Here is a 68,307-nt window from a genome sequence, read left to right as displayed (position 1 = left end):
GGATTGTAGGAATTCACCAATGGTTGTTATACTGTGAATTATTGTCTTCGTATAATTTGCTCAGATTACACTGAATTTTTAAAAAATAGATGTCAGATCCCAACCTCCCATAGAGTGAATCATTTCACTCTTTGCATTCCTTTCATTTTTGTCTCTGAAATTCTATCTAAACATTTGCAAGGAATTTTAGGAAACTTTACAAATGGGAGGTTTTTAATGATCTTATAGTAACAACCATCAAAAGAGTTGAAGTTTCTCTAGCACTTCTCTATTTAAAAAAATCAATTATTTAAATTCAGATGAGCAGTTACTCTTGCTGTAATGTCTCCTCTTTAATTATTTGATGATCAATGTCAATTACCCTGTTTACATTAAATCACTATCTTCAGTATAAAAGAATTATAGTTGTGTAAAACAACTTTAAAAAAACGGTAACTCAGAAGTCAAAGGAATAATTTATTGTAAAAGTATACAAGTGTTCTGAAATATATACTGCATAATTACAGTACTTGTTAATTATTCTTGGCATTTTTGCATTATTAAAATATTTTCCTAAATGTTTTGATAATGGTAGATATATTACACCATTAAATTTAACTTTTAAAATACTATGGAAGATACTTAATGAAGTAAAGCTCATAATTATTTTCTCATATATACCCGAAATGCATTTATCTTCAATCCCATAGGACCACTAAGAAAGAAGATATTTTTCAGATATTTTAGCAAGTCTATTAAACATTGTGTGTTCCATGTAATCACTTTTCATCTGAACTTTATTTTGAGTAATGAGAGACTTACATTATGAGTAACAAAATTAGAAAAAACAGTAACATTATTATTTGAAATGTAGAAGAATAATTTCAGTATAAAATGTTTCACTACTATATATTAGAAATATACTAAAATCATTCATTTTTTATGTACAATTCAAATTTCACAGAATATTACAAATGTAAACTTTGTGTTTTAAATGCTATAGAATTACATTATTTTTTAATATTGTACCAGTGATAAATGAAAACAGATGATATTATAATATTATTTCCAGAAAAATGAAAAAAATGGTATCTGATCAGTCAAAATCATGATTGATTCCTCTCACTTATATATCATATATTTTATTTTGTGCTATATATATTTATATATTATAGGTATCATAATATTTTTACAATCAATGATTTGAATATATTCAGAAGTCAAATCATTGATTGTAAATATATATATATATATCAGAGGAAGAAATATATATATTTTAAATCATGCTGTTCTAAGGATTTCTTAAGAAATATGAATAAAATACTAAGTTAATCAAATTTGTCATTGGTATATTAGCAGTTCATTAACTTATTTAACTTAGGATAATAACCAGGTCAAAATGCAGCATGCAAGCACCATCCCATTATTTTGCTCCTCACAGCCCCTATCCTCACACTCTATTTGGCATTATAAAAATAACAACCATTTTATAAATGCAGGAATAATTTCTGTTTCATTTGGGTTTCATTTGTCTTCTATTTCTCTATGAGTTTAGTATATCAGAGTCTGTAGATTGCTCTTTAGTCAAATTTCTTATTTCTGTATATGTAGGTAGAGTTTCATCTCTATCGGTAGATAATAAAAACAAACAACAAAAACAAAACATCTTTGACTTTATAAGAACAAAATCTCATATTCACGACATATGTAAGAACATTATAATTTTAAAATGTTGCAAATAATTTAAAAATTTCTTAGATTTTCAAATATGGTAATTAAATTTAAAAATGCTGCATATCTCAATACAAAATTGAAGTCTAATTTGGAATAAATGAGTAAAAAATAAGTAACACTGAATGTGGGCCTTATAAGTATTTATTTAAAAACATAATTATACACTAAATATACAGAGAAAGCAGAACAGTTAAGGAACTAAATAAATGAAAAATAAAATATGATGGACTTTCATGTATCTTATACATAAACTATCTAGATTATTACTTTATTATTATTGCCCAAGTGGATTATAATAGTAACTGAATATAATGACAACTAAATTCAAAATAAAATTCTATTTTCAAAATTAAAAATGTCTCTTCTATTAAAGACTCTGCTAAAGACAAAGATACAGGTTAAATACCAATTAGAAGAATATACTCGCAAAAGCATTAGGAATAACTTTGGTAAAGAATAGTAATAAGTTCAGTAAAGAGGATATTGACAGGGCAAGAAATCCCAGAAGAAGCTTCAATCATTAGCTATTAGAAAAGTGCAAATTAAAATCACAGTGACCTACCAACATACACACAGTAGAGTAAGTAGCATAAAACACCTTAATAATATTAAAGAATGATGAAAGCGTACAGGAATAAAATCATTCATATATTCCTCTAAACATAGTGTCATTCTAGGAACATTTTTAGAACTTTATTTAAGAAAAACAAGCAAACAAGAACACTGAACATATAATTACCTGCCATAGGCCCCAGAAGTATACCGCAGGGCATTTATTCCAAGACAAAGGATATCTCGTGTTTAAAAGAAAAACAGATGCATATGTCTAGCAGCTTAACTCACAGTAGGCAAAAACTGAAGCATCCTGGAGGTCTCTTAATGCTTAAAAAACTACAGTTGAATGGATGAAACACTGGTATATGCAACAGCTTGTGTGAAGTCTCGAGAATTATGCTAATTGAAAAAGCAAATGTCAAAGATATGCACACTACAATTTCATTTATGTCACATTCCCGCAATGAAACTATAGAGGTGGTAACCATAGTGTCAGTGATGAATTAGATATATGGGTGGAAGTCACGAAGGCAGGGCATAAATGAGCACCATAATGATGCTTGTAAAGATGATAGTGGTCTTGCATTACTTGGCAGTGTGACTATGTCATGAAAATATCTTGGTGGCAGAATTGTTGGAAGTGTACAATGGCATATGTTAGTAGAATGTTATTATTAAGGGAAATTATGCAAAGGGTGTATGAATCATCTTTGTTTTACTGCAACTTCGTGAGAATTTATACTTTTTATAATTAAGATGAAAATTTAAATGACAAAAAAGAACAAGAATGGAGGAAAACTGGGAAATAGAGTAAAAAATAACTTTATGTATAGGAGACTCAACATTAAACAAAAATGAATTGTTAAAATAAAAGAAAATACACCATATAACTAAAATGAAGAATAAAAAATATGATTATCTCAAAAGATTCAGAAAAGTAAAGCTCTTTGATAAAATTATATATCCTTTCGATGAAAATAATGAAAAATTAGGTAGGGAAGGAACATATTTGAAAATAATGCAGACTACTTATAGAAACTGAGCAGAAAATACAATCTAAGGAAAGGCTTAGTACTTTTTTTCTAAGATCTGGTGTAAGAAAAGGATGGCTTCTTTTTTTCCCCCATTTTTATTAACATAGACCTGAAATTACCAGCCAGAGCAATCAGACAAGAGATAGAATAAAAGGCAATCCAAACTTGAAAAAGAAGTCATTTTCTTTTTCCCACTGAGAATCGAGCCTAAGACCTTCCTCCTGCCAGGCAGGCGCTGTGCTGTTGGACTGTATCCCCAGCCCAGGAAGCCATTTTTGCAGTTTACATTACATGATCATTTGTACAGAAAAGCATAAAGAATCTACCAAAAAATCACCAGAACCAATGAATTAATTTGGAAATATACAGGATTTAAAAAAAAAAACCACAAAAATCTATAGTATTGCTATAAACCAATAGCAAATTATTGAAATACAAATTTTTAACAATCCATTTACAATATCTGGAGACCTCCTCCAGTTATAAGTTCTTATATTCTACTGAACAGTGGGTAACTACATAAATTGATAATGTGCACTCTATTTTTTGAGACATGAGAATGAAGATGTAAATTTTGTTACCACAAATAAATATTTGTTGAAGAGACATGCACTGTTTATGCATTTGTATTGAGCTATCACAGGGTAGCTCAGAAATGTAAACAACTTTTATGTGTTGATTAGAAAATTAAAACAGAAAATGTACTTAAACTGTGGAAAGAAGAAATATTCTCCTTTGACATCAAAATGTAGAAACTACGTTTGTTTGAATTTTTTCCTACCTAAAATCTTATAAGTTAGCATTCTATCAAATTATAGCCATGTTTATATATTTCACCAAAAATAAAAATAAAATTTTCTAGGAAACTCAACTTTCTGTGTATATTTTATAACAGAATAAATTGCTTTATTGAACTGTCTTATAGAGATATTTTTGTGAAAAATTTTCATATAGCTCCATAAAAATATTTAATACTATTTATTGTACATAAAAATAGTGTTTTATTATACCTTGAATAACCTGTGCAACTCACTGTTGAGGTCATTAATATCTAGAAAAAGAATCATTATACTAGAATAATACGATCTGTACTGTCAATGGAAAATTGAATATTACCTTTCTTGTAGATAGTGTGTTGACTGAGGTTATAGAAGACATTTTTTCTACTTCAACATTAATGTCAACAAAAAAATTAATGCATTAATATAAGAATTTAAAACACATAAAATAAAAAAATTCAATATGTTAGTTCCTATTTCCTTCTCCTTAGAAGAGTAAGTTTGAGCCTGATGATCCTATAATTGTGACTGCTTACAAATTTCTATTTTTATTTCCTATAAACTCTTCACAAAATCCTTTTCTTCTACAGTACCTGTATTGAACCCAGGACTTTTGTTTTGAGCTACAACTGTTTTTTTAATTTTCTATTTGGAAACTGGGGCTTGATGAAATGCCCAGGCTGAGTTCAAATTTAAAGTGATCCTGGCTCTGCCTCCCTGAATACTATGGTAGGATTATAGACATGCACTATCATGTCCAGTAAAACCATTATTGAATGATTAAAAATGGATTTGGGGAAATTTACCATTTTAGTCTGTAAATATTATATTAATTTTTATTAACTTTGCGATACCTATTTCTGCACTATCAAATTTACATATAAATTCATATATTATTTTATATCATCATGTAATTATAAAATTAATCAAGATTATAAGAATGATTTTCTTCTATTTCTCTTTTTTCTCAAGGCTGAGTCTACATGTGAAATTGTTAAGCCTAATCTGAAATGGATAGAATATCTCTGCCTGACTTGCTAAGATAAAATATAAGATAAAATTATGGAGTTCTGCACTACAAATTATATAGGCAGTTGTGCAGATGTGGAAATTAACTAATGAAAGAGAACTGAAGCGATTTTGAAAACACGCACTCTTGATAGTATTTCTTTATTTTCTATTAATAAAGTAATTTATTTAGGTAACACGATTTTGGTTGGTGGTAGGTGGCGTGGGCTCCGTGTCATCCAGTTTTCCTTCTCATTCTACACCTGTTATTGTACGATATCTACAAAATTGGCTGTTATACACTGTCGCTGCTGTTATACGTCATATCTATGAGTTTGCCATTAACGCCCTGGAAAAATGCCAATTTCCCATGTTTCATTCAGTTCCCAAGCATAGAGCTGATGTAATAGTATACATCCTCCCTCTCACACTTTTAATCTATCTATCTATCTATCTATCTATCTATCTATCTATCTATGTATCTGTCCATCCATCTATCTACATATACACGTACGTTAAATTCCCATGAGTAAAGTCAAAGAGCTTAGAACCTTCTCCATAGCTAAGGATTACTAAGTATACTATCCAATATTCCAAACTGGTTCACTATTAAGTCAATGGGATTTAACTTTCAATTTAGAAGTAATTAAAATTAGTCATTCTTAACAGAATTTGAACACTCTAAACACACTAAATTGTTTTTGGGAGTTTGGTTAAGTGAGTAGAAAAAGTGATTTACATAAAATATCTTCTTAATATGCCACTTTATTACATTTTAAAGGTTGTATAATTTCCAAAAAATTTTCACTTGACACTAATTTACATATTAAAAAATTAGTTTTTGCATAATTTCAGTGATAAGGAGTAGTTTAATTAAGGCTGCATGTGCTTCCAATTTTAATATTGTTAACAACTTGGGTCATTACTGTTTTAAGTAAAACATTTTAAAAATTTATTGACATGCAATGGAAATTCGTTGCAGACAATTTTGATATTTAAAACTACATTTATTTACAGTACACCTGTCGAGATTTTGAAATGAGTTTATATAATGTGAGAAAACGTATATCCTATCTATAGAGTAGGCAGGTATCCCTACTTCTCATGCTTCATTGAGCATATAAATTATAATTTGAGAAAGTAAATCTCACATATTAAAATATTTCATGTAATATATTAATTTTGTCACATTTTTAAACTTGAATTATTTTGAAATTTTCCTCACAAGTGTCTGAGGTCATGGATAAAGTGCATATATTAGATTTTAGTTCTCTAGATGACAGGAAACATGTGGAAACCATTCCGTACAGCATGTGGCACTTTATGGGGACAAATGTGATACTGAAACTCTTGGGCTATGACAAGAGAAGGTGGCATTACTTCAAAAGGAGGGAAAATAGACAATTATTCAAGGGATTATTACTGAAATGTCTCAATGCTTTCTGCATATTTCAAAATATACTAGTGATCCTGCCACCATTACTTTGAAATTAGTGTTTTGTGAGAAATTACATTTTAGCTTTTCTAATGTATTAGACAAATACGGAGAGCTGTGGGACAAAGGAAGGATACATCTTTACATAACTCAAAACCTAATAAAAGCTATACCATTAAACACATGGAGAATGGTATGATAATTGCTAGCATGGTGAGGTTGTGTACTACTTGAGAATGAGTGAAGAATAATATTTAAAATTAACTTTGATGGTTATTAAGAATTCAATATTGGAGAAAGGAATAATTTTTTCGTCAAGAAATACTTTGTGGCTGGATATTACTAGCAAAAGTAAGCAACCAAATAGTGAAAAATTTGAAAGCTCAATGTGCTGATTTCAAAGCTAGTTGGCAATTTAGAGAAATAGAAAATTAAAGTCTAAAACTGCTGTGAAGACTGTACCTTGTGAACACAACACAGACATAGATTTTAAGATTAAAATGCTATTCAATGCACATGTTTTTCAAAAGACCCTGTCATTGATCAAAAAGGAAAATGAATTAAAGTCGGGTGAAAGAAAGCCAGAAATCACTTGCAACAGAGAGTTAAGATTTATTTAATGAACATATTCAACATTTGGGAAATAACAGTTATCATAAGCCTCAATAAGATTAGCCAATAATTTTTATTTCTTTAGAATTAAGTTTTTGTTACAATTTGGGACTAGAGGTCCCATTTGACCCAGCTATTCGCATTCTTGATGTCTTCCCAAAAGCATTAAAAGCATCCTACCACAGTGCACAGCTTGAAATAGCTAAATCTTGGAAACAACCAATGGTTGTTCTGAAGTTCTTAGATTAAAGTCAATCACAGAAAAATTTTAATGTGGAAAAATAACAGTTATCTACCAGAACAATGAGATAATGAGTTCATTCTTAGTGAATTGATTTAAAAGCTTATTTACCATACCAGCAAATATGACCAAGTGAATGGCATTAAGTATTGAATTAAGCAAGGTGTGTGAGCAAGACAGAAAATTTGGGGAAATCAATATTAGGAAATGGTTGGAGTCAAAAGAGGGAGAGCAATTTCTAGAATGAGAAAGATTATTTAAATCTATAATCATAAGGAACACGATTCACTACATGAGCTCAAGCGTGGGGAACAGAATAATTCAGAGCAGTCCAATAAGCAAAGTTTCAAGAGCAGGTTTAAAATGTCATTTGCAAGAAGAAAAAAAAACAAAAATAAATTTACAAAGTCTCCCATCTTAAATAAATGAGGAATCTGATTGCAGCCTGGAATCCTGTGTGGATGTCTCAGGCCTTCTGAGGCTTTGGGTAGCAGGCTTTGAGCAGGAAGGCTGCACTCTGAAAGGATTTCAGTGCAGAGCATGCAGAGAGGTCTGTAGCGAAAAAGGTGAAGTCCAACACCGGATCTGTTTTGACCTTCTCTGAGGCCTGGCTGTGTTGTGAGTGCAGGTACTGCTGTATTACAGTGCTGATCCTAGGTGGAAACCTTTCTCAGTGTCCTCTTCAGAGATCTTATCATGGAGAAAGTGAATGTGCTTAGACACTGTGATCTACACTACCATGTAGTGCTTGATGCTTTACCACTCTTACCTCTCCTTCTTTACCCTCTCCGGCCAAGCTTCATGGCATGGCAGAGACCTTTTACCCAGCACTTCCTTGCCAGTGAAATGGTTTCCCCATTGTGCTGATGCCCTTGTCCTCAAACCAGTGCTATTCCCCAGGGAAAATACAACACAAGTGGGATTGGACGTGGGGTGGCTAGAACCCAAAACTGATGGCTCCCCATCTCAGCGCAGAGTCTTTGGAGGAGTTTTCTGGAAGCCTATAGTAAAACATACAAATCCACTAAGGGCTTAGTTTGAATCCAATAGAAGTCAACATGTTCCCCCACTGCAAACTCTGATTAGATGTGGTTACTATTTCTTGCTCTATCAGGAGAGGCCTATTAAACACATAAAGGCTCTCCAGTAACATTTCTTTGGTCTCCCATAATCCTGTAACCTTCCAGGAGCACAAGTCTCTGAATGAATTATTTTGTAGAGTGTCTCTGTAACGAAGGAAAAATGGTGTGCCAGATTTTATATGACATAGATTACAAGTCAAGTGTGTTTTTATGTGGACAATAGGGATACTCTTTCATATTAATTTCCTTCTTTAATGTATACCAAATTTACTAATTACCTGGTTCTAGTGGTATATTTCACTTTTCACAAATGTAGGTATGTTCAAGGACAAGGAGATATTTGTTTATCATTGTGTTTCTTGGTGGCCTATATTTTCTGATAGTGGTGATCAGTAAGATAAAATTGAGTGAAAATACAGCTGTAACAACAGAAACAGCACTTTAAGCCACAGCATAGAATCATGTGCTCATGCCAGCATGGGTATTACTGACAATGTTTCTAAGCTAACTTCTAGAAGACATTGTAAGTCTTTGGCTGTTCTGGAACAAATTCAGCAGATGTACAGGTCTTCCAGATTCAGCTGTCCTTGGATAAATCATTGGATATGCAAATATATGTACTAGGTTTTTTCTTCCTTGCTCGCTCATTTGGTCTCTCTGTGTTATAAATTTTAAGTCATATTTCCATTAGGTTTTGCATATGAAATAAAATAAATATGCTTATTATATTTTACCAAATGAGAAAAAAAGTAAATTGTCGTATATTTTAAGTAACACATTGGGTGTTCAGAGATTTTTACATTAATAGGTGACTGCAAATAATAAGGAAAAAAGATGTAAAACTTAATATACATTTTCCGTAATGTTTAATGTGCTTTATTCAATACTTTTTCAGGATCGGTGTTTGAGTACTGTTAGCTTTCATGACATGTATTTTAGGAACTTGTAAAATTTAGATCTATTTCTATGTTTTTACTGCTTTAAGTCTTTGAAAACTAATGTGTATATAAGAATATTTATGTACAAAATGGAGAACAGATATGTCTATTGAGATAACAACCTCAATTTAGGCCTGAAACAAATTGTTCTCTAGCTATTTCCTATCCCTTTCTCTACTTAAAATATCCCAAAAAGATACAATAATGTAGAGAAAGTAAAACTGAGATTCGCTGTTAGGTAAGATGTACTCTGTATGTCAGACAAGTCAAGTGATTACTGCTGTGTAGGGTATAAGAATGCATATCCAAATAATAACAAATATGTGCCTCCCTTCATATCTCAAAGCCATTCCAGACCAGATCCCTGCGGAATGCCATTGGTATTTAATAGGATGAACCATGGGGCAACCGAGAGTGAATTTTCAACCTTGGCAATGCCACCGAAGAACATTCTTGTTGCTTGAAGCCAGAAAAGAAGAGTGCATTTGGCAAACTTTATTCTTGGCTTAGACTTGGAGCCCTCTTAGAGCAGAAGGCTCAGCCAGACAAAATCAGAGTTTCTGCCATGGTTGGAGCTTAAGGACGTCAGACATTCCAGGCAAACACCAGGGACCCACGGAGGCGAACTCCTGGCGCCACACCGCCCACTAAAGAGACACTCTCAGACAGAAGGCAGCACACCCTGTGCGCCTGACTATATTTCTCCTTCCAAGGATCTCCCGATGCTGCTGTCTTGTTCTCAGCATCTTTTTGATGTGGTGAAAACGTTTTAAAGACTGTCTAAAACTTTCTCCCCCAGAGATTTAGACTCAGACTCAAACCAATGTCCAACAGAACAACTTTAAAATTGATAATCAAATTACAATTTGATTACAAATTGTACCCAGGATGCACAGGTATTGTTTTTTTTTTCATGAGAACTGAAACAGAAGTTATCATGACTATGAAGAAATCATAGTATTCCAAGATAAAGAAGTAAAATATATATACTTTTTTTTTTGAGACAGGGTCCCACTATGCAGTTTAGGCTGGGCTTGAACTCATTCTGTAGCCCAGGCTGGTCCTGAACTCATAGCGATCCTTCTGCCTCAGACTCCTGAGTGCTGAGATTACAGTTACCCACCACAACACCCAGACTAGATAAACTTTTACTACAAATTTTCAAGATACTGAAGGTTGTGTTTTTGTTTTGCTTTATTTCTTAACAAAGCTACAAAGATTGTAGTAAATTGAATAAACCATATACTGTAGAGGAAGGAGAAGGCCAAGGTCCACTACAGGAAGAAGAAGCAGATCATGAGGCTATAGAAACAGGCTGAAAAGAACATGGAGAAGAAAATCAGCAAGTTCACAGAGGTCCTCAAGACCCACAGACTCCTGGTCTGAGACCAATAAAGACTGTTTCTGCCTCAAAAACAAACAAACAAGCAAACATATACTGTAATAAATTAGGAAATGTATAGTGACCAACTGCATGCTACAAAAAATTGTAATGGTGATGTACATTGTAAGGAAATTGCTTTAGCTTTATACACCAAAAATGTTATAAAATAGATAAAGATGGAAGACATTAAACATAACATGGTAGATGGAATTATAAAACTAAGAGAATTGGGAAAAGAATAACAAAAAATATTTTAATATAAATAATGATGTGTATTAAGAAAAGCTAAGAAAATAAATACAAACTCAATTAAATTCAAAATAATACAACCTTATTTATCCCTATCTCTACATAAAATCAGTACAATAAACATATTGAACATATACTGTATAAAATAATTAATACTTAATATTAGAAATATAGCAAAAGCTTCTTTCCACCCTAAATGCCTACTAATACAAATGCAATTATTTCATTTTACATTAAAATATATTAAATCCCATATATTTCATTTCTGTTAGTAGAAATCCAAATAAAATTTGAGGGTAGATGATTCTTAAAACATACTATAGCTAATGAGGATAAAAATACAATAAACAAAGAATTTAAAGTCTATTACAGTGGTATCAATAAAAAGTAAAAATTTAATTATTACTGTTAGCATTTAGTCAAAAACTATTGAGGTAAGTTAATATTTTAAAATATAAAATTAAGAAAGCAAATGCATACATTTGTTACAAAATTGTGTTGATATTTGATGTTTTTTTTTAATGTTTCGTATCTGATACTCAATAACAGTTAACAGATGAGGATGACTATACAAATCAAGTTAGATATATTTGTCAAACCCCAAATTACCAAAATAATTACTATATAATATGTGTTTTTCAAAGCCTAGGTGAGAGAGAAAGAAGGAGCTTGGTTATTTACTGCTGCATAGCAAACTTCATGATGAAAATGGTGTAATTCATTACGATGCTCAATTATGTAGGTCAGGGGGCTGAGCTGGGGTGGATTATGTCTGTTGCATGACATCTATGTCTGTACACACAGCTATGAGTATGTGACGATCTGGGAACTTGAACAGTTGGAGACTGAGCAGGCGTCTGTCTCTCCTTTTCTTTCTGTCCTCTGTCTCTCTCTGTCTTTCTTTGTCTCTGTCTGTCTGTCTGTCTCTCTTCCTCTCTCTCTCTGTCTCTGTCAGAATCCCTATCTCTCTCTTTTAAAATCTTATCCCCCTGACTACTTTAGATCACCAAATGCATGGCACCCTGAGGCTCCCCAGACTTCTGGAATGGCAAGTCTTGGCTCTGAGAGAAAGGCAGAGGAATTGGCAGTTTTCCTAGTCAGGAATATGAACGATGATTTCACTGTACTATTAGCTACAACAGTAACAAGGGCCCTGTCTCTCTCTGAATGGGAATGGAGCCATGTCTCTTCTTTAACCTGATATGAATCCAAATGGAAGGAGAATTTGGTCCATCAGAGGCCAACAATGTTTTTCAATGTAGCAGCTTACTAAGATATAAAACAAAGTTAATAGGGGTTATGTCACAGAATTGTACAGATTAAAAGTTTATGAGTGTGTTCATTAGCTGTTAACTAAAAAAGTCCTTGATTTTTATATGTTTAAGTATCTTTGCATTTCTTACATTTTTATTAGTAATGTTAGCACATAATATTTGCATTCCTTGTGTGGAAGTCGTACATGTACACATCCCATCTTAACTTATTTTTCATTGCTTTCCCTTCTCCCCCATCCATTGATGCCCTCTGCATTTGAGAATGACCTCTCTCCCTACTTAGTATTTTAAATAATCAATCTATAAAGAGCAAAGCTTGTTTTGGCTCAGCCTCAGGGGTTTGACTGAATGATCAGTCAGCCTTGCTGCTTTGGGAGCTGTGGGGACAAGTGGTGAAGCAAAACTGTTGATCTGATCACCAAGAAGCAAATGGGCTCTATGTAAACAGAATCAAGGGTGCGTATATGCACACACACATGCACAGAGATACGTTTATGAGATAGGGTTACAGCACTGTAGGTGTGAAGACCACAATCTGCACAGGAGAGCCGAACAATTCAGTAGCCACTCTGTCTAAGAAATGGGAAGCCGGAGAAGAAGAGAGACCAAGAATATAGAAACAGTCTAAAACTAAATGTACGGAAGCTCTCTGGGGAATTGCTGGTGTGAGTCCACACTAAATGGCTGAAAACATTAGAATCTGATGTCATAAGCAATGGAAGCCCAGGAGATGTACCTGCACAAACAATCAAGCTTGCAAGAGCAGAAGGATTTCTCTGTCCTTCTCTGTTCACTATGTGTAAGCAGTAAACCTAGTGAATGGTGCCACCCACAATTAGGACAGATCTCTCCCTGCAGTGTGCTGGCCTAGATGGTGTTTCCATCATCTTCAGAAACACCTCCTCAGAGTCACCAAAAGTGGCTTTACTATTCTGCTGAGAATCTCTTAATCCAGTCAACCTGACAATCAGGATTAACCTTCTCAGAGAATGAAAGGGGCCTGGGGTCCATGTCTCCTCAGGATGTCCCCTCAGTGCTTCCAAAACATCCCGTGGCTATACTTTTCAAAAGCATCACCACCTTCAAACAGCAACATACTGGGGCTGGGGATTCAGCTCAGCGGCAAAGCGCCTGCCTGGCAAGCGCAAGGTTGTGAGTTCAATTTCTGGTACCAGAGGAAAAGACAAAAAAACAAAAGATAAAAAAACAAAGAACAACAAATAAACAGCAACATACTGGTGACCAGTACATGGAACTTTTGGGATATTTAAGATTGAAATTATAGTCACCACATAGAGTAAACGTTGAAGAACTTAAGATACAATTTTTACATCAGAAATTTAATTTTGTATTTTACTGAATATTCTGTTGACCTGTATTATTTTCCTAGCCACTGAATCTATTGATGAGCATAATTTCTCTGTTTCTCTCTGTCATACATGTTATTTTGTCTGTTTCTCTCACATAAACATTTCCCAATCTTGATCACAATGTGTGTCACAGAAGCACACATTGAAATGTCAATAAATTATAAAAAATGTTGTACAATAAACAATGATCTTTAGAACAATGCAAAGAAACTACTTATATTTGACTAATAAAATATTTAAAGCAAATGAAATACCTAAATCATTTTGTAAATTTAAAAAATACTGTATCTGAACTAAAAAAATGTTGTCAAACTGCAATGAAAAATGCTTAGGAAACAAATACAGGAATATTTAGTAGCCTATATGTGAAGTGTATTGAGTAAAATAAAACCTCCACTTCCCTGAAAGTAAATGTATCACATAAAGTCTTACCATGACCAAAAAAGATGGAGAAGGAGAAGGGAAAGTAAGAAGAAAGAAAGAAGGGAAGGAGGGAGGGAGAGATGGGGATAGATTAAAATTTCAACTCTTGGGGCTAGGGATTTAGCTGAGCGGCACAGCAGCTGCCTGGTAAGCGTGAGGTCATGAGTTCAATTCCCGGTACTGGAGAAAAACAAAAAATAAATGAATAAATAAATAAATAAATAAAATAAAATTCAACTCTTGAAAATATGAAACAACAATGTATACTTGTCGCATATGGTGTCAAATGCTTAATAACATGGTAAATGTATAAATGGGTTTAATAGATAAGGTTTCTAAATGATTTTGGAAAATATAACAAGGGACATAATACAATATTGTAAATATGACATAAAATATGACTCAGGGAATGTAATAAGCAAAGGTATACTTTTACTGTACTGTGTTATCAAATTTGCAAATGCTATGAAACATGTTTTTTTTTCTAGGATAAATGCAAAATTTCTAGATTATTTTACAGAACTTTTGAGTAGAATGTAATTGTAAAAAGAAGTGTAAAACAAAACCTAAATTTAAAAACTTTACAACTGTTTCATGATAAGTCCTTTTATATAAACAGTCCAATACACAGAAAATGATGGAACTTTCCAATCATTTAATAAATCTTTAAAATGATAATCATTCAAGCTGTAAAATATTTTCACAGGCAGTTATACATACAACGTATTGTCAACATGGAGTACACTATTAAAACACTAAAATTAGTACTGTGTTATGAAATTATCAAATACAATTATGTAACATCTAGAATAAATTTGAAATTGCTAATAATATCTCAGAATCTATGTCTTAAATCCATAATTTCTTCAAATGGGAAGAATTTAAGCATTATTTTTACAAATATTTCACATAAGAGAATTAGTAGATTCAGTGGCACTACTTCTTATCGTATTTGTCCCTATTATCATTAGCAGCTATTCATTGGTCTTTCCAAAATTAATGTCTTTATAGATACAATAAAAGAAATGTATGATCTGTTGTATTTGCACACTGACTATACTGGAGAGCTTATAAGTGAAGGATTCAGTTTGATATTGGGTTCTATGTGGAAAACATATTTATCCCACTTCTCAGCAATTGGCAGCAAAAATGTGGTGCTATAACAATATTTCTGGATTTTATTTCTATTCATTCTGTGATTTGCATGAAAATGATATATTTACAAAATGCAAGGTCATTCTACTAACTGACACATGAAACAATTACACAAATCTCATTCAGCATGAAATAAAACATGATCTAGAAATATAGTGCTGACCTCCACAAGATAAAGGCAATTGATTCTTGTGGGTAAAGTATTTGGGTGGTTATTGTGGTAAATCTGTTTTTGATATCAAAAGGAATTTGAAAGCACAAGGTGTTCCCTTTAGAAAAGCTACAGTAAGCTCTAATTTTTACTATTTCTTTGAAAAGCTAGCATTAGTCCCCAAACTTACTAATTTCACTTTTGTGTATTCTGTGTTTCAGCTTTTTCATTATACTTTTAGTCCTGATTTTTGCAGAAGTAATAATGGAAACTTTCAATGACTATTATTTTAGATTTGTGTATTTTTTTCTTTGTGGACTAATTTGCACACATATTAAAATTCTACCTTATGTTATAATGTAGTGAACAAACAAAATACAGAACTACACAGGTACTGGAGGGTCTGTTCTTGACCTTCTCTTGGATAACATCCAAGTTCATCAACACTTAAATCCTGGATGAGAAGAAAATTATAGTGGTGGTTTCTAAAATCTCTCCATGCTGTGATACTTCAGGAACCACAATATCTTAGCAAGCTGTAAATGCATTTCTGACTCAACTCTTAGGAATACATCATAAATACAATAACCCTCATAAATACAATAACCCTCATAAATACAATAACCCTCATAAATACAATAACCCTCTTTGCAATAACCCTCAACGAATCCACCTACTACTTTGTTGCTGATGAATAGCAATAAATATAAGAATTTAATATTGTTTGCTGTGTATGTTAAGATGAGTGATCTTCCTTTATAGAGCACTAATAGGTTTCTAGTAAGAAAAAAAGGAGAGGAAACATTAAATATAATTTGATTTCTATTAACTCACAAATTACATTATCATATATTTCAATAAAAGAGGAAAATATATAAAAATTGAACTGAGTACAAAGTAAATGGAACAGTTTTTCTATAATGCATTCATCAATTTTCTCAGACCATTAATTGATGAAATGATAAAGGACAAGCCTACAGTTAAATATGTAGAACATTTTTCTAAATTTCTGTAGCATTTTTTTTAAATTATAAGGTATTTATCATTTATTGTCTTTGTCCTTTGGATTTAATAAAAAGGAATTGATAAATAATAGACTAGATACATCTTGTAATGGTTTATATGTAGATGTCTCCCCAAAGCTTCATGGAGTCATAAGTGGGGCTTATCAGAGGTGACTGGATCTAGAGTGTGTGATGCTCTGATTGAGTTAGGATGCAATGCTAAGATTAAGGGTATGAGTGCGACCCACCCTAAAAGTATTTACCCTGGATATAAGAGACAAAAGGAGACTTTTTTTTTCTTGCTTGTTTTGCTGCCTTCTGCCTGCCATGAACGGTTTCTCCTCTGTGATGCTCCTCTGCCCAAACAACCTGACTTGGGGCCAGGTGAGTATGGACTGAAACCTCTACAAACTATGAGCTAAATAAACCTTTATTCCATTTACTTTGACTGTCAGATATTTTGTCTTAACCATGAAAAAAGTAACAAAGACACATGTCTATTATAAAGATGGAAATGTATTTCTCAAATGAAAAACTTTGTAAGCTGATACATAGTTATTTCTATTTATTCTATAAAGTAAAATTTCAAAATACAATTGATGATAAGGGAGTGGGATAAGATTTAATAAATAATGACCCAAAATTGTGCAATATAAATTGAAATATATGAATTCATGCAAAAGATGTATTTCTTTAAAATACAAATGCATAGAACGCAGTCTTTGAAGTTTAAACTTCTGATATTATGCAAATTACAATTATATTAAAAGATTGCAGGGGACAGGGATATAGCTCAGTGGCACAAGTGCCTGCCTGGCAAGCACAAGGTACTGAGTTCAATTCCTGGTCCAAAAAAAAAACAAAGAAAAGAGACTTCTAGAATAAAAGTGCTCTTAATGTGTATATATAAATACCCTTTTGGTCACCACATAATTAAACATCTATGCTCAACACACAAAGAAAATATACAGAAAAGAGGGGCTGGGGATTTAGCTCAGCGGCAAAAGCGCCTGCCTGGCAAGTGCAAGGTCGTGAGTTCGGTTCCCTGTACCAGAGAAAAACAAAAAAAAAAAAAAAAAAGAAAATATACCAAATGAAGTGTATGCTATGATTCATTCCCTTTTTTAATATGGTTTCCAAACTATGTATGACACTTATGGACGTAGAATTAATAGAGCTATCAACAGCAGCCTGTTTTAGGTAAAATTAGGAAATTGCCCCAGTGATTCTCCATTTTTCTTTTACACAGCCTATGCCAACTCATCTGCAGAAATATCCTGCAAATACTATCACTTCCAAGGTTTAGGTACAAATCAGCTGAATATAAATTACAAAGAGATTATTATAGGTGATCCTGACCTAATCAAAGGAACCTTTTAAACAAGGTAAGGAGGTACAAGCCTGCTGCCCCGAGCAAAAACAAATATCCACTTTGTGAATTGCTTCTAGAGGATAAAAGACAGGAATGGGGTCCTTGCTAAGAACTCAGCCTCCTTTAACTGGTAGCTGACTGAACACAAAAACGTAGTTGTACAGCACAAAGAAATGCAAGCTGAATGCATATGAAAGGGTAGCCTGGGCCTCAGATATGTTCGGAGGCTGAGAAACATCTTTATTTTAGCTCTTGTACACCTATTTAGAAAATTTGGCATATGTGTGCCCAGATTTTCCACCCTGGAAGCAAGAGAAAATGTCTTTTATTTCAAGAAACTGAATGTGTAGTAATTTCTAACCTAGCACTGGAAAATCACGAGAAGCTTCTTGATGATAATTGAAAAGCTCAGGTGACTGTTTATGAAATGACTTTGCACAAATAAGTTGTACATTTAGAAGAGAAAAAGTTCTCAGTCTGTATTACTAAGCAGAAATAAGATGATTTGAAAGAAAAATAATAAATAAATAGGTAAATAAATAAACAAATAAATAAATCCAAGCAGACATTTCACAGAGAAGATAAATTTCTTTATTTTTCATTTAATTTTTAAATTTTTTTTTTAATTTTAAGGAGAACAATCAAACAAAAAAGGAATAGCAAAATGCAAACAAAACAAAGCGAGGACATTAAAAATGATACAGGGTTTCAAACCAAATGATAGGGATTAACAGTGGGTGTTGTATTACATATTGTTATCTTCCACAAAGTTGCTCAGACGACCAGAGGTAAGAATGGAAGATTGATCAAACCCTTAAAGAGAATAAGAAAATAATAATTTAAAAAAACATTAGCGACAATACAGAGTTTCACTAGACAGGGTGGTAGGCATTCACCAATCTTTGTTATATTGCATACTGTTGTCTGTGTAAATTTCTTATTAGGAGTTTGTTACATTAAAGAGGGCAGAAAGATTGAGATTTGGAGTAAGTTTAGAGCAGTTCTGCAAAGAATCCTCAGAGATGTAATCTGTAAAAGGAATAAATGTTGAGCAGAAAGTGATCCGGTCTCTGAAGCTTGAACATCAGCTGCTTTGCTTAAGAAATGGTTGTAAAATATTCTCACTGGTGAAGAAAAGAGAAATATCCCTACTGGATAATATTAATGTGAAAGAAATGTAGAAGACAGACAAAGGGAAACATTCAAAGAGAAGAGACTTAGAAGAGCAAAGCAATGAGAAAACTAAATTATGGTTTGTTTTCTAAAGTCTAAATTTTATGAGTAGCTTAACATTGAATTTCTGCACTAACAGTTTTTTAACCTTACCCTGGAAAGTCATGATTATGATCAGGAAAGATTTTTGTGACTCTCAAAAATTGTACATTTACTTAGTGCATATCTTTTTGTCTTTGAGGTATTTTGTAGTTTTCAAGATATATACTTAATTGCAAATTCATACTGACTAACTGTAGATGAATTTTGTTGTTAATCTATAGGACAGAGTGGGGAGCTCATGGAATCTAATGAAAGCAAACATTTTTTCTGATTGTAATTTTGGTTGTCTTCATCTATTAAAAAATATTTCACTTCATATTCTATTGTTAACTACAACAAAAAATCAAGACAGAAAATCAGTTTTAGTGTAAGACATAAATAATTCTCTTTTACCATATTGAAATTAAAGAAAAATATAGTAGGCTATAATTTTTTCTGTGAATAATATTTATTACCTGTTAAAATAATAAAACCAAACACAATTTCAAATTTATTCTTTCACACTAACATTGCAAATCAAGATTTTCAGTGGACCACAAGAAAAAATAAATACTTGTCAAAAGAGAACATTTGCCCAGCAGTTACTACATTTAGTGTTTACAAGAATATTTCTAATTTAAGGTATGATGAAAATTATTACAATTGATAATGTTTATATTACTTACGGTACTTTGCTTACTTATTTTAATGTGTTGTTGAAAGGTGTTACTTTGAGAATTATGGAACTGAAGAAAGTATTACAAAATATAATATCTAAACTAACTTATCGTTCTTATATTTTTCTGCTTGACTATGTTGCTGTGCTTTTCTAAGACAGCATCAGCCATATTGATTACTTTATTTTCAATAACTGGAAGGGCTGCTGCTAGAGTGAAAAAATATATCTATTGCTTTGAAAACAAAATACAGTAAGAAAAGTTCCCAAAGGTTTTTGACAGGGAGAAACATGGGTTTGGTTGTCTTTACTAGGGATTGAAGCTTGGGGTCATCACATTGACCTATGTACCCAGCCCTATTTTATTTATTTAGACACAGGGTCTTGCTACATTTCTCAGGCTGGAGTCAAACTTAGGATACTCCTGCCTAAGCTTTGCTGTGTACTAGCATAGCAATCGTGGAGTGCCATACCTGGCTGCAGTATGGAATTTTAAGGCTTTTACAGTACTTTAGGATGACAAGACACAGCTCAGTAGGCGCAGTTCCTACATAAACGGGATTAAAGTACCTTGGGAGCTACTCTGGTGAGAAGATGGGAAATGGCTCACTCACAGCTCCCTTTTGGGCAGGATGGATTGAAAGCTAAATTGAATGGGAATATGGAATGGTTGGGCCCTCATGGAGTTTCCAGAACACCCTGCTTCCTGTGACTTTTCCATGGTTCTAACAAGGTGGCCAGGCTTTTAAAATCACAGCTCAGCATACTCAAAGGTGCAAATCAGAGTTTCCAGGTCTCTTTCAGAGTAAGCCTCCAAATTGGCTTCATCCCCGCTACCATCTTTTAGTGCTTAGCGCATTCAGGCAGCAGTCCTTTTTCAAAGGGAGAGAACGTGAGCTCCACTTCTCCCTAAGAAGACTGACTGGAGGGCAACTGAGAATGTCCAGTCATCATCAATCAACAAATGCTATATGTTAGTTTTGAAAGACATGAATAAAAAACTTCTAAATGCAAGGGGTCATTTGCAATAATTTAAATGTATAGAGATTTTTTGGAATCAAGGCTACCTAAGTGTGAGTAGTCAAATGGAGGTTTATGACATTTGACCAATATTTTTTTTGTGTTGGAAAGCCTTCAAGGGTACATATAATTCAATGTGTTTGGTAGCATTCTTCCTTACATAGTATTGAGGTATATATATGACTTCTGTGACTCAGTTTGCTCTAACAAATACTGTAGATTGTCTTAGACAACAGGAATTTATCTCTCAGAGCTTTGAATTCTGAAAGTCCAAAATCAATTCTGCAGTCAGCTCAGTGTGTTGAGGGCTCTCTTACTGGGATGGGGGTTCCCCTCTTTCAGATATGCCCTCCAGAGCCTTTGATCAAAGCATATGGTAGAGCAAGAACAAGCTCTCTGGTCTCATTTCATAATCCGATTAGAAGGTCTCCCTTAAATGCTATTACGAAGGCCAAATTCTCATGATCTCATATAAAATCAAAGTATCCTTAGATTTCCATCTCCACAAAGCATAGTTTTCAAAATATAAGTTTTATAAAGACGTAATTTAGTCTATTGTAATAAATATAAAATCCTGATGAGTTGAATCAAACATATCATTTCATTTATATTATAAAGTAGTAGTAAAGAACTTAATATGCAGTATAAGAACCATTGTTGAATTCCTACCATCTTATACGGTGAAGCTCTGTATCAGTTCCAAAGTTTTTCTTTCATTACTTGTTACTGTCTTTTATTGATTGATCAGTCTTATGTTCTTACATCTGGTGGACTGAACACCTTCACTGAAGATAACAGAATGTAATGTAGCAACCTTTGCTAATTCCTATCATTTGCTTTGAGGTCATGTGTCATTTTTGTTATTTTTGTGTTGTTTTGTTTTTCTCTTCATTGTTGTTTTGTTAGGTTTTTTCTCTTTAAAATAAAAAAAGAACTTAATATCCCTGCATTCATTTATATTTATATGGTACTTATGCCCATTTTTTGTTTTGTTTGTCTTTTTGTTTATTTCTGGTACCAGGAATCAAACTCACAACCTTGTGCTTGCCAGGCAGGTGCTGTGCCACTGAGCTAAATCCCCAGCTCCTATATGATACTTATGTATTCAGCTATTTTTTCCCATTTAACCTAATATTTTTACTTAAATACGATTCCTCATCAAAGAGTAAACTGCCTTTAAAACGGAAAGGATCATAGATTGTAAAAGTAGGTTAAAGCATGGAATGTCCCCATAAATGAAAACAACACATAAATATAAATAAAAACCAGAAACCCTGCCAGAGTTTCCCCACCTGTTCCTGTCTTGCAGAAGCAAAATGCAAAGTCAGAACATTGTTGAAATTCAGCCAGTGAATTTCCCCTACCCTAAAGTTTGAGATTTGCCAGCCCTCAAAGTCACATGAGCCAATTCCTTAAATTAAGTCATTCTATATAGAAGTGTATCTGTTGTCCTACTGGATCTATTTTGGAGGTTGTTTGCTTTTTGAGAGGTATGACTTATTACATGTTGGTCCTATTGTCCTATTAAATACAATCATCCAAGGCAATAAAATATTTTACATGCTGATGTATGTTTTTCTCTCATTTTCCACTGACATTTAATGAAGCGAGTAACCAATAGAATTTGTGTGAATCAATACAAATATCTATTAGGTTCTTGAATATTTTAAAACAACAAAATTTAGGTCTCAAATTAAGTATTTCATATGTACATGGCACTTAGAAAAAATAAATTCATCAAATAATCACTTTAAATGTTGGTTTGGGGAAAACAAAAAGTTGGGTTAGAAAAGGAATTTTTAAAAAATTTTTACAAAGTATTTTCAGCACCTGAAATGAATTGATGTTTGCATTTATTGTAATAATAAAAAATTGCTACTGAGCTGTTAAGAATTAAGTTCTACCTCAAGTGCTTTACTCCATAGCAAAACATCTTATACTGAATTATAACATTTCCTTGTATTAGTCCCTCTGTATGTATGAACAAAATAGAGTTTAAAAATAGTAAGTAACATTCTCATTCATGCATCCAATAAAGTTCAAATGAAGGATTCTAACAGATTTTTCAGAGTCCAGGGTTAAACTATTTTTCATCTTGTCTTTTGATATGAATATTTATATGAATGAAGTACAACACTGTGAGGTGTTTTGCCAACTCAAACTAAAAGCTATGAGCTTTGGACGAAGGTTGATCTTTGTTTTTTGGGCTCTGTATACTTTTTCATCCCCTTCTATGAATCAACTGCAGTCACCTCTTTACCAGTTTATTCTACTTTTGCATGTATCTATGGCTCACATATCAAGTTTCCACTATTTGAAAGACAAAAGTTTCTCATGATGGTATTGTGTTAATCTGGAACACACCTCAGAAGCTCATGAGTAACTGTTTTTACTCATAGCTTTTAAAGGCTTGGTTTACTAGCTCGGCAATATTAGAAGGTGGTTAAATCTTTATGAGGTGATGAATTACAGAAAGTGTTCTATTCCAGAGGGACCCGTCCTGGAAGCAAATAATGGGATCCACACCTTCCTTCTTCTGTTTTTCATTTCCCAGCCAGGAGTAGATTTGTTCTGCTCCCTCGTGCATGCTCACCTTCTGCGCATCTGCGGACACTAGCAGTGGGTTCCACCAGCCATGCACTGGAGACCTCTGAGGTTGTGAGCAAACAAACAAGCAAAAAAACCCCCTTCTTTTCTTCTTTCAAAGTTGACTATGTCAGGTATGTGTTACAGTTATGAAAAGCTGACTAAAGCAAATAGTATTAGAAATTTTTTTCTTTGGAAGTAATAGAAACTCAGTTAAAATAAACCTTGTCAAAAAACCAATGCATTGGTTCATCTAAGAGAATTGTGGAATAATTAGAACATCAGGTTTTCTGAACAATGGAAAGTGGATCCTCAAAAGCTACTAAGGTGTTTCATCCTCTCATGTGCCTGTGTTTCTCTTCTTGATTCCTTTTTTCTACTGCAGACCCCTTTCTGTGGGAAGGAAATGGTCACAGAGAGATACAGAAGTTCACATGTCCATCACTGGTAAGGAAGTGGAGGAAATGATACCCTCTATTTGATTTCAGGTAAAATCATATTCTGACCAGGATCTCTTATCTGCTCTGGAGTGTGTGTCCATCCATGACTAACTAAAATTACAAAGACCTGTGACCTGAAAGAAGTATTCTCTCTACTCAAACTACATGGTTTCTTCCCAAAGGAATATGGAGTTTTGCTGATTGAGAAAATAACAGATGACCACTATACTAATTTTTCAGATGGCCTGATGTGGTACTCCTGGCTGGCTCCATGTGATATGAAACACATATGAAATTTTGCCTATATTATATATAGGCAAAATTATTATGGAAAGAAAAGAGGGAAGTCTCTCTCTCTGTCACTTGATGGAGACCCCTAAAACCAGACCTGAGCAGGACTTACATTAATCAATTGGCTTTTCACGTTCACTTGTGAATCTGTCCAAGGCCTAGGCTCCTTATCAGGAAATGGCAGACTCATAGTAAGTGAACCTCTGTGAGCCACTCATCCCTGCTAAAACCTCTAGTGGTGGAAGAAGCCAGAAAGCCTCAAAAGATAAGACAAGATCACAGCCAAGGACACCTGGATCAGGTGTCAACTGGATAAAGACTATAGCCTCAGGCATCTCATTCTTCAGTGGATTAATTTAATACCTTAGTTAGAGAAGTCCTTGAGTGGGTCTACCTGTTCTTGAGTACTCCCTTCCCTTCTTCTGATAACCAAATAAATACAGGCAACCCAGAGAAGGTCTTGGTCTTAGCCCTGAAAGGATTGAGAATTCTGTGAGCGGGTTTTGATCCCCCTGGAGCCCTGAAATCATTCCATTTGCCACTTTTTATTTAGCCTTCGCTGTACCCTCATTCAGGAGATTACAGACCTGATCAGCTGATGATAATGAGGGGATATTATTAAACCCCACACTCAGTGTATGTTACTTATAATGGAAAGGAAACTGATTTTTACTAGACTTCCCACAAAGCCTCCTACTTGGTTTTCTAGTGCATTAGTACTCATAGTTGTATTTTAATAAATGGCTACACCATCATAAAATACAGACTGCCCACTTCCAATCATGTTGTGATATATGCAGTTATTGCTTCAGTAACATGTTCCAAATGAATTATTTTAAAAATTGAATGGAGCACTTCAGAAAAAGTCCCCTTAAAGAAGGACATAAACTAAAAAAAGAAAAAAAAGGAAATTCATCTTTAAAAAGAGTAAACTAATGTGGTTTTATTTAAAGAGTCTCTGATAATCCCAATGATACAACTTGATCTAATTACACATTATAGCATGTAGGGTATGCACTACGCATACAACAAATACATTACAAATATTTAATTCTTTCAAGTTTGATAGGTAACAGTTTTTGGTATTTTTCTCTGAAGAAGTCAGATTGAAGAAATTCTTTTTTTATTGCAATTCCCACAGATATACTTTAACAGTCACTAAAACAGAGATGCATTTGATATCATCCATAAATATGTTGTGGAACAGATAATCTTCCTAGTATTGTTCCTACTTTGCTCATAATCACTTGAGCCAACATGTAATTGAGGACCTGAATCACCACTGTGAAAACCTGGCCGTCAGAACTTGTTGTTATTTGGGACTTTGAAAGGGAAACAATACACATAATTTATAGAATTATTTTATAATAGTCACCCAAAGAATCATATACAGAAAGAGTGCAGGAAGTCTGTCCACACACTAAAGACCGAAGAATCCATCTGAGGGTCTGGATCCCAAAGCAATGTCCTGCATGAGTCCAGCTGAAAACCTAGAGCCCATAATAATGCCCCTCTTGAGTCCAATTGGAGGCCAAGAGTCCATGACAGTGTCTCCTGCAGGTCTGTTTCAAGGATCTGCACTGGGGAGGGCCAAAGGTCAGCAGTGGAAGCTAGAAATTCTGTGCCAGTGGGATGCAGGATCTGTGCCAGCAAGCTGAGGGATCTACATAGGAGCCAGGAAGCGATGCTCAAAGTAAGAGCCAGAGCTCCCTCACAAAGTACCACCACCCCCCTCAGGACAGTGAGGTCCAGAGCCCCTCTGACAATGACAACAGCAGACTTTCCATCAGGAAAGCCAATGTGACAAACCTCTGCAGGAGGCTGAGCAGTGCATCATTTTCACCTCCCTCTGGAGCCAGGAAGCAATGCTCAAAGTGAGGACCAGAACTTCCCCAAAGTGAACGGTGCCTATTCCCAGTGACAATAAGTTCTCATGCTCCTTTGATGATAAGAACAGCCGAGTTCATGACGAAAGCCAGCACGACGAGCTCCTCTAGGAAAACCAACAGCTTCCTAAAGCTTCTAGCAGCTTCTTTTCTTCTCCAGTTCTGCCTGTTATGCTACTGGCAGCAATCCTCAGGTGGACCTCCCACACCCTGCACCCTGCACCACGCTGGTTCATTTCTGCTGGTGTTACAAATTCATCACAAGTTGTCAATCCAGAACACAACTTGAATCAAAATACTATTAAATCAAGTTTTCTCTACACCCATTAAGGTTTCCATATAACCTGTAGTAATAACTGCATCAGAAAACCCCAAAATGTCTATTTTAAGTAATCCAGTTTCTGCTATATCATCCAAAGTGATCCAGTTGCAATGTACAAGTCTCAATAGCTTCCTTATATACGCTATCAAGCAGTTGTAAGGAAAATAAGGTGCTGGGCTGGGGATGTAGCTTAGAGGCATAAGCACTTGCCTGGAAAGCCTGAGGTCATGAATTTGATCCCTGGTACCAAGAAAAAAGAAAAAAAAATTGAAAGAAAATAAATAGTTCTTGGAGTTCAGTATCAAATGAAATTTTTCTGTAACAGCTAATCAGACCTTTGGTCTACTTCTTATTGAGACTCTTTCTAGTTCAATACAATGAAAACCATGCATGATAACATAGAACCTTTGCTTTTGCTTCATCATATACATTTTATGATGCAATTCAATAAATACAGACCGTAATGAACTACAGAAATTGTTATAAAACTTCATCTGTGTAGTCTCCTTAATAATATCTTTCCACTTATGGTTAAATAAAGCATTGTTAATCTGTGATTGTCTGGATTGTTTGGCTTTACTTGAGATTCTTTTGCTCACTGGTCATGTTTCATCCTATTCTTATTTCACTTAAGTTTGTGAAGAATTACCTTCTAACAGAAACCACAAACAGACAATAAAGTCCCTCTTCTCTTTCACCAATTCAGAGTTATAATTTGTTTACCAATGATATCATTGTTTAGAAGGCACCAGTTTTCTCCAGTGCAATCTCAAACATAGATTTTCTAACTAATTTGTGATTTTTCCCTCACTGTATTTTGCTGCAAGATATTTCTACATACTTTCTAAATGTGACTTTCTGAAGATGGTTGACATAATTTGCTTATTTATGCATCTGAACATAGATGACAGAACATGAGCTGAGGTCAGCACCTTGGGAAATGTGACTCGATTGCCCCACTTGTGGTTGAGACCATACTTTTCTCAAAGCTTTCAGTTCTCAGCAATCTTGAAGAAAGCCAGATCCTATGATTTTAGGAAGAGCAAAGGTTCAGGCAAGAGTTTGGTCCACAGTGGAGATAGAAAAGAAAATCTGATGTGAATAATGTAAAGTAGGTCTATGTGATCGTGTGTGTGTGTGTGTGTGTGTGTGTGTGTGTGTGTGTGTGTATAGTATCAAAGTTTGGACAGTAATGTAAGAAAAATAGTATTGTGTTTTACTAAATATTCTCAGCTAAAACAGAAAATGTACGGGGGAGGAGGAGAGCAAACCATGTTATTGAACAGAAATTATTTAAAAACTAAAACTAATATTTGTGAGTGCTGCATTTATAAAAAATATAATATCTTTGATAAAGATATTATAAAAAGGCAGTGAAAGAACAGTTCGCACTTTGAAAGCACACACTTAACAGTTTTCAACTGCTTATCAGCACCAACAACATTCTAATTGCTTTTCTTGTAACATTTAATTCAGTCTTTACACACATTGTAGGGAGGTGTTATTGTGATGTGATTTTTCACTGAGGACAGTGTCATGCAGATGACATATTGATTCTATCAAACAAGACATGACTAAGCAATTATAGCTCTGTAATTTGGGCATAGCCTGTCTACTTAAGATCCTCTACTTTCCATCCTTGTGCTGAATTTTCTTCATCCCTTAGATGCACACCCTTTATAAGACACCACCGGAAGAATTTTACTCATATTTGTCTTAACTGAGAGCAAGGACAGTATTTCTATGGTAGTTTAAAGATAAATTCCACCATAAACTCTCCGTGTTTTCTTCTAAATTTTCACACGGTATCTCTTTCCTCTATTCATTCTTTCTTGCTTATGCCTGAGAAATCCAGTGTAAACAAGTGACACGTACTAACTAGATGTCTGTCTCTTCAGGAAATGTAGAGATGAATGCTTCATATCAAACAAACATCAACTACAGATGAGATACTTAGATTCAAAGGCTGCCTCAAATTTCCCCTGCAAGTTAAGAAGGCTTGCACAGTGGATTACCTGTCAGTGCCCCTTGCACAGGATAATATCTTATGTGGCTGGTATCAACAGCTAGCAAAATTTGGCTGTTCTTAGGATTACACCTTGAGACACATGTAACACTAACTGACAAACAGTAGCCTGGGAGCCCACAGGTGTAATTATGAGTGGTCATTGACCTTCCCTAGCAGCTGGCTTCTGGATTTGGTTGGTACCTTGTCTTCTATCTGTTTTCCAGTACAGTAGCCAAACCATGTCAAAGAGCAAATGTGACTCTTCACCACTTTCCTTATGGAATATTACTTTTTATAGTATTATCATTTTACTTTAATGCTATTTCTTTGTTACAGGTATTTGTGTAGATGTCACTACAATAGTGCTGTACTGATTTTTGTTCCTCCAGTGCATTTACACCTTTATGAAGCATGATCTGAACACATACTGTCTCTAAGTTATCATTTGGCCCATTTTCTAGCATGTATAAGAACTAATAATACAAATTTAAGGCTTTTCAGATTATAACTCTGAATAGTATATTTCCTGAATTAAGTAATTTTAGTTATTAAGAATATATATAAATCTTAGGTAAATGCAGATTCCTTTTACACTTCCAATGAAATCCCTCAAATCAGTACACGCTTTAAACAACTTTTAGTATGTGCTTAAAGCATGTATTTATCAAACTGCATATAGCACAATGTGGTTCTCCCTGGAAAAGATTTTGAGGAACTAAGTTTCTCAGACTATAAAATTTCTTACAAAATTCCTCAGTATAAACTTCACTGTAAAATATTCGCTGTGTCCCACACCTAAAGGAATATTAATGAGAATATTAAGCTAAATTAATTGCTACACCCACTTCTGTGACATCGGTCTGCATGATTAGTGTGGATGTTACCACCAGTCCTCATCAAAAAGTTTCAAATAGTTGCCACATAATACTTGTTTTGAAAAGTTTACACATGGGAACCTGATAGAATTTTATTTAAGAAATTATTTAGAAAAAAAAATAAACCTCTTTTCCTTAAATCTTTAAGAGCAAAACATGATTGATAGTGTTTTTGAGAAAAAAAAATGAAGTATCCTACTATATTACTCATTTGATATAATTTGACTTTTTGGAAAATAGGGTAAAATAATGATATCACCTATGAAAATTTACTCTATCATTCTATATGTGTATGATAGCAATAATATGCAACCTATTTACTATTTTTAAGTGAAAGAGAAAATAAATGCTTGATAGATAAAGTTATCTGACTTTTCCTGGAGAAAGAAAGTGAAGTAGAAAAAGATAAGGAAAAATAAAATTGTGTAAATGTGAGCATGGATGCAATCATAGAGACATTTCTCACTTTGGCACCAATAAAGATAATTTATGGGATCTTCTCCATTTATACTGAAAAATAAGCACTTAAATTTTTTACTATGTAATTAATATAAGTAGGTACAGTATTTCCTAACCACAAGGAATTAAACTGTAAAACATTTTCACCCTTACAACAATCTATGTCCTTTTTCCATGTGAAATTAACCCTAACATGCTTGTCAACTGCCTAAAATGATGATTCACTGAGAATCTTAGATTATCCTTTCCTGTCTTCAGGATGAACTCTTTCTGAGGCAATATTTTACAAATTCTCTCAAAAGGCTCTTTTCTAAAATAGTTTCTCAATTTCTTTCTTTCTTATACTAAATGAAATACTTTAAATTTGTTGAAAAAATTACAGTTAGATATAACAAGCAATCATATGAGCATGCCTACATAATATTACATGGATAGAATGCAAAGTAAATCAATGATACAAGGCAACCTCAGTCTGGAAAACAAAATCCATTTACTTTACTTACAGTAATTTTTGCTCATTTTCTATTAAGAATTTAAGACCCACAGCCTCAATGTATCTCATAATTTTCACCATATAAGTAAATAGCAATATTTATCTCCAGCTAATTATCCTATCTTTTGATTTTCTTATTTCCTTACAACATTTTTTTGGAAACATAATCACGTCCTTTTCTACAACTTGGTTGTGTCTCTGCTTCTCTGCCATTTCAATGTCTGTTATATACTACCTTCCTGTAATATAGCTTTGTGTAAGTATAATTCCATATTTGCTTGCCTGGTAAAAAAAATACGGAGATGTAAGAAATTGTCATTCACTTCACAGGTACTTTGGGGCAGGTTGTGACTAAGAGGAAATTTGCACTAGGGTTGTAATGGAAATTCTCCGGGCAGAGATCCTGAAGAAGGAACAACTTTGTGCATTCGTCATTCAAGTGCAAAGAAGGACTGGAAAAGAGAGAACACACACACACACACACACACACACACACACACACACACAAACCCCAACCAGCCAGAAAGCCTGGAACAGAATTTAATCAAGGATGGTAGATAGAACGAAGTATTTAATCAAGGATGGTAGGTAGAACGAAGAATAAGAATATAAAGCCCATAGTTTTCTAATGTAGATGATAATCCAGAAGAACTCACAAGCACAGTCCAACAACTGACCCAATTTTTGTGTGTGTGTGTCTGTTATTTTTCAGAATTCTAACTACGTGTTGAAGATATGGTTGTAAGAGAAGGAAAACAAAAATAACGAATCCAATGAGAAGCTGTTACAATCTGAAAGGAGAGGTTAATAATTAGTACGTAGCTCTCATAAATCATGAATAAATGAATTTGAGCAAATTCGACAACATGGAAGTAGAACACAGGTCCTAACATTTGGAGAACTAGGCTCAGTAAAATGGACGGAAGTACAATGAAATGTATTGTGCAGTGGCTATCCTTTTCTAGGCACTGTGCTGAGAGCTGCGTATGTTACAACCCCTAACCCTCTCAATCAATCCATAAATAATCTCTAGCTCCTCTTTGAAAACAGGATGACTCTGACTGAAATTAGGCATACGATCTTGGATTTTAAAACGCTTTTAAAAGCTGCTAATGAGATTTATTTCAAAGCATTGTCTGACAGAAAGATATAGCAAATATAAATGAATGCAAATCTTATCCACAAGAAGGCATAATACGCATTAGAATGAAGAAAGATCTGATCAGTTCATAGATGATTGCTAAAGAGTACATTTTTAAAAGCACTTATTAGTAATGCATACATGGAAGCATTGTCGAGCATGATCGGGAACAATGCGTGAATTATTTTGTGGTTTGACCTCCTACATCTTCTCTTAACACTTTAATGAAAGATGTAGCCACACGTTGATAGAAATCCTTTAGTCCCTGAAGCTGGCGGGGAGAGAGCGCAGGGGGGTTGAACCAAGTAATCAGGAGGACACTCTGTGACTAATGAGTTTTCCAGGTAGAGGGAGCCCTTTAATATGGGACAGGACAGCCGATTCCTCCTCTTCCTAATTTGGTGACTGGAAAAAATAACTTCATATAGTTACTATTGAGAGTCATACATAATCTTATAATTCTCTTAAAGTATGAACGAATGGATTTAATAGGAAACATATTATGCAGATATTTTTTGAGTCAGTCTTTATGAATTTTACTCTATTGCACTTAAAGGCTACAAAGATAAATATTTTCGCTTGAGTTTTTTTTTTTTAATTACCATCGATTCATACTTTGAACAAAATTTACAATTTCTACATTTTTCTGAAACTTTTGTCCAAATAATTGTTCATTACAGCAGCTTTGGAAAGTTTCATAGTTGCTTAAAATTGTAATTTAAGGATCTCATATTACCATTTTGCATTACATATTGAACATCATATTCCTTTATTTTTTGAATGTTATATTGAGTTTTTATTGGTGATTCTAAGTATATGTGTTTATAACATTTAAAGGGTGAGAGGTGAATTTAGCGTATTAAAAGTTTTATAGCACCTGTTCAGAAAGGATTATATACTATGTAAATTATTCCTGTCATACACATCCAGTTTTCAGTGTCTTTTCAACTGAGAAGAACCCTATTCAGACGCTTCTCCTCCTGAGGTGGTTCATCCTGAGCAAGCTTTGCTTTCAGTTTTTTATTTTCTTCTATCGTAGCTCCATGCTTCTCTTTCATTTCTGCTAATTCGAGGTGAAGCAGGTCAATTTCTGGATTTTCTGAGGTAGCAGTTCCTAAGTGATGCTTTAAAAAATCCAAAGCACTGTTAGGCTTCTCTGGTTTTTCATGTAAGACTGCCAACACCTTGCTCAACGTGTCCAGCACCCTGGAGTTCTGCAATTACCTCCGGAACTACTCTCGCTTCTAGTTCGCTCCTTTGTAATGGGCCGTAGTGACAAGGGCAACGGCGTAGCTGGCCTGTATTCCTTAAATAATATTTACACTTGTAGTCTAGCCTAAGTTTACAAACATTTTATCTGTGGTGTCATATCATGAAAGACGTTTTAATATACTTTTCTTTCTAAAAGTAGAATACTAAATTTAGGGTACAATATTTTCCAAAAAGAGAACTCTGACAAAAAATGCAGATGGGAAATGAATTTTCATGATCGTAAAAGCTACTGTTTTGACAACTAGGATTTATATTTACCATGACTTTAAAAAAATGAATATTACTATCTTGGCAATTTATAATATTTAGCAGTGTTCTTACAGTCTGACAAATTCTATATGATTTTTTAAAAGATCCAGAAAAGGTTGCCAATAAATTTGTAATTTATTTAAGTTATGGAGTGCACATATATGATCTGAATCAGGTAATTCTCAAGACCTCATATAATAATACATCATTAATTATCATTAAATATTTTGCTAATTGTTGTTTTGGTCTTGCCTATTCTTGAATGAAATATAAAATTTTCCAATTTCTAATAGTAGCAACAATAATTAACACCTTCATATTGTTGGTAATTAAGCATAAAAATAACACAATGTAAATATGAGGGGTGTGTGTGTGTGTGTGTGTGTGTGTGTATGCATATTTGTATGTATGCCTCCACCGTATGGAGAAAACATTTTGGGATATTTTAATGCATTTCTCCCCAATTTTCTTCCCAAACAAATGTAGAATTTTTCCTTTAATGTCAAATATTCTTTCAAAGTTAGAGGTCCAACAAATAAAATACTACTCATATAGCTAACCCTATATATCATTTTATCCTATGCATTTGATTGCAATATATTATACATGATTTTTAACTAAAATTTCGAGTAAATTTTTAATGTTTTCTTTGCATAGACTACTAAATGAATATTTTAACTATATTGATGGCGTTCTCTTAGACAAAATTATTAACTCCAAGGAAATAAATATTTGAAGTCTGTTAAAAAATTGCTTACAAAAAGCTTCACAAAAGATTTATGTCATTCACACATACTTTAAGAGATAACAAGATAGCTCCACAGGACATTGAGCACTATTGCATAAAGTATTTTTTTGCGTATTTAACATGACATCAAATGATCCCAGGTAATCAATTGCTGAAATCTTTAAACTTATTTTATCATGTTATGTTAAAATAGTTGTTTATTATACATTAAATCTGCCTCAATTTCTTGTCTATGACCCATTTCTAATATTATGTGAACATGGAAATCTTCTTTTGCTTAATGAGTAATTTCTATACACACTTTGTATATTGGCCATCCTAATTGGTCATTAATTTCAAATACTCTACTTTCAGAATCATTGCACTGCTTTTAAAATTTATATAATGTTGATATTCTAATATTTTAAATTTTGTAATACAAAATTTAACATTTTCACTTCCTGTTTGTTTCATTGTTTCTCCACATAGGAGATAATTTTTTCTTTTTGAGTATTAGATTAAAATATATGCAGCTTTTATTCACACCACTCTATTATCTTATTCCTTAAATGAAGTTTATCTTCAAATTCTCTATTTAAGCCCTACTTGTCTTTTTTTTGTTGTTTGTTTTTTTGGGGTTTTTTTCCTGTACAGGGAATTGAACTCACAACTTGTGCTTGCCAGGCAGGCCCTGTGCCGCTGAGCTAAGTCCCCAGCCCCCTACTTGTCTTATTTTGAAAGTACATCCTTAACTCTTTTTAAATTAGTTAATCTCATTATATCATTTTCACTGATTTTCCATCTTAACTATTTCAAGTTTTCAAGTACTTTCCAGCTATCTATTATATTTTATTTTGTTGTTTTAAACTTTTCTGCTTAGGATTTTGAAGTTTTTGTTTTATTTTATTTTTGGAGATGAGATGTATGTTTATACATTGTAAGAATGTATAAAATGTACTTTGTAAAGATTAATCATCTATTGTTTTTAACTGAAATGTTGTACAGCATATAAATTAAATCACAACTCTCTGGCAAGCAGTACAAGGAAGACTCTTTAAGACCTTAGGCTAGAAAAGCAACAGATAGGATGGGAAAAGCTTTTTGCATTATGGCTAGGATACAGGTAAAGGAGAACCAGAATTTCTAATTTGATATTTTCATTCTGAATATTAGATTAAATTATATGCAGTATTTATTCACACTGCACTTTGTTATCTTATTCCTTAAATGCAGTGTATCTTGAAATTCCCTATTTAAATCCTCTCCAAATCCCTGCAGTCTAGAACACAGTGAGCTATACTGGAAAGATTTGGGCCGGAAGTTGCGGAATGTCAGAAAATGGAAGAGCAATAGAGAAGGTGGTTCTGTGTTCCTTAAATGTCTTGTATAAAAAATTCATCCTATTCCCCTAAATTGCTTCTAAGTGTAGATTTCCCGTGGAAAGGATACTGAATTTTGTATCTTGTTTGTATTTAGTCTCCTTTTAAAGCAAAATCTTAACTGATATTTATTGTGTGTATTTGTCTATTATATTGAAATGTTTTTTTAACTTCTTTATATTTTCATATTCTGTAGAAAAACTTAGTTACCAACTTTATATACCTAAAAGTGAAAATACTAAGTATATGCAACAATTGCATAATTTCATACATAATTATAAATTGTTCTCCAAAATAGGAAGTGATTTTAAACTCAGTGTAAATGAATATGGTATATATGGATACATCTCTAGATAATCTTCTGGTATTAAGGTTGTTATTTCAATATTAATGTTGTTATTTCATTTTGATTTTAAATATAATTGTAAAAGCATAGCAATCATCATCACTATTTTTACCCTATATTAATTTTTGTCAGAGTTACAGATTTTTTCTATATTCTTCTGCATCCATTCCTTCATCAAAGTCTTCTATCTAGAATGATGTTCCTTCTACCCAAAGAACACCCCTTTGTGTTTTACTTTTCCCTTTTCTCTTTTTTAGGTGTTTTGGTAACATTTTTCACATATTTTTGTATCCAGAAATTGGATATTGTCTCTTAACCCTCAAGGAATATTTGTATAAGTAAGAATTCTGATTCGATAATTATTTGAAGAACTTTAATCACATCATCCCTCTCTATTCTGGTTTCCATTATATCTACTTTTGTTCCTCCACGAGATGAGCTGAATTCAGTCTAGTTCAGCACCAGCTTTTAAGGTGTGCTGCTGCTCCACATCACACTTCTACAGTCTGTGATATTAGTTCCTAGAATTCACAAGGCACATTTCTACCTGACCAGCTAGTTGAACACTAATATCTGCCAAGAAGGGGCAACAGAAGGTAATCACAAGCTGGAGGAGAGAGAAGTCTTTGCTTGCAAACTTCTTCCCTTTTGCCTTTTACAGATTTGAAAAATGTCTTCTCCATATTTATAATAACATAAATATATTATATAATATTACATGTTCATAAAGATTTCACTACCTATACTTATTTATTTCTTCCATATTTTCCTTTCACCAAATAACAAGTCTGTTTATAACCTTATTTTTCAAACCCTAATTACACCTTATTTCTGTATATTATGCAAATAAAATACTACTTAACCAGTTTTCTATCACGAAGCTTTCAATTTTCTCTGGATAATTATTTTATTAAATCTTATAATCATTTTAAAATTTAATATGGCATTTTCCTGCCCTATAATGCACCGTGTTGAGCAATTTATAGGAGCATTTATAGGATCCTCTTGTTAACAACATAAAATTCTGGAAAAGAAATCAGTTTTCATTTTTTACTAATGCAGAGGAACAGAATCTGAGTACTTCGATAGTTTTCTTAGGTTCCCATATTAAGTAACTGATTTACTTTTAGGTCACAGACGCTAAACTATCTCAGTAGCATTTTTATCAAATCATTTCTGTTTGCTTTTTGGTTATTTGTCTGCTCATTTTATTGTTTTGGTTTGCAGCATTTTTCTATTTGCTATATTTCCTGAGAAAGTCCGCAGTTTCCATTTGAGGGTAGAGAGTTTTTCTAGCCTTCTGGTTATGGTTTTAGTGTGATTTCTTTTCTACAAATACACCTGGGCCAGTCATCTACTTTCACACAAACTGATGGACTTACCTCCTTGCAGTAGTTAGCTCAAACTGATTATCGATTCAAGCAAGACATACCAATCTGGATAATTTAGAACTATTTTTGATAATTTTTTTCTATTCTGAAAGGCACTTTTATGGCAAATATGGGTTTAGATCTAAGTGTATGTGATGTAGAATTGCTGTTGTCATACTGGGGCCATATGCAGACCCAAAATAAAACCAAGACACAGAGACCAGCAAAACTGATCCAAGACAAAGAAACAAATCTACCTATGAAGGTGAAGGTAACATTCAGAATCCATTCATTCTCAAAGTGAATTGTCCCTACGTAAAATTCCTTTTACAGTAGGCTATTGATGTTCAATTTTTAAAGTCAAAATTCTTCTTTGAGACATTCAAAAGTATAGTAAGTAGAGTTTCCTTTTTTAAAAATATTTTGACCAATTTTGCATGCTTGTATTTGGTAATCTGATCAATTTATGTGACGACAACAATTTGCAGTATAGTATCCATTGGTGAATTCTTACAATCCTGCCTAGTGACACTATATATTGTCTCTAATGTTCTTTTAAATTATTATTTTCTTATTCCCTTTAATGATTTGATCAATCTTCTATTCTTACATCTGGTAAGCTGAGCAACTTCATTGAAGATAACAATATGTAATATAACAACCGCTGTTAATCCCTATCATTTGGTTTGAAACCCCGAATCATTTTTATTTATTTTTTTTTTTGGAGGGGGTTCTTTTTTGGTTTTTCTCCAGTACCAGGAACTGAACTCACGACCTTGTGCTTGCCAGGCAAGCGCTTTTGCCACTGAGCTAAATCCCCAGGCCCCTCCCCCTGAATCATTTTTAATGTCCTTGCTTTGTGTTGTTTGTAATTTGCTATTGTTCTTTTTTTTCTACTATTTTCTTTAAAATAAAAATTTACAAGGATAGTAAGTACTTTGGGTAAAGTAGTCATTACTAATATTTACAGCAATCATTAGCTAGCCTCTATTATTATGTCCACTTAACAGAAAAAGAAAAATAAGGCACCAAGTATTCATATAACTTTCTTTATATAGAGTCCAGACACACGGTAAAGTTGTGAATATATCTGAATCAGAGGCAATGAAGATTCTGTCTTTCATCACTGCTGTATTTTTTTTGAGCATTGACTTGAAATTCTGTTCTTATCAATCACAAATGTCTTTATTTATATAAGGAATTATCTTTTATTTTTATTTTATTTTATTTTTTTGTCTTTTTGAGACAGGGTCTCTTATGCAGTTCAGGCTGGCCTTGAGCTCACTTTGTAGCCCAGGCTGGTCTCGAACTCACAACTGTCCTGCTGTCTCAGCCTCCCAAATGCTGGGATTACAGACATGCATTACATGCCCGCATCTAGGAATTATCACTACTTTCTTTTATAATCTGTTTTATTGTTTTGATCTACCCCATTTCAGTTCATCCTCCCTTATGAATGTCAAAATGAAAGGAGAAATTTAGTCTACATTTGTTTTATTCAGATCCTCAACGTGATTTCAGCCACATCATTCATGATGCTCAGGATAATATTGGGGTCAAATAACAGCTAATAAGAGAATATGTTATATTCATCATTGTCAGGATGTTTTGTGCAGTGACTTTCTGTGGATATAGTACAATCATTATAATCACTAGCAACTTAGTCCAGAATTTGCATTTCACCAAATACACCCTTATCCTATCAGCAGCTAATTACCTTGCTGAAGTTCTGTTTCGATGTGCAAAATGAGATGAACTTGTTGCTGATAATTGTAAGGTGTTTAATAACTGTAGAGTCAATTCCTTTATATATATTTTATTTTCACATATAATGATTTAGTTGATCAGTGTACACATTAAAAGCTAAATACTTTAAATGGAGAAAAGCATTATTTTTGGTACAAAGAATTGGAAGGTACTAAAAATTCTCACAGGGTAGTTTTCTTTTACTTACAAGTGTATTCATTGCAAAACTTTTAACATGAACCTTTAAAAATACAAAGGAATAAAAGATGCAGTCTGAACGGAATGCAAGAAAACATTTTCTTGTGTGATAATAGGGCAATATAACTGCAATTCGCTTTGCAGAAAAGGATAGCATTGTCCTGCCAAAGAAATAAGACTCCGTGTTTTTTGATAGGAACTATAAAATGTTACATTATTCTATTCGAAATTGAACCATTTAGAAAACCTGCTACTGCAGAATCACACGTTTTTTTCCCGTTAAAAACATGTCTTGTATATCCCGGAATACTATTATTGGAAACAATAAAATATACTATTGTGAGATCAATGAGGGTGAGATGACTATATTCTTATAAGCTAAAAAAGACCATCAGTATGATAATTAGAGCATGTTAATTACTCTCCACCAGTAACAAAAATGCAAATGATATACAGCAGGAAATTCACAGCAGTTACTGCTCAATATTGCATGACTTTTCCATTAAGAATAATATGAGAAGTTGTTAAATTATAGAAAATGAGAATAATGAGGCTAGAATATTAAAGGGTTTTATGTTTCCGGCTGTCTGTGGAGGGATCATTAGGAATGTTTCCGCCCAACTGCTGCATTCCGTGTGGGCTCAGCAAACTTGTTGAGTACAATGGTGAGACCTTCAGGCTGGCTTTTTTCACAGGACAGAGCAAGACTGGATGTTCTGGCTCAGCTAGAAGCAATTCAGTAACCTTTTCTGAATAATACATCCGCCAAAGCCTGCTAGCACCGTTTCACACTTTCCTTTAAAAACGCTGAACTAATGGATGAATGAGTGTAATTTAGCGCAGTCCCGGCACATTCTGAAGAGCAGGAGAAAGCCTTTATAATTAGAAATCATTTTTAGAGAAAGGAAAATTATTGTGTGATAAAAACACAGATGAAATAGAAATATGGTAGGAATTCTTCTTTAAAAACATTCTTAACTTCTTCAGATGATCGGAAAAGAGTCATATCAAGTTTCTTTCCTAAAGTTTTCATAGGAAAAGAAACTTCATTAAAGTAGAGCCCCTACTTTGCCGTGATCCCCATAGAACTGCTTGTCAGATGTGGCACAAATGCAGCAGAAGTAACACCTAGAAAATTCGTTATTAAATGTATATTTGAAAAAATATTCAATTACAAAATATGCTGTACCTGGCAATAGCAAGGTTCTGAGTTTGATCCTCTCTCTCTATATATATACATATATATATACGTATATATGTGCATATATACGTATATATATAATTTTTATATATACATATTATATATATGCTGTAAATTTTCTGGGATACCATCTGCTTCCATAGAGAAAATCATACTAATTTATTCAGGCCAGTGGCACACAATTTATTGCACTAGTAATCTGCAATAAAATTCAAACTATTGTTCCAGGGGAAATGTAGAAAGGACACGGCAGAAAGAGTATATTTTAATTTTTATTTCCTTAGAAATTTAAGCAAATAATACTAATTTATCTTGGTTTGGTGTTAAAACACATACACAGATTATAAAATTTGGCATTATTTATCCACTTGATTTTGTGATGTTCTTAATCTAAGATCATGTGTTTTAGGATTTTCTAAAAATTTCAATGAGAGGAAGGTGTGCTGGCGCAGGCCTGTAATCCCAGCACTCGGGAGGCTGAGGCAGGAGGATTATTGCGAGTTCTACACTAGCCTGGACTACAAAGTGAGCTCAAGGCCAGCCTAAACTGCATAGTGAGACCCTGTCTCAAAAAGACAAAAAAAAAAAAACAAAAATCAATGAGAAATGAATGCACATCCGAAGTATTCAATGTACACCTTATCCTACTTAAATAATAGATGAATTTCCATCTGTAGGTTACAATTGAAGTTTATATTTACATATCCTTTGGGAACTCCAGTTCTTCTGTGAAAATATTTCTGCTTTGCTCAAATATAGGCTACTTGTCCCAATGAAACATTATCACAAAACCAACCCTTGCTTTATTTTCCTCTAAATAACTATTTGTGACAGCCTGCACTTATGATTTCATGTGTGCAAGGACAGTTTAAATGTATCCTAGTGAGAACTACATCACTAAAATTATTCCAAAACAGAATTATTGGCATAAATAGACATATCATAGCTAAATGCAAGCTGTTACTAATTACATGTAAGCAAGCCTAGCTGTCTCTTGTATAATATCATTGCGCTCCAAGTAGGTAATTCATTCCTTTGCAAATATATCTGAAGCAACCCTCAAAATGATTATGTTGCATTAAATATACATTTTATTGCTTAGAGCCTTGTTATTGTGTTGTATTTTTTCTACTATACTGGTTTTAAAAACATTTCCTCTGAAATTAATATCATAGCATTCCTATCCTTTAGAATCTATGCCAGCTTTTTTTATTAAAATATAAACAGGATCCTGAAAATGTCATATTCTCCCTAAGCTTTTCCTCTGTCCATTCTACTTCTAGATTTCTTGTCTTGCACTCAACACACAGGAAGCAGTGTGACAGATTTCATTGCAAAAGAATTAGATATAAAAATATCACATCTTTTTTATCCATTCCTTGGTTGATGGGCATTTGGGTTGTTTCCAAGATTCAGTTATTACAAAATGTGCTGCTATAAACATGGGAGTATTACTCAACTATACAGAAAGAGAAACTTGAAGCTTTTATAGGTAAATGGTGCAACTAGAGTCCATATTCGTAAGTGAAATAAATCAGACTCACATGTGTAAGCATTGTACTGTTTCCCTAGGGTAAGAACCTGAAAGAGTAAACATGACCCAAAAGGTACAATAGATATTGTGAAAGGGAAAGAAACTGCTCAAAAGAAAAGAACAACTGGGATGGGGGAAAGGAGAAAAGAAAAGCTAGTATAATATAATATAATGTAACATAATATAATATAACAATATATATATTATATTATGTTACATTATATTATATTAGCTAGCTAAGATAAGAGCTAAGCTAAGCTAAGATAATTGTACTGTTAATTTCTACTATTTCATTCCAGGGACAGTTAGTGTTTATATTAGTTGATCAATTTTACTCACTTATATCTGTAATCTGAGCAACTACTTTGACGATAACAACATGCAATATAATAATCATTGTTAATTTCCCACCAAGTGGTTTTGAAATTCTGTATCATTTTTGTTGTTGTTTAAATTCTCTTTAAATTGAATGAATAAATATTGAAAAAACAGAATTAAATAGACACAGTGGTAGGAGACCTCATGACAACTGCTGCTTGAGTTCAGACCTCAGTGCATGCTGTTACGACCTGCACATACACTGATCAAACGCAAAATGAAGGAGGGTGTGGACACTCCCAGCACGCATTTTTATGATTATTTTTTTAAACATTGAATTGTTGCAGTAGATGAGGGTTCAGGATCAGATGTACTCTCGAGAGAAGCACCTCAGATAAAACATAGAATTGTAAAAGGCAACAATACTGCAATAACAGCAGAGTCTGTTAGCTCTGGAAGTATCTCAACTCTACAGTTAAATACAAACTATCAGTCTAGGTATTCGTGATAGCTTCAGGTGACAAGAAGGACAGACGTGGAATGTTCAAGTTTTAAATCAGTTTATAGACCGGAGAAATCTGGAGGCATACAATCTAAAGTGCCAGTCAATGAATTCGTCAGATGAAAAATGAACACACCCTGCTCAGCCTTTTAGCTAATTTATGAAGAGAAATTATTTCTTCTTCGGAACATAAAATACACTCACTCACTATAGTACCATAATTGCTAGTTTATGTAAACTAAGTGTATGTGTAATCAATATTCTTAAAAGAGTGCATGATGATTTAGGGCAAATGAGTGCTTTCAAAAATTAGGGCAAGATCTTGCCTCAGTTAGTGATTCCTGTATTCATAAAGCCTGATAAGATTCTCAAAACCAGGTTGGCCATCGGTCGGTCTCAATCACTGGCAGTTGATACAGAAACTTGAAGCTGTAAATGTAGTTTAAGGTTTACCTTCAATGCCCGACTCTAGATTTGTGAAATAATCTACAAACAAAGTTTGTACAAGGAAATTACTGTAATATTATTCAGGAGAATATCTGAATAAGTAATGTGATTTAAAGGCAGTGCCATAAAACTGTTGTTACTGTAATATAACTATTTATTGGCAAAAAGTCTAAAATGTGGCTGAAAGTTATTTTTAAGTAACCTGAACAGATGAGATTAGTGTCTTATCTAATATAATCTACTTAGCAAATTAGAAAGCAAGTATTATTTAGAGATGAATATACTAATCATCAAAAAGCAATTAGAAGGGCAGACGATATAGCTCAGTGGCATAAGTGCCTGCCTGGGAGACACAAGGTCCTGAGTTCGATTCCTGGTACCAAAAAAAAGAAAGAAAACAGATATTCTAGAGACGATTTCATAGCTCAGGATGATGACAATGATGATGATGTGTTAGAAAATTAGATTACTTATATAAAAGAGGTCACCTGGGCTTATTGTGTGCATACATATATTCATAGCATTTAAAATAGCATTGAACACATCACTTAAAAATCACACATATTCATTGTTCATGAACCTAACTCATCAACCCTTTGATTAAGCTGTTGCGTACCACCTCGGGGCAGTCACTCCTCTAGGTGTTATTGTCTTTAAACACATTGACAGTGTCTCTGCTTATAATGTTGACATTCCTGAGAGAAAACACAGGCTAGGATAATCTACTTAAAATTAAACTTTGATGTGTGTTGGAGAATGAAGGAATTCTTCACATATGAACAGTAAATGAGAAGCAACTGTGAGGGAATGACATTGAAGTCAAGACCCCTGATGGGAAGGTAGGCTTTTGTTTCTGATTTTTCTAAGGGAAAGGTTAATGTGATTGCTGAACTAAAATAATCCTAATTTGTCTCCAGAATAGAAAAGGAAAGTTGTATGTGAGTTCATTGGTCAAGGAAATATAACTGTCTCTGTGAAAGGTCTTAGCACAATTGTTTTCTCTTGATACTGGACAGCAATAGGAAGCAGAAATGTCAGTGCCAGAGAAGTAACTTCTGGCCAAAGGAAGAATGGTGTGAATTTCCACTATCTCTGGATGAAATCTGTGTTTCTTTTTGAGACACAATGGGAAACAATGAAAATTGGAGCTACAGTCAGGTGTATATGATCCACTGTAACATACTTCTTTAACCTCTGCAAAGAGTCTCTTTTAACTGATAGCCATTATAGAGAAAAATAGCACAGAAAATACAACAAAGGATGGAAACAGATATCTATGCAAATTGGCCATTATAAGAGTTGCCCAGAAACATAGTTTTCTCAGGAAGGAAAGCAAAATAGGAATTGATTCCCTTCTGTCTAAGTTTGGACATACACGATATTGTAACTGTCAAAAATTATCTATTATTTGTTATCAGCTTAAACTTGATACAGGCTTGTTTCAGAACATAAATAACAAGCTTTTGACCACAGTTCAGAAGAGTTGAGGTACAGACCTACAAAGAACTTCACTATTATTCTCTTAAAATAAGACCAGAGGAGTAGATGGACATTTAACCTCAGGAATAGAATGAAGACTGACAGGTATTTTTCTGAGGAGCATCTTAGGTACTTAAAGTTTCTGAGGTGGATAATACACACATAAAGGAACAGAAACAGAGAATAACTCTGAATGGACTCCATTTTAAAGTGGAGAATGAACATTTCTATAGATAATATGTCACAGAATATCTAAGAAAACTAAAATCTGTTAGGAGAAAGAATGATGCGGCATGTCCCTTCTGTGGACCTCAGGTAGTGAATCCCTTTTAAATAGTATGTTAAATATTGATGAATATTTTGCTGTTTCGTTGTCTGTTCTGTCTGCAATACATTTTTGTTTCTGATCCTAACAAATGCCATGAAAACTGAACTGGAAATCTAAGGCATAGTAGGACAAATCAATCATGTGGATAGAGACACAGAATAATCATTTGCTTGCTATGAAAAAGCACATAACTCTACTTCCCAGGCAACAGTGAAATCTAAAGGACTTTACAAACAGAGCAAGTGGGTAAGCATATAATTATATTTCTATATGTCTATGTATTTTATTTCATACATAATATCAATCTTATGCATTTATTTCCAATCCTTAGATTTTAAGAGAATTGCAACACAGCCTGAGGAAAAGGCTAAGCTAGTATTTTCTCTACCCACAACAACTAGAAAACTCGTGGATTTGATATAAATAAAAATGACAGGAGAGAGTTACAGATAAAAGTAGATGATATAAGAAATGTCAGCAGGAGCTTCTGAGACTGTTTGTCAAATTCAAGTGTTATGCTACTTTCACTTGAGAGTTAACTTTCATGAGTCATTTGTTTGTAGTATTTACAGGAGTTAGATATGATAGATGCAAGGGACACTTATATAAAAGAATTATTCCAATAAAAGATACCCCCCCCCACTTCAAACACACCTATTCCATAGTTCTTGCAGCTTTCTTAAAGAATTCTGGAAGTCCCTGTCTGTAGTTGTACCTATGAGACTGCCTCAATTTTGGAATTCATTCACAATGTTTTACCTTTTACTGTAATTTTTATTCGGGGAAGACTCAGAATTCCCATGATGCCAGATGCAGCCGGTAAGGTGGATAAGGGCACACTTTAATGTGTTATTTGACAGAACCCTGGAAATACTTGAGTAGATTAAGGACACAGAGGTAGCCACAACTCAATTAAAGACATTTGCAAATGTACACTCCCGGAGCTGTTTCAGAGATTTAAAGAACGATGGGATGAATATGTTGGAAGCAAAAAGAAATATGTTGAGGAGGTTTAATGTCATTACATAATGACATCTTTAATTAACACTTTATATTTTTACCACATATTTTACTTTATTAAGAAAGATATAAAATAAAATAAAGATATGGGTCCATGGAACTTTGGATACATAATGGTGGAGGGAAATTAATCATGTGTATATACCAATATCATCTGATCTTACGCTGAAATCAAAAGTAGAAGAAAACATTTTTGACTGAAACTTCCAAGAGGTGATGACAACGGAAGAAAACTGAAGTAGGAAAAGACATAGCTGTAAAACTGCTACCCAGCTGCCAAGTACCATGAAATGATTTCAGCTTAGTGTTGAAAAATGTTCACAGAAGAAAAGATGATAGGCTTTACAGAAGAAAAAGAACAAAACTATGCACTTTACAGAGCATTTTATAGCATCTATACGATTTTGATGTGCAGTGGGATTAAAAGTGTGGGACTAATTATTCTTATCCTGTTATCCTCAACTACAGTTTTTGTTCTCAGACTATGGCAGATACTCGGTATTTATATATTTATGCACGTTGTGTGCATATGTATTTATTTGACTAAATCACTAAACTGGTCATTAAGCATCTTGTATGTTGGTATATGGATTATATTCTTTGTTGCCCTTCCACTGAAAATGTTTTCTTACCATCCCAGAAATCTTAGACCAAAATTGAAACATAAATCATTGTAAAAGAGAATAGTACTAAAGTAACATAGGTATTAAAATATAACTCAGAAATCAAAGTCATATACAGCTGAGAACTCACAAAATCAAAACTATGTCCATTCATTTAGCAAAACAGTGCCTAGAAAATTATATTCAAGAAGATGCAAAATTTGCTTTGCTTTCTTAGTAAATACAGATTAATATATGTAGAATTAGCTGACATTTTAACATTGTATTCATGAACTCCATGAAGACTTATAGTACAGACATGTTACAGATTAATGTTCTCATCAAATTATATTCATTGTCCAGTAAAATTTTACATCTATTTCCTTTCAAGGTATTCTTAACATTACTCATAATATCAGAGATGTTTACAAACTGAACAATTCACTGCAAAACTTATAAGCACTAGTCCCTGTGTGTATGAGGGATTGGTTCTAGGACATCTCATTTTACCACAAGCCATGGAACTCACATCTCTGATATGAAGTGGTGGAGACTTGTGCATGACCCATTTCCATCACCCCATCTACTTGAAATCACCTGTAATTACCTACAATGCCTAATATAATGGAAATGTTTCCTCAGTGGTTATTATAGTTTATTGTTTAGGGAATAATGACAAGAAAAATTCTGGGAATGTGATATGGAAACAATTTTTAAATAAATGTGTTTGCCTCTCTTGGTTCATGCTGTGGATATACAAACCACAGATATAGAAGACTAACTTACAGTGACAGTAATTAGGGAATTTGGGTATTTGTATCTTTAACAAATCTATTAATATATATATTTCATTATCCAATCTGGTTTCCATATATAAATATAAACCATATATTCCATATATAAATATACAACTGTATAACTTGAAAACTGGGAATTTCCAAATTTCAGACTGTAGCTGGGTAGGTGGCACATGCCTATAATCCCACACTTCCAAGGCTGTAGCAGGAAGATTTCCATGAGTTAGAGGCCAGCCTGCACTACATAGTGAGATCCTGTCTCAAAACAAAACAAAACAAAACAAAACAAAACAAAACAAAAAAACCAGATTGGATAATGAAATATATATATTAATAGATTTGTTAAAGATACAAATACCCAAATTCCCTAATTACTGGTACTAATTTTCCCTTCCAATTCATTCATTTTTTTTTAAAGTATTGTTCCTGATATGTCAAGCTACATCATTCACTGTTTTTTAAAAACTATATTGAAAAATCATAATTGTGTATAGTATTTTAAAATGTGGAAGTTTGTTAAAATCAGACCCTAAAATATGTTTAACTTCACTTTTTTTCACTATTTTAAGTTTAGCAAATTCATTTCATGCCATAAGAAGTTGGAAAAGAATATACAGGGTCAGATTTATGATCACTATCGTCTGATCTGAAATTTCTTCCAAAGACTTTATCTCCAACGTGGTACTATTAGGGGTGATGGGGCAATTTATAGGTGGGATTGCGAGTGGGGGGTTTCTGGTCACAAGGGATGTGACTTCAAGCATAATGATGGAAACCTGGCCTTTGCTTTCTGCCTTCTGCAACTGCTGAGAAGCTGAAAGCCACACAAGAGGATCAAGACGGCAGGGGTGGCAGTCTGAATGCTTACAGTCTTACTGTAGATTTGATGGTGTGAGTTTCATTGGAAGCCTGAAGAAATTGGAGATCGAAATCCAAAGAGTAGAGCGTTTCCTCCTCTCTTCTATTTTCATTCCCTCTGTGCTACAAGCCTACGGGCTGGTCCCCTCACATCAGGGGTGGGTCTTCAACTTTCTGGCCTATGTGTCAATCATCCACAGACACACCCAGAATTTACTAATCGGGTAGAGGCTTCTTACTTATGAAGCTTATAGAGCACTATTAACAGTTACATCATCTCATGTTAAATCAACCAATGCTAAGTGCATAGATTTCCAAGCTGTATGATTGTGTTTTAAGTAACATATTGGTAATAATTAATTTCATCATTATTTTCAGTCAAGCCATATACTAAGCATATTAAATTGTATCTACACTGACAAAGTCATAAAACAGTTATAAATGCTTTTTCAAATGCTTACAAAGATTTCTTCTGGTATATTTTTAAATTAGATTTCTCAGTCATATTCATCGTATTTTATATATATATAGATTTTTGGGTCCTGGGATTTGAACTCAGGACCTTACACTTGCCAGGCAAGCGCTTGTGCTGCTGAGCTATATCCCTATCTCCCGAGTCATATTCATCTTTACCTGGCAAAGTAAAATTTTTTCTCAGGTTGATTGCATGAATTTACATTTTCATAAGATGTACAATTTTCTTTTTTTCAGCTTTCAAGCAAATACTGAGTAATGAGTTCACAATTTATACAAATACAGTAGGAGTGAAGTCCCATTTTGCATCTATTTAATATTCTGTCTCTGTCTCTCTCTCTCTCACTTCTCTCTCTTTCTCTTTCACTTGGCGATGATCAGACAGCATCAGCTCCATCTGTAGAGAAACTTATCTTTGCCACAAGAAAGTAAAATGGTAGAATTCACATACATTTTAAGCACCTAGGGTTCTTTTTCTCTGTTCTACTCCACTGTCAATTTAATTGTGAAGACAACTTCATTAATGTATTTGTCTTAATTGCTATTTTTTAAATGCTGAAAATTTCTTGTAGGACTATTTTTTATGTCTAGTGTCTTTCTTTATATAGTGTCTTATTCTTTATATAGTGTCTTAAATATACCATTTTTCTTCAAATACGTTTTTGTGATAGTTTTATTTTTGTGCAATTATTAATATAACTGTATTGATGATGTACATCAATTTGCATCTACTGCTATTCATTGTGACAAGGAGTAGAGTATATATTTCTCCATATTTGTTGTTTAAGTCCAATTTAATTTAGTTTAAAAAGTTCTAAAAAGATAGTCTTGTACTTTGGTGGACTAATTCCACAGAAAATGTTTTAGGTTTTTTACAATAGAGATGTTATGTTTTATTACAGTTATTTTCTTTATTGTTTTTCATCATACCAATGAATTCCTTCATCAATCTTTATATGAAACACTTGTTATGTCCCATAGTTCTTATATTTGCACATACTTGTGAAGCTTGTATCTAGATAATAGGAATCAGTGGGCAAAGTAATTTTGATTCTTGCTTTTTCATTCTGGAAGTTTTATTACTCTTTTACACTTCTACTGCTGTTTTTGTTTTTGATTTTGCCTTTTTTGAGACAGTCTCACTATGCAGTTCAGGCTACTCCTAAGCTCATTTTGTAGCCCAGGCTGGCCTCGAACTCCCAGAAATCCTCCTACCTCAGCCTCCGGAGAGCTGGGATTACAGGCGTGCACCACCACACCCAGCTTTCATATTCATTACATTATTTTCTTCACTAAACCAAACTGTAACTTTGTTTTCTTTATTTTAAATATGTTTTCTAGTACTTCTTTGTGTGCCATTGTTTATTATTTTTTCATTATTTGATCTAGTTCTAACGATAGATGATTTCTTCAGTAAGCTTTCATGTCACATATATAAAGCAAAGCACTTGACTACATTGCATGCTAAAATTGAATTAAAGCAATCAGATTTACCCTGTAACATTTTAAAATGGCATTTGAGTCCAGGGCTATAGCACTGAATGACATCCTCAGTCTTTTATTTTTCTTTTAATAAATGGTCATATTAAGTTGCTATGTGCCCTGATTTGGATCAAATTTGCAATACTTTGTCTCAGTCTCCCAGAATGTTGTTACTACAGGCATGTATGTCTATGCCTGGTTTGTCCAATAAGTTTTAATTTACATATAAACTAAGGAATAAACATTTTCTTTTAAGTTTATACCTTAGAGATATAATTGACACAAGTACAATAGAAATATTCAGAATAATATTCATAGTGAAATTAATCATCTTCCACAAATACAGAAAATCTATATCAGTATACAAATACTACTATGGTAATGTAAATATATTGTATATGCTGTTGACAGTTTTAGCTAACCACAGGTCACAAACTGATTGGTAGTGTCATTTAGCTTTTCCACGTTTTTAATGATCTTATTTGTATTTTTTTAATCAATTAGTCAGTTTGTATTACACTCTGCAAAAATATTCTTTTTTAAAAATTTTTTCTCTTTTTGATACGAGGTCTCGCCAAGCAGTTCAGGCTGGCCTTGAGCTCACTTTGTTACCCAGGCTGACCTCGAATTCACAATATTCTACCTCAGCCTCCTGAGTGCTGGGATTGCAAGTGTGCGCCACCATGCCTGGCCTCAAATCAGTATTGATTTATCTATGTATTCAGGGAATATTGTGAATTTTTTGTACCTTGTACTTTGATGCTCTCTTACTGGAAACATATATAATAAGGGTTTGAATATTTTAATTTAAGTACATAGATCATGGCAATCATTATCTAATAACTCCTAATTATCTAAATTTATTGAATTCAATCATAAGCAAATCATTAGTTAACAATAATTTTAGTAGTTCACCACAAGATATTGTCTTATAACTGTATCCTATCATATTGCAGAAACAAACTTCTCATAGGTATTCTGTAAGCCATAAAAGCAGAATTATTTTAAAATGTGATTTTAAGATATTACATATCTTAAGAAAAACTTATTTTTACTATTTTCTTAAATTTCTACACAATGTTCCAAACATTTTTATTGGTTATTATATTCTCCAATACAAATTTTACTTTCGCCGTTTTATTATACTACTGGGTCAAATTCTCATATGAGGACTATCAGTCTATTTCTAAATTTTGCTTGGTATAGTAAGAAAAAATGATATGTCTTTGTTCAGGCATGTAGTAATAGATGCAAAACTCTAAATGTATTTTGTATTATATAAAATTTAACATAGGCTTTCCAAGGGTCATTAATTACTTACTTTTGGTCATTTGATTTCCTATCCATTTATATGGCTATGCTCATATATTAGAAATCTGTTATTGTTCAAATATCCGTACTACCCAGGATGATCAAGAGTACATTCCAATCCCTATCAAAATATCAATGCTGGTCTTGATCTAACTAGCACTGTCAATCCTCACATTTATGCCAAATCACATTAAGATCCAAATAATCAAACAATAGTAAGCAAAAAGAAAATAATATGAAGAAGCACTATACTACCTGGTTCAACATTGTTTACAAAGTTGTAATAATCAAAATGTCGTGGTATTGGCATAAATTCATAAATGCAAATTTGGCAAAATAGAATAAAATGCTGGCAAGTAAATTCACACACAGCCAACTGATATTTACGAAAGACACCACAAGTACACATCAGAGAAAGAGCCATTTTCAACAAGTTGTGCTGGGAAATTTGACATCTACGTGCAAAAGAATGAAATGAATTCACTGTTATCAGTTACACAAATCCACTCAACATGATTATCGGTTTAAATTTAATCCCTAAAGTAATGAAAGTACTGGAAGAAAACAGGAAAAATATCTCAAGGCCTTGTCACAGGAGGGCAGAGCTGGAGAAAGGCTGATGGATATTTAGTTGTGGCTCAGTAGGATCACAAAGTTCTGATGTGTTATTGAACAATAAGGTGACTGTGGATTAAAATACCATAGTAACCTACATACAAATACATCTATAAACAAGTACAAATGCATATGTCTAAATAGGCTAGGATGGTTGTGTGGCTGGCATCTGTTGGTTTGTTGAGAGGAATTGTTGATGTGTGGTTGTTTGGTCCATCTTGCATGCCTGTATCTGGTTGTAGATGCAGCCATTTTGAAGACGATATTGTGTGGTACGGCAGCCATTTTTGTGTCCTGTCCCCATGTTTTGAAGTTCTGTGTTATTTTTGTTATTCTTTATGCTGTTTTGCTTATGTGTTTGTTTTTGTTCTTTTTGTTATTGATAGACATTGGCATGGTGGCACACAACTGTAATCCCAGCCCTCAGAAGGCAGAGGCAGAAGGATCATTGCGAGTTTGAGACCAGCCTGGAATACAAAGTGAGTTCAAGGCCACCCTAAACTGTATAGCAAGACCCTGTATCAAACAACAGACAAACAAACAAACAAACAAAACAAAACAAAACACAAAAAAGACCATGAAGAGCCTGTTCAATACCAGAGGACATTGAGTGTACTGAGACACTAAGTTCAACATTTACTGAACTTATGCAGTCTCAGATAGACTTACATTAAGGCAGTATACTATTCTTTTAAACAGTATTGGAAAGTTTGGACTTCTATAAACAAACAAATAAGAAATAGATCTCATATTTTTGCAAAAATTAGCTTTAAAAACAAGTTCATAAACCTAAACACACAATAAAATAACAAAACTAGTGAACAATATTGCAGAAGAAAACAACTGTGTAGCTTTGGATATGGCATTGGCTTCTTATATATAACCCTAAACCAAGAAAAAAAATGATGAACAAAATCACTGATGAACTGGCTTTTATGAATTTAAAAGTTTTTCTCTAAAAAAGACAATATCAAAAAAATAAGATGACAAGGAAGACATACAGAAAATACTTCAAAATGAGCACATCCAATAAAGGACTGACACTTAAAATACACAAAGAACACAAAAGAAAAACACAATAAGAAAAAAGGAACTATCAAAATTGATGAAACATATCTCAGAAGACATCTTAACCTGGAAGAAGGCAAAGAAGTGCAGATAGAATTCATCATTTTATATCACAATGAAAGCAATGAGACACCACTACACATTCACTAGAAAGACAAAAATGCTAAAACCCTGACACCAATCACTGTGAGGAACATGCAGCAACAGGAATTTTCATTGATTACCAGTGGAAATATAAAATTGTATTACCACTTTGGGAGACATGTTGGAAGTTTCATACAAAACTTAATTTACAATGTGATTCAATAATCAAACTTCTTAGTAATTATTCAAATGTGTTAAATACATCAGTGTGCAGAAACCCACACAGAGATGATTATTGCATCTTTATTCATAATAATTAAATTTCTGAAACAGCAACTATGCTTTTCAATAGTGGAGAAGTTAAATAAGCCATATTACAATGGACAGTGGAATATTATTCACAACATAAAAGAAACTCATTATTGAAAGAAGAAAAAGACACAGAGGAACTTTAAAGGAATATTACTAGGAGAAAAAAGGAACATACACTGTATGAGTCAAACCACAAAGCACTGTGAAAAAACACAAAACAAGACATGGTTAAAAAAACAATACCCATGCTTGACACTTTGTATGACAGCAGTTTGTAGAGGAATCAGACCTGAGGTTGATGCTGATGTGCCGTAAAGATGTCAGACAGCAGCAGGAAGACAGTCGTGGAGGTCAGTCTTCAGGGAAAAGAGGAGCATTGTGCCTGATGACCTCAAATAATATCTGCACAAGTAAACAAGGCAAGACATTAAAAAACTAAAGATTGAGAAGTTAACTGAGTAACACAGAGAGGTTTGCCGCCTCTGCGCTTCTGCCACACGGTTCCCCTACCTGAGTAACTTGTCATCTGCCACATGGTTCCCCTACCTGAGTAACCTGAGATTTTCTGTACCTACAATAAACATGACCTGTTGGAAGCAGGCATGGTGGTGCATGCCTGTAATCTCAGCACTCAGGAGGCTGAGGCAGGAGGATCACTTTGAGTTTGAGAACAGCCTGGACTACAAAGTGAGCTCAAGGCCAGCCTGAACAGCATAGTGAGACCCTGTCTCAAAAAGACTGACTAACTAACTAGCTAAATGACTAAATAAATAAATAAGTAAAAATAAATATGACTTGTGAAAATACCACGCTATTGCAGAATTGCAGGCAGCAGTACCACCCACATTAAAGTGGCCAGTGGTGAAGATCAAAAACATGCATTGAGGGCTGTTTCTTTTTAACCTACTTTTTGGTTTTGTAGCAGACCGAGGGACCAAGGTTGGTCTTTTGAATTAAAAGCATCACCTATTAATATACTACTTACCAGGTGATTCAATTCAGTTGTTTGAGTGGTGAGTTTTATAGCCAGCAGTCACACCAATATAGGACCAACTGTCCCTCTAGAAAAGGAACTTGTGACATTATTTGAAGAATTGATAGAGGCGTGGAAATTTCTTAATCTGAGAGTGACTGCAGTGTGTAACCTGCCTTTATAATAACAACCCAACTCCCATCCAAGAATCTTAAGACAACAATAATACTTTTATTCAAGTATTCAAAAGAAAAGGCCAGTTTTTCACCTCTTCCTAACGAAAAAACTCATAGATATACTTTAGACACAGACCAATTGCTGTGTTTACTTGTAGATGATAGTCTGTTCTTAGTCAGCTCTGGGGATTCCATGGAGACTGTTCAGCTTATTACAGTCCGTACAGTTAGTCCAGTCACAAGGCACGAAGGATCCATGATGTGGATCAGAACCACAATGGTGCTGTGATGTACCTGTGAGCCGCCATCGTTCACCACTATGGAGAGCTCCCGACCATCCCCTTTCTGTTGTGAATGGCAAGGAAAACAGGTTGTTCTTCCGGTTAGGTTTTTCTGGTGGATTAAGTATGACAAAGAGAAAGAGCCTTTAAAAATAATTAAATCGGTAGGGTCACTAATTAAATAGGTGTTTTCCAAGGTTTGAAGGGTAAGCAGAGTTGAATAATTAGGGTACAAAGATTCTCACGGTTGTGAAAGTACTGTGCAGTACAATAACGATGCATCCATGTAGTCACGGACTGTTTTGGAAATAAATGTAAGAAAAATAATGACATCCAAAAAAGGAAAAATTGAAATCAGTTCTTTGCCATCCATATGTACAAAACTTCACTTAGCACGGAATGATTTAAGTGAAAAAGAGGAAACCACAAATTTTTCTACGTAAATATGGAAAAATATCTTTGACTTTGTTTTGCCAATGATTTTTTATATGGCACCAAAACCACAATAACAAAAGCAAAATAAACAAGTGGAACGGCATCAAGCTAAGCATTTCTACACGCCAAAGGAAACAATAAGGCAATCAACACAGTGGGAGAAATTATCCGAAAACATGTAACTAGTTAGAGGTCAATACGTAAAATATCTAAGGAATTCACACAAATCAATGGCCAAAACAAGGAGGCACAAGACTTGATCAATTTTATTTTTGAAAGATAGAGGAACTACTGAGAAGGCTAAGGCAGGAAGACAGCATGTTCATAATGGCCTGAGCAATGCAGAGGGATGCTGTCTCAAAATAAAATAGGAAAAGACTGGAGGGATGTAGGTCAATGGTAGAGTGACTGGGAGTTCAGTGTCCACTACTGCTACTACAACTACTACTGCACACACACATACATACAAACACACACATTCACAGATATACATACACACAAGCACACACACATATACATACATATACATCCATACACATATACACAAATTTACATGTATACACACATATACATATATGTGCACACACAGATGCATACACACATTTATACATACACATATACATACACACATATAAACACATACAAACATTCACACATATACATATACACATGTGCTCATACATATATGTAAACACACATATACACAAGGAAATAAGAAGTGTGGAAGGAAATAAAGAAGGAAGAACAGAAGGAAAAAGGAAGGGAAGGAGGGAAGAGGTAAGACCAGCAGGTATAAGAAGAGCCAGTCAGCATCATAATCATTAGAGCAGTATAAATAAATCCCAGGACAAGACATCACCTCACCTTGTTAAGATGCTGTTAGCAAATGCACCGGACATCACAAGAGTTGCTTAAAATGTGAAGACAAGGAAACCCTGTGCACTAGGACTGGGGAGTAAAATGGCGGCCTGTACAGGAAACAGTATGAAGGCTTTTCAATAAATTGAGAGCAGACCTGCTGTATGATGCAGCAATCTCACTTTGGGCCATAAATCTTAAGGGAATGAAATCAATATCCTGAGGAAGTTTTTCCATGCCTGTATTACTGCAGCATTATTTATCATGGCAGATACATGGAATTACCCCAGTCTCTATCAACGGACTAGGGAATGGAAGACATATAGTCTGTATCTGGAGCAGAGTATCACTCAGCTATGAAAAGGATGGAACTCTTGCCGTTTCTGACAACTGAATAAACTTTCAGGGCATTATTTCAATTGGCATAAGGCAAGCAAATAGTGTATAACTTCCCTTATATATGGAATCTAAAAATGGACTTATATTACAGCAACTAGATTGGGGTTACCAGGGGTCATGGAGGGAAAAATGGAAACATAATGGTGGAAAGGTACAATCTTTCCTTTATAAGATGAACAAATTCTGGACTTTTACATGCAACATGGGTAGTAATGCATGTGTCCATTTATTTGATTGTAGTGATCGTTATGTAATATATATGTATAACAAATCATCACATTTTACACATAGAACATTTATAGTCTTTGTCAATAGAGTATTCCTTAAGAAAAAGTAAAAAATAATGTAATAAATTATTTAAATGTCTTAACACAGTGTAAATTCTTACCTATAGAGAAAGAAATAGAGTTATTTCCTAATAGTATGGGAAACTTAAATTTCAGGAAATTAAAAGCTACAATTTAACCAGTTACCATTATCCCCCCAAAAGTAAAGTACCATGTCAGATGTGCCTTTAATTTTATGCTTTTGAAAAAATAATCACATTTGTATGAGGAAAGATGGCTATGAAATTATTAATTTCATGAAATATTCCTTGGTTTAAATACTTACAATGATACTGCATAATATTTGTGAAACATACCTACTGTGAAATTTCTAAATGTGTTGACATTCAATATTTTAGTATAAATAACACTGTAAGGTGCTCTGATAATTTCTAAACTTTTTTAAAATTGTAAATAAATATATTTGTATCAGTACTTACTAGAAAAAAAGATTTAGTACAAGATATGCAAGTATTACAAAAATTACAAGACTGGTTTACAATGGCTGCCCATAGAGTCAGGTGTGGCAGAGTGTAAAAGGTCTGTCTGCTCAATGGGATCTGAAGGATCCAGTCGAAGGCCAGGAGCCTGCTCTAGTGTCTCTTGGGCATCTGTACCAGGAGGCTGAAGGCACTGCGCTGGAAGGGTCAATAGTCTGCGCTGGAATCCAGGAGATGATGTCCAAGGTAAAGGTGAAGCCTAGAGCTTCTCTGAAGATTTCCTTCTATTTTTCCCTTTTACATCATTCCAGCAACAGGGTGCCCTAGAGTGGGTCTTCCCAGAACTATGCTTCCCAGAACTATGCTGATCCAATTTAATTGGGCATGTCTCGTGCAAGTTGACACAACCAGATAACTATCACAACACAGAAAAACAAAATGCTGGATTTTTGTATAATTTATAGCATTCACTATTCTGCTATCACCAAGAACCACTAGAGTGAGGCTGTTAATTCAAAGAGAAAGAATTCTGGCACTTACAATACTAGATAGACCCAATATCTATTTATTTCTATCTTTCTAGTTTAAAGAATGTAACAATACTCTCCTGGATCATTTGTTTAATTTACCTCTATGACATTTCATTCACTGCTCTGCATTTCAAATTCCTGCAGAAACTTACTTCATTCCTATGGAATAATCAGGTTTATCTTCATTACAGCTAAACTACTGTGGGAAACAGTGAGACCAACAAAATATAAAAGAAAATGATGACACGGAATAAATTTTTTGCCTAGAATGAAAGCCAGGTAAGGACTGAACTGGTTGCACTGTTCTTTAGTACTCTGTATTAGACTGGCTGCAATAATTCCACCTGTAATTAAAACAAGTTGGGTAGCCAATGTTCCATGCATGATGAATTCAGGTTACACCACATGGGTTTTTGCATCAAAAGAGGAAGCTCAAGTATTGATACACCTTGTTGAACTTTGGTGTTCTTGAGTCATATAAGAAGAGTTCACATTTTGAGAAATCTTATTTCATTTACATGCAAAGGATACCAAAAGTATCTTACAGATTCATTGCCATGATTAAATTATATCACATATCTTAACTATATTTTCGATTTTTGAATACACTTTGCAAATACAGGATTGGTGACTTGTAGGTTGGCACATAGTTGTGAAATGTGTTAAGTGATTCACTGTGGCAACAATATGCAGAAACTTTCTGTCTAAAATATTGTTTGCATGTCTCCAATTCCTTTTCTGTCTTTAGAAACTTTTCATTTTATTTTTGATTAGCATGCATTAGTTGTATATATTAATGAGAAGCAGTGTGGTATTTGCACACAGGCAGATAGTGTGCACAGACTGAATGCAAACTCCTTCTGTCCACCCCTTTATCCACAACATATCAATCTAAAATAATGACTATTGTATATTCAGGTTGACTTTTTTAAGCTTTCACATAATAGGACATGCGCCACTTTTCCTTCTGTTTATGGCTATTTTCACTTAACATAATGACCTCTGGTTACATCCCTTTTGCTGAAAGTGGTAGGCTTTAATTCTTCTATATATTCATTAGGATGCACATGGGTTAATTTAGCAATTGTGAATTAACCCACAAAAATAATGGATGAACTGGTATCTCTTTGTTTTGATTATTTCATTTCCTTTGCATATATATCCAGAAGTAAGATCGTGAAACATACAGTGTTTTGGTTTTTATTTATTTCTTGAGAAACCTTCATTCTCTTCCCTATAAGGAATGTAGTAATTTACATTCCCACCGACAGTCTGTGAGAATTCATTGTCCTCTGTACCACATTCACCACTGTTGAGTTTTTGTATTTTTTGACACTATTCACTCTAGCAAAGTCAGACGAATCCTCATGATAAATTGGTGTACATTTTCTTAATGGCTAATGATGCTGAACATTTTCATATGTTTATCAACCAATTATGTTTCTTCTTTTGAGAAATGTCTGTCCAGATGATTTGCCCACATTTTAAATGGGTATAGTTTTCTAAGTTTCATGTATCTTCTAGCTATTAATTCTTCCTCAGTGGAATAGTTGGAAAATATTTTGTGCCACTGTGTAGGTGATTTCATCAGTTTATTGATTGCTTGTTTTCTGTGCAGATATAATAAGCCATGTATTATTGTGGGAAAATTTCTCAACAATTCAGATGTTTTTTTCCATAGTGATGAATGCGTGTTTTAAATTATCTCTAGCTTAACTATCCTTCCTCTTCAATTTGATATTTATTGTTACATATTTTATACATATTAATAAATATTTAATAAATTTTAACTTTAATACAGTTTTTAGTTTAAGATTATTTAATATAATTTTTCATTTAATAAATTTTAAAATAAATATTAAAATCACATAGTTTGGTTTATATTATAATATTAGAGTTGTTTAGGAAACAATGTTTCACATAATGTCAGGCTTGCTAAGAAATACTGATATCATGTGGACTCAAATTTCTATTGTTTCCATAGTATTAACCAATTTGTAATGTGAAGAAGACAATAAGGTTCACTTCTTGCTGATTTGATGAGAGTGTGTTTCTATATCAAAGGAGTCTCACCCTAACTGCAACAGAAATCAGAGCTACACACATGCTATGCTTGAATATCTGCAACAGACCATACAAACCCTTGATTGCAAGCTCTCTGCATCGGATTTCTGTACTCCACTCAACAGTTTGTTTTCACAGAATTAGAAAACACTTATTAAGATTGAATTTGTCTTTTCTGCCATGAGGGCATTAGTTAGATATCACACTATTATCAATAGTGTGATAATAGTAACCCAGAATCTAATATTTTACAAAGATGTTGCATTAACAGAATAGGAACCGGGTGAATATTCTTTGAAATCAGCAAGTCAGCAAATGGGATCCAGTAGTGATGGAAGAGCCACTTTGTCATCGTATTTTGCTGTATTCAGATTCTGCAGGCCTAATGGAGAATTGGGACGACCTGTTGAAGGTACAGCTAATGTGATAGCTCAAAGCAATACTCTTCCATCAAAATTCAGGAGACACAGGACACCAAAAGTTCTTGATGGTGGTGCTCTCCAAGAAAAATGTATGTGTTTTGAAACAAAAGTTTTTGGGTGTTTCCAGGAAATGAGAATTAATAAGAGCTAAAGTAGAAATATCTACTAAATATTTAGTCTACTTTTGACATCCATCAACATATTTTCTAACTCACATTTTCCTGCTTGGAAAATTTAATTTCTAATGGATGCTGAAGAACAAACACATAAATGTTATCTATTGAAAGACCTGTAACTTCTATACCGTTCTGTATGTCAGCCCAAGTATACAATTTGGTTTTCCTGATAAAATTTGAAAACTGAGAAGCCTGAAACTATAATTATCTTGTGTCACAGTGTTGTGACAGAATGACATGGCTGCATTATGCAAAATAAGAATGAGTCCATGCACAAATCTTATGTCTAAAAACAATTCACAATCAAATCACTTTTGTCTGACTTCTTTTAGCAAATTCACAACACTACAAAGAAATTAGGTGACCTAACAAAAGTATGAATTTAAACAGTAGAGCATATATATATATTTCTGAATATCTCCATTCTGTGGCCAAGAATAAATGACATGATCAATTTTTCATAATTTTTACATAATGTTAACATTAAGTGTCTAATTGTTGACTAATTCATAGAAAAGCAAACTCATTAAAAACTAGGGAATGATTTCTCTAGGGCCTAGCAGAGGAAAAGAAATTTAAAAATAGAATTAAAACTTTCCTGAAGTAGACTATACTCACTCCTCTAACCTCATAAGGTGTATTTCCCTTGACTCCCAAAGCTTTTAGGTGGTCTGAAGTATATGGTTTTCCTTTTGATTCAATTATTATTTTCTCTGCCCATTAATGGACTACAGAAAAAGGGCCTACTTACCTGTTCATTTTTGCTTCAACAGATTATGACTGCTCAGGATTTCTTCATTCTCCAAACATTATTCCATTTATACTGCAGTGACTTATTCAAAATAAATCATTCATAAGAACCACTTTATTTCCTTTTCAGGTAATAAAGTAGGAATTTGGCCAGAGAAGGCAAAATCACTTTTTTCCTGATTCCTTAAATTCAAATAATAGGCTCTGTGGGTGCCTCTATCACAGAATGGTTCGTTTAAAAAGGAAATTTTCTGTGGTGTCTTGCTAAGCACTGGAATAAAGTCTTCTTACAGAGTTGCCATGGTAACATGCATGCATGCATCATCTGTCTTCCTCACACTGAAAATTCTTCCCTGATAGAACTCATATGTGTATTTGTTTTTTACACTTTGTAGAGCCATAACCTGTACTACATTTGGTAAAAGGAATCATACTGAGATTACAACTATGCTGAATAAATTAGTTGATTAAAAAACATGCATGCATAACTAAGAATCTACAAAGCTCATAGCAATGGGTGTGAAAAAAAATCTGAGAATTGGTAATACTGTGTACTTCAACTTCAGGTAAAATTTTAAAATTATGTGAAGTTCATCTGTTTAATTCAGGCTTTTTCTGCTAAACGTATCTGCATAAAAGTTAGGGGAAATAATGAGGGGTACTGGAAGACAATAGTTATAAATGAATGTTGTTGCTATTGGGATAGCTTCTGGTTGAACATCACTTACTACTATAGATAAACAGGCTAATGAACGGCTAATATAGACTGCAGAATGAATGCTTAGTTTATATGATCAACTGTACTAAAGCATTTAACACATTTGGCCTTGGTTTATTATTAAACTACTCTGTGTAATGAGCATTACCATTATTTGTAAAGAAAAAACTGAGGTTTAAGTTTTAAGCTCCTGCCCAGTATTAAACTGTATATCTGAAGTTCAAAAGATGCCTGATTCCAAATAGTGAAATTTCAGCTTTGTGCTACACTTCCGCTGCAGCAAGAGTCCTAATGCTGTCTTTTTCAATCATTTGCTGCCTTTCCTTAATGTAAGAATTGAGTTTGGCACCAGAAAAGAATGATATCTCAGAAATGCTGTTACAAAGTGATGCAAAAAGCAAATGTCATGTCCTATTTAAGAATGTGGGCTTTGGGTATTTCATTAGATCATATTTCTATCTAACTAATATTATTACTTATTTGCTTCATTGAGACAGAGTCTTGCCTTGTTGTTCATACGGCCTTAAACTCACAGTGTAGCACAAGCTGACTTAGAAATCATCATGATCCTCCTTGCCTCTGCCTTTTGAGTTCTTGAATTACAAGTGTGTGTCACCACATCTGACCTATAATCTAGCTTATTTTGATTAAACATTCTAAATTGTAGCTGAACTGACTATTCGAAGTTACAATTTTATATGCATATCTCCTTTAAAAAGATACACTATGTATGGCATAAAGTCATCTTGACAATAAAACTTGATCACATTACAAGACCTGTCCTGCTTTATATTCTCAGAAAGTTTCCTAAAGCCGATAATGCAATGTTCAGTCCAACCCTTTCTTCAGGGCAAATACTTACCCTAGCTGCTCAGAAATCTAGTAGTTGATGGATTACACCTTCAACTGTCAATTGGAATTGCTCTGGTCAAATGAATATCCTTAGCCTGGAGTTGAACAATCCACTGGTGTCCAATGTTTCAGGCTTTCAAAGGTTAACTGTCTTTCATCCCTTGAGAAAATTGGGAAAATCCATACCAGCTCCGAAACACCAGTGTAGCTGTCCAAGGCCTCTTCTATAGTCACAAGCTTAGCTTCTCCTTTCCGGTCTATCTCCTTGACTTCCCCAAATGCTTATCTCTTTGGAAAGTTTTCAGATTTTGCATGGGATTCTTTACCTCAGCATAGAAGTCTATAAATAGCTATGATTCTTTAGCAAGAGAATATTTTAGTTTCCTTCTGAAAATGTAAAGAATCAGCAGTTAATTCGCACTCATTTGGATTGTCTTCAGTTTCAGAGAAAAATATGTACCTTTAACTTTTATTCTGTCAGCTGCACATGGCACCAGGATGAGTCTTAGCTTCATTCCTCAAATTCACGTCACCTCTTTGTCCCTCGGAACTTCCATGCTGCAGTTTGTTACTGCTTTTCAACTTCTGATCCTTTTCCTAGTCATTTAAACTTGGAAAGCAACTTTGTGCAAAAAAAGAATTCTGATTTCCCATTAAAATTTACATGAAAATGAACAAGAATATCTAGTACTTCAGGTGAAAGCACACATAATAAGAAAATAGCAATGAAAAGGACTCCATAATTGAATATATAATGTTAATATTTCATCTAAAATTCTGTCATGTTCTGTTTCCATGAAACCTTGAGTCCTAATTTATCTTTCATGCCAGGCAGGTTTTAATATTAAGCTCCCATTATTTAAGGTTTTTCAGATGAAAGGCATGCAGTTATCCTAGAATTGATTGTTCCTTGGTATAAACAACCAATTAACAATGCCAAAAAATAGAACTAAGCTTTTACCCAAAAATCTCTAGTAAAACAATTTAATAAGCCTTACTCCATAGCTCATACATTTACATTACTCTATAGAATTAAATTCTTATATTCCAATTTTCACAATTAATTAGGCTTATCACTTTTATTTCCTGTACTATTAGAGATAATTTCTAATAGTATCTTGGTTCTAAATCCAGAGTGTATTATTCAGACTCAAAAACTAGCACAATTAATATAGCAATTTATAGCTCAAAGCATTGTTTTGCAAATAATTATCTGGACAAAATCATGCCATGCCTGATTTCTTGTTGTTTTCTAATTTAATGGAAACCACAGAGAAGAAATATATACTGATGTATTTAGGAGTAATTTTGTAGATAGAATCCAATATGCTTTACTTATATGAAGCAGAGTTGTCCCAAAATAACCACTGTCTTTCTTCTGATATGTTTTTACTTTGCTATGTAAATATGGACAAAAATTTACTTTACGTATTTTCTATCATCCTCAGACAAGGTAGCTTTACTTGTTGAGACGAGTGAGCCCCGAATATTTTCAGACATGTGATCAACACCTTCACTCAGGCAGATACACAATGCAGTGTGGACTGTCCATTTTGTCACATTCGCAGATCATTCTATGATCACTTCAACAAAACACTGCATCCTTCGAGAAAATGAATTTTTACTTCATTTATAACAACTGGTATCATTCAACTGATATTCAAAAACTCTTAATTATTGACCTGGAACCTGAGCACAAAATAGTGCTGGCTTTTTCATCTTCTGTTCTTTGAGCTCTAATATTTTGTAGTGGTTGGGCAGACTACTGGCTTCTATTTTTTTTAAAGGAGAAAAAAGACAAACAAACAATGAAACTGACTTTGAAACAGGTTAGTAGGACAGTTACAATAGTTGATACACTGTGAATTGTTGTCTTCATAGTAGTTAATTAGAGTGCATCATATAGGTGTGATATCTTGTCTAAACAATATTAGCTACAGAACATTCTTTTCAAGGAACTAAGAGAAACTAGCTGTAAAACTGCTTAACTATTCTGTGTACACACATATATATATATTTTGTCCTTTCTTCTTTCCTCCATTGCAATTTCAAACTTCTCTTTTCTCAGTGTGTTTTGTGTTTAAACCAATCTGGGTCAAAACATTTTAGAGCCAAGGACTAAAGATGTTTCAGTTCCTTCGATGTACTTTATCCCTAAGAAGTCTTATGTGCAAAACTGACGGATCTGACTCTCAAAGAATCAGATACTGAAAATGATAATTCACTGATATTTTGCCTTATTTAATAAAATATTCTTTGCTTTTATCTTTTAACTTAACAAGCCCTATATACCATTTAAATATTTCACTGAGGGATGTTTAGAAATGGAGAAAGAAAGCCTTTGACCCGTACATTCCTCTGGCGGTGTTCCAAAATGGATCGGCTCTCCTCTGTCCCTCCCCTCAAACCCCAGCTCTCTGTCTCCCTATTCTGAGGCCTCCATATTGTGCTCTATTGCATTCTTCATTTTAGCTGTCTTCTGCCTTCCTAAAGGTATGATTATCAATCTGGCAGGGGTGCAGATTAGTCTTTACAAACTGACAACAAACACTTTACATCTGAGTCGTCTTCATCCTGATCTTTAGTGACCGCAATTTTAAAGACAATTTCCCTTCTGAGTCATTGCCTACCATATATTTCTGTTCCATTTGTTGCTGGGAAATTTCAGATTGTCCATTACCTAGTAGAAGTAGGGCAGGTGGGAATGGAGGATGACAAGGTGGTTGGAGAGAGATAAGAGAAGGGGGAGGGCTATGCACGAGAAGCAGAACGGATGTGACTTCTCTTTAATGAGAAATGCAAAGTATAAAGAACAAAGTAAAAGATCGATAACAGGAAGTAGGAGATAGACCTTACTCAAAGGGGGCGGGAATCAAGAGATGGAGGGACGGGAAAAGGAAGGAAGAGAAAGTGGATAAAAAAGGAATTAAGATGTGTGATACATATATAGGAATTCTGCACAACCAACGAAAATTTTAAGCAATGCGAATATGTACTAACCAACAAGTAAATTATAAAAAGAAGAAGAGGGATTCTCAGCATGGATTGACACTTAACAAAAAGGGGAAACTAAGATTCTTTTTCTTGATGTTAAAGAGAAAAAACCCAATAACAAAATAATAACAATAAAGACAAAAACAATACAAAACAATAAAAAATGATACAGGATTTCAAAACAAGATGATAGAAATTAACAGTGGTAGTGATATTAAGTATTGTTATCTACAATAAAGTTGCTCAGATTATCAGATGTAAGAATGAAAGATTGATCAAACAATTAAAGACAATAACAAGTAATAAAAAAATTAGAAATGATACAGAGCTTCATTAAACAAGATGGGAGGAATTTAGCAATGGTTGTTATATTGGACATTGTTCTCTTCAAATAAGTTGTTCCAATCACCAGATATAAGCATGTGAAATTGGTCAAAAGAAAAAAATAGTTAAGCTTTAACTGTTCCTTTCAATAAACTAATAGACATCAGCAATACACATATCCCAGGTATCCTTGTATATATGTTTTTTCTTTTTTTTAGTTTTAAAGAGCCATACCCACCCTCAGGTAGATGGCAACCAAGGATCTGATCAGCCCTCAGTATCAACCTTCAGATGGTGGCCTGTAGTAGGCCATTATCAAGCAGGGTCAAAGTACAGATATCCTACCTTTCTCCTAGATTATGGAATTAAATGGGATGTGGAAAATTGGAAGCATATGCAGAAAGCATATGGTTTTCTTTATCATGAAGATAGTTTCTTGGTCCCTGTAATGGTTGAGTCATTGTGTCAGCTTGAGAAGTTTAGAAGCCTAAGTTCTACATGCTAGGGTGTAGAGGGATTGCCCTATGGTGGCTGTCTACACTCTAGGATGTAGAAGACCCAGCCTAGAGTGAGTATGCTGCATATAATATAAGGAAGGAAAAGAGGCTTGCTCTGTCCTTTTTTGTTTCGGTTATTTTTGTATCTTCCACCACCATGAATTATTGCCCCTCTGCCATGCCAGCCTTCCTTGGAGCCAGCTAATTATGGCTGAAACCTCTGCAGAATGTGAGCTAAATAAATCTTTCCCTCTTTAAAAAATGTAACAAAAATAACGACATAAACACAACAACAAAAAATAAATAAAAATGATACAGAATTTCAAAACAAGAAGACAGAAAATTAGCAATGGTTGTTATACTACATATTATTACCTTCAAAGTGGTTACTCAGATAACCAGACATAGGCATGGAAGACTGATCAAACAGTGACACATTAACTATTCCTTTCAATAAACCAATAGAAATTAGCAGTACAATTATCTTAGCTACTTTGTGTATATAAATATACATTATTTTTTCCTGTCCTTTCATTTTTTTCTCTTTTCTTTCATTTCAGTTGTTCTTTCTTATTTGAGCAATTTCTTACCATTTCACAATATCTATTGTACTTTTCAGATTTTATTTACTCTCTCAGGTTCTTATACTAGGAAGGCAATATAATGTTTACACAGGTGAGTCATATTTATTTCACTTATGAGTATGGTCTCTAGTTGCATCAATTTATTTATAAAAGCCTTGCTTATCTTTCTTTATAGCTGTGTTATACTCCATTGTATAAAAATACCACATAATTTTTATACATTCCTCAAGGGATGGACATTTGTATTATTTCCAATATCTAGTTATTGCAAATTGCACTGCTATAAACATGAGTGCATATATATCACTGTGTTATGATATTTTTAATTCTTCTGGGAAAATATCCAGGAGTGGAAGAGCTGGTTTGAATGGGACCTCTAGTCCTAGTTTCCTGAGGGATCTCCACACTGATTTCCACAGTGGTTGCTCCAGTCTAGAGTACCACCTGAAAAAAGAGTTCCTTTTACCCCACAACCACTCCTGCATTTGTTGCTGGTTGATTTCCTGGTGACCACCATTCCTTCTGAGGTGAGATGAAATCTCAGTGTGGTTGTAATTTGCATTTCATGAATGACGAATGATGTTGAACATCTTCTCATATATTTATTTGCCATTTGTATTTATTCATCTGAGAAGTATTTTTTCATCTCAGATGCCTTTTTTTGGATTGGGTCTTTGAATTTTGGGGACCTGATATTTTTCTTTAATTCTTTATATGTTCTAGACATGAATCCTTTGTCTAAGGAACAGTTGGCTAAAATTTTTCCCAATTAGTGGGTTTCCCTTTTACTGTTGGTGATTTCTTTTGCTGTGCAAAACCTTTTCAGTAAGAAGAGATCCCGGTTGTTGATTCCTTGAAGTGTTTTCCATGCACTTTGGTTTTTGTTCATGAACTCTCTGCCTATCCCTATGTCTTCAAGATTTCTGCCTACTATCTCTTCTAATACATTCAGTGTTTCTGTTTTAAAATTTATATCTTTAAGTTACTTTGACTTTACTTTGGTGCATGGTGAAACACATGGGTCACGTAACAATGTCTGGTAGTGGAAACCCAGTTTTTCCAGTACCATCTTTTAAAGAGGCTATTTCTCTTCCAGTGAACATGTTTGGCCCCTTTGTCAAAGATAACGTGGTTGAGTGTGCTTGTGGTTGTGGCTATATCATCTATTCTGTTCTCTTTTTAAAATTTTTATTTTAAAGAAAATAGTACCAAAAAAAGAATAATAGCAAAATACAATCAAAACAAAGCAAAGACATTAAAAAATGGTACAGGGTTTCAAACCAAATGAGAGTCATTAACAGTGATTGTTATTTTACATATTGTTATCTTTAATGAATTTGCTCAAATTACCAGATGTAAGAATAGAACATTGATCAAATCATTAAAGAGAATAAGAAAATAATGATTTAAAAGAATGTTAGAGACAGTACAGAGTTTTACTAGACAGGATTGTAGGAATTCACCAATGGTTATTTTACTGTAAATTGTTGTTGTCAAATAAGTTGCTCAGATTACCAGACATAAGCGTGAAAAACTGGTCAAAATATAAAACAAAAATT

At 33.7% G+C, this 68,307-nt stretch overlaps 1 pseudogene; it reads right to left on the bottom strand.

Moving 5' to 3' along the window:
• Nucleotides 1–32,174: 32,174 nt before the first annotated feature.
• Nucleotides 32,175–60,788, bottom strand: LOC102006140 (annotated as a pseudogene).
• Between the last annotated feature and the right edge of the window lie 7,519 nt (nt 60,789–68,307).

The sequence above is a fragment of the Chinchilla lanigera genome, unplaced genomic scaffold, assembly GCF_000276665.1.
Source record: "Chinchilla lanigera isolate Chin_1 unplaced genomic scaffold, ChiLan1.0 scaffold00087, whole genome shotgun sequence".
Taxonomy (NCBI): domain Eukaryota; kingdom Metazoa; phylum Chordata; class Mammalia; order Rodentia; family Chinchillidae; genus Chinchilla; species Chinchilla lanigera.
The sequence above is the reverse complement of the archived record's forward strand: the minus strand, read 5'-3'. Positions and strand labels throughout refer to the sequence as shown.